This window comes from Gigantopelta aegis, chromosome 4, assembly GCF_016097555.1.
Source record: "Gigantopelta aegis isolate Gae_Host chromosome 4, Gae_host_genome, whole genome shotgun sequence".
In the NCBI taxonomy this organism is placed as follows: domain Eukaryota; kingdom Metazoa; phylum Mollusca; class Gastropoda; order Neomphalida; family Peltospiridae; genus Gigantopelta; species Gigantopelta aegis.
The window spans coordinates 5633440-5705528 of NC_054702.1; the positions used below are offsets into that span (position 1 = coordinate 5633440).

Genomic DNA, 72089 nt, shown 5'->3' on the forward strand with positions numbered 1-72089 from the left:
GTAACCTCAGGAATGAGCCTTAGAACTAGAGAAACAATCTACCTGATTTTTGCGGGATGATAAATAGTCATACATTGCAGTGTCCTGTAATAATACACATCCCAGTAAGCCAGCAGTAAGTATATCCAACACTATATATATATTATTTTTCAATACAAAATAAAATACCATTGTCAAAGTGACTACACAACAAGTCGAAATAATTAACAATGTTTTGTCCATGCATTAACCTACGTACTGAAACGATACACGGAGTGTTTTCTTAGTTAATTGGTCTATGCTGTTAGTTGCTTCTACCTGTGATTCTTCATTGGCAGGTGTGTATTTGATTGGTAACCAGACGAGCCAATTAATTGACTATGTCTAGACACAAAAATACATACCGGTATTGTGGAATATTACCTGTCGCCCCTAAAATGGTAATGGACATGGTTTATTACTGTAAATAGTTCTGTAAAACTATTGATTAAGTAGACTTTTCCATCTAAAACCACAGAACTGACCAATTACGTAGTTCCAAAGAAAAGAAAATTATCACTTGGGTATCGTGGGTTGTCGTTTTTGCTCCAATGTAGCATATCAATAGGCCTAATAGTGTACATTTTTCCTTTGGATTGTTAAACAAAGAAAACTACTATAACCCCATTTTGTTCCATTAATGCAACTTGAAATATATTTAGTTTAATAGTTTATTATATTATTACGTCATTTATGCTGTTTTACAAGTCAGGTTGATCAAAGAGAAGCGCCTTGTCGAACATTACTGCTTTTGTTTACACTGTACATACAGGAGGTGGTCAGGAGCTGACGTCACTTCGCCCCAACTATCCCACCGGACGTCACAAAAACGAAACAAAATGGCTGCCCCCAATTAGCAGGAATAATCATGGGTTTTTTATTAACTCTAAAATTACGCGTTTTTCATGTGTTGGTGGTCCGGGTATGCATCTTTCCAACACCCCCTGCGTGTGCTGTAACCTCACCGTGGTGCAGGGGTGTAACATTATCTCTGAGAATGGCCAATACAGCACAAAATTGAAGTTTTGAGTAAAATTCAGTATCCGTAAAATTCTGTGATATTTGTGTTTTTGCACAGTTCTTTACACTGTTCTTTACACTGTTTTTGTTTAAACCTTGAATTGTTATATTGATGTTGATCATCACTTTATTTATTTGCATTACCATAGTTTGACACCCAATAGCCGATTTATTTTTCGTGCTGGGGTGTCGTTAAACATTCTTTCATTCATTCTTTCCAACACATAAGGCTCTTGTTTGAGTTGACCCTACCTTTATCCTAGCTCAGAGACGTAGTTAGCGGGAGGTGGGGTATGGCGGCAGTTTCCCCCGCCCCATTGTTTTTATTTTACTGGTTATTGATATTGGCATGCCCCCGGACCCCTAGTGTCTTGCGCCTTCTATGCTCGTTCGTTCCAATAATTCACCTGCCCCTCCACCCACTAAACATCCTAGCACCGGCCCTGTAGCATTATAATTGTGTATTTCACAAGGGTAAATTAGGACAGTTGGCACAGTCTCTAGTGGGGAGGGTCACACTCTCTAAATGGAGTTGGCACAGTCTATAGTGGGGAGAGAGGGTCACTATCTCTAAATGGAATGGGCACAGTCTCTAGTGTGTGTGTGTGTGGGGGGGGGGGGGGTCACACTCTCGCAATGGAGTTGGCACAGTCTATAGTGGGGAGGGTCACACTCCCTAAATGGAGTTGGCTCAGTCTCTAGTGGGGAGGGTCACAATCTCTAAATGGAATGGTGTACCCATTCCATTTAGAGATTGTGACCCTAGTTGGGAGGGACACACTCTTTTAAATGGAGTGGGCACAGTCTCTAGTTGGAAGGGTGACAATCTCTAAATGGAATAGACACAGTCTCTAGTTGGGAGGGTCACAATCTCTAAATGGAATGGTGTACCCATTCCATTTAGAGATTGTGACCCTAGTTGGGAGGGACACACTCTTTTAAATGGAGTGGGCACAGTCTCTAGTTGGAAGGGTCACAATCTCTAAATGGAATAGACACAGTCTCTAGTTGGGAGGGTCACAATCTCTAAATGGAATGGTGTACCCATTCCATTTAGAGATTGTGTCTCTAGTTGGGAGGGTCACAATCTCTAAATGGAATGGGTACAGTCTCTAATTGGGAGGGTCAAAATCTCAAAATAGAATGGACACAGCCTCTAGTGGGGAAGGTCACAATCTTCTAAATGGAATGGAGTGTGTGTATGTATGACGTGTGTGTATCTGTATAATATGTGTGTATATGTGTGTGTCTGTATGATATGTGTGTATGTTATGTGTGTGTCTGTCTGTGTGTGTGTGAACGCGTATGTGTGTGTGTCTGTGTATGAACGTGTGTGTGTATGTGTGTATGATGTGTATGTGTCTGTGTGTGTATGTGTGTGTGTTTGCGTGTGTGTGTGTTATGTGTGTGTTTTGTGTATTGTGTGTATGTGTGTGCGTGTGTGTATGATGTGTATGTATGTGTGTTTGTGTGTGTTAAGTGCGTTTGCGTGTATGTGTTGTGTGTGTTGTGTATATGCGTATGTTTGTTGTGTTTGTTGTGAGTGTGCGTGCGTGTGCGTGTGTATGTGTTTTGTGTGTTGTGTGCGTGTGTATGTGTGTGCGTGTATGATGTGTATGTGTGTTTGTTTGTGTGTGTACGTGTGTGTGATTTGTGTGTTATGTGCGTTTGCGTGTACGTGTTGTGTGTGTATGTGCGTGTGTGTGTGTGTGTTGTGTTTGCGTGAGTGAGTGTGTGTATGTGTGTGTGTGTTTTGTGTGCATATGGAATTGGTATTAGTTATCAAGGGAGATTAGTTTGCTTCACTACGATATTCGAATGATTGTCTCCCGTTCCAAAAACATAACAAAATGTTGTTAAAGTAAAATTTTGTGAAACTTTCCCTTGGCCTAAGTCATTCTGAGGAATTTGTCAATAAGCTTATGGGGCCGTATTTACACAGCCTGTTTTTCTTGAACGTGGATGTTTAACCATTGTGAAGACCCCTCCCCCACCCAAAAAACAAAAACAAAAGAACAAAAAAACGACACAAAAACAACAAAACAAACTATTCAAATTTTATGTGGAAACAACAAAAAATATGACATTGGTCAGTTCGCGTGTTCTAAATGACCAATCATCCCCACGATATCAACATGAACTTTCAGAACATACAACATCCGAATATTGTCCAAAATCTGGTTCACACACTATGACATTCATTGAACTCATTTATTTTAAATATATTAACACAGGGGAAAAAAACTAATTAAAAAGGTAAAACGGCAAATGTGTCAAGGAAACCAAACATTAGTACATCTATTCATGATTTTAATACATATAATCGTAATTTTAAATTATGATAAAGAGTTATGATCAGATTAAAAAAATTTAACATAATTATTACAATTTTAATCATAATTTTTATAACAATATGTTTTCTAAAATTATAAACATTGTGACTTGTAATTAAGTACAACGTTTCTAGCGGACAATGGTTATTCTAATCTAGTTGGTTGTTGTTTTCTCCTTTGAAACTCTTCATCCATTGAAGAGAATAGCTTGCGATGTACATATACACATGGTCAGTCCTTACGATGCGTCATTTCCGGTGCTGCGTACTGGAAACTGGTTAAAAAGAAAAGCCAATTCTGGGTTGTTATTTATTTTGCTATGCGCTTTTCTCACAGGTCAAAACGTGGACTCCTTATCGATTGTAGTGGCGATTTTGTGAGTTTTCTCCGAGCCACGCCTGACTTTGAGCATGAATATGGTGACGACGTCACCGAACAGCTCGATGAACTCGAACAGCGTGACGACAGAGAGACCGAGGTACAATCCCAGCTGACCGCCGATATCCGCCAGCAGGTTGGACAACTGAAACACACAAAACACATATTAGCAAACTGAGATCAAGGCCAAAGAAAGAAAGAAAGAAAGAAAGAAAAGAGAAGGCAACTGCTCCTATCTTTCAACTTCTTTCACTGTCCACCCCCACATCCCAGTCTTTGTCTTCAACCGCGACAAGTGCTTGTATCTTGTGGCTATTCGTGTCACACACCTGTCATTACCCATCAGCTTTTAGCTGTAGGCGTAGCCTGGCCACTTCGGGGAGTGTTCAGTAGTTACGTCTGGCACAAAACACAACACACTTTAATAAACGCAGATCAAGGCCAATGTAAGAAAGAAAACGAGAAAGAAAGAACGAAAGAAAGAAAGAAAAGGGTGTTTTATTTAACGAAAGTTAAAAGTTAAAGTTTGTTTTTGTTGAACGACATCACTAGAACACATTGATGGTAATTGCGACTGGGGCCATACGATTTCCAAGATCATCGTACGAGCCACATACGATGTGTAAAAATCGTATGGGTATCTCACGGCTCCTGTTCGACTGCCGCGCGGCGTCCGTAGGATTATCCTGCGGTACCCTTGCAGCTTACACACGGGCGCCTCGCGATTGGAGTTGAGAAAACTTCAAAGTGCACCGCACGGGCCCCGCTGAATATGTGACTGCTACACACAGATGCCGCAGACCCCTGCGATACCCCGGATTTCCCAAAATCTTAGAAATCCGCCGTAGGTAGAAAAATTCGTATGGAGCCCGGTGGATATGTGACTGTAGCATAACACAGTGGTACTAGATGAAATAAAATTGCATATATTTTTTGCCCAGATGAAACAATTTTTTTTTACAACCAACACACTCCTATTTATCACCAATCACAGAACTTGTGGTGTTAACTTATCAATTAAAAGTTCGGTGCACCTCGAACTTTGACCCAGCCGGAAGTTATTTGGTTTAGTACGACCTGTAGCACGACTCATGGGTAGAGTGGGCGCCCCATATAAACCTCTGACTGCGCCATTGGTATATGTGGGGTGCGCTTGATTACACGAGACCATATTATAGCTCATTTTAAAAGAAAAATGATATAAAAATAATATACAAATAACTTTATAACAATAAAATACGTGTAGTTAACTTAAAATGAAGAAATTACGCTAATCAGTATCAAAGTACGATTTATGCATATTTCTTCGTGAGCGTTCGGAAAAAAAGGGAAGTGACGTCAGAGCCGCTGTACTCTTCCATTGTTGTTAACTGTTTATATAATTATGGAGTAAGGGGCGTACGATCTTTTCAGTCCAACAGTGCCGTACTGCGCGGCCTTTGGGTGTAAAAATAAACAGTTTAAACGATCGGGATGGTCTTTTTATGGTTTTCCAAAGGATTGTATCCGAAGAAAGACGCGTGTATTTTATCGCAAAAGAAAAGATTGGACACCAACACCGCATAGTACTTTGGTGTCAGCCTATTTACAGCCCGGAGCCCGAACGTTACCCGGAGACAAAAACAGTACTCGGTTGCGAATGCCGAGGTGTACATTGTACATATTTGGCACAAAGATACACCTCAGCATGATGTATTTATATATGTTAAAACAAAAATGTATAATTTTTTATTTATTTATTTTTTTGAAAAAAAAAGGATTTTTCATGTTAGGGCTGTAGGCCTACATAACAAAATCTGTATTCACCGTCCGAAGAAGGAAACGTCAATAAGTAATTAAATATGGCATATACAAACATGGGATTTGGCATGAGGATACATCTCAGTACGATGTATTTAAATATGTTTTTAAAAAACGTGCAGAAAACAATAATAATTTTAAATAATGTTTTTAATCTTCGGGCGGAATACGTCACAAAAACGTTCCTCATCGCCCGAAGCCCCAAGGCAACACGAAGTTCAATACAAAATAAACCACTACTGTCGGTGTCGAAATAACTATTATGTTTCATCCACGGGCTGACTTAAGAATCGGAGTGTTGTTTTAGTTAATTGGTCCTTTCTTTCCGTGGCCTGCACATGTGATTCCTGATTGGCAGGTGAATATTGCAGGGTATCGACCAGGTAAGTGATTACCACGGTCTAGACATACGTACAAAATACGTGCCAGTTTTTTTAAGATCACAGGGTATTGTGGCGTAACCTGTCGCGACTATAGTACAATGTTAATGGACATTATCAGCCGCCCTGCTTCATTACTGTAAATAATGCTGTAAAATCCTTGATTAAGTAGACTTTCCCATCTAAAATTACAAAACTGACCAATTACGTAGTACCAAAGAAAAGAAAATTATCACTTGGGTATCGTGAGTGGTCGTTTTTACTCTAACGCACCCTACCAATAGGCCTAATAATATGCTACTTTTTTTATGAGAGAAAAATACTATAACCCAATTTCGTTCTATTGATGCAAATAGAAATATATTTAGTTTAAAAGTTGATTATACTCTCAAGTCATTTATGTTGTTTTACAAGTCAGGTTAATGAAAGTGAAGCGCCTTGTCGTAAATTAGAGCGTTTGTTTACACTGTGCATACAGATTTCATTATGTACAGCCCGAACATAAAAAATGCGATATTTTCAACAAAAAAAACACCCAAAAAATGTTTGTCCTACATTTATATTTTTTACATATTTAAATACATCATATCGAGGTGTATCTTTATGCTAAATATGAACAGTATACACCTCGGCATTAGCATCCGAGTTTTGGTTTTGTCTCCGGGTTACTTTCGGGCTCCGGGCTGTAAATTGGTCGACCGGTCTGGTCTGGCACCATCAGTTTCTCCACCCTCCGACTCGCTATCCGTTTTTTCTTCAGTATCACTGTTGTAAGTAAATGTGTGTCTTTCTTCATTTACTAACAGCTCATATTGATATGGCAAAACGTTTTGCGAACGAACACTCATTGTTTTGGTAAGCTATGCAAGACTTAGATTCTTTATGAGTGGTACGGACTAATGCTTTTAAGTGTAAGGCTTCTGATCAAGGGACGCGTCTCTGACGTCACGGACCTCGTGATTGCCCTGCTCATTAAAGATCGGCAATTTCCGCTAAGAGCTCGTATGTGGGGTTCTTTTATGGAGATATTTTAAGTAATTAATTTTTTATAATTTTTTTTTTTAGGTGATTCAATTTATAATTAATTGTACATGGTTGGTGCCAAATATGGTTTACGTGACATGTTTCCTTTAAGCAATTGTTGTTTGGTGTTTTCAAAGTTTAGCTTACCACATATGACGGCTGTTGAGCAATGATTTCAAAGATTAGCTTACCACATATGACGGCTGTTGAGCAATGGTTTCAAAGTTTAGTTTTTTGTAGTACACTTCCACTTTCAGGACGTTCTCCCTAAAAGAAAGAAAAACCCCGCATGTATTATAAATAATACAAGAAATTAATTGCTCTAGATTGTAACTATACTGCAAATATCAGACATAATCAGCAATTCAAATATCAAACCCAATTTGCATACAAAAATAAAAAATAACCTACAGTAGTAGTCTCAAAGGCAACCAAAAGCACAATCTACAATACAAATACCAAGCACAATCTACAATACAAATACCAAGCACAATCTACAATACAAATACGAAACACAATCTACAATACAAATATCAAGCACAATCTACAATACAAATACGAAACACAATCTACAATACAAATACGAAACACAATCTACAATACAAATACCAAGCACAATCTACAATACAAATACCAAACACAATCTACAATACAAATACGAAACACAATCTACAATACAAATACCAAGCACAACCTACAATACAAATACGAAACACAACCTACAATACAAATACCAAGTACAATCTACAATACAAATACTAAACACAACCTACAATACAAATACTAAACACACTCTACAATACAAATACGAAACACAACCTACAATACAAATACGAAACACACTCTACAATACAAATACGAAACACACTCTACAATACAAATACCAAGCACAATCTTCAATACAAATACCAAGCACAATCTACAATACAAACACCAAGCACAATCTACAATACAAATACGAAACACAATGTACAATACAAATACCAAGCACAATGTACAATACAAATACCAAACACAACCTAATATAAAAAACAACCTACAATTTTTAAAAAAATCAAACATAACCTACAAAACAAATGTATCAAATATAACCTATAAAACAAATAACAAAGACAACCTACACTTAAAAATATCAAAACAATCTGCAATCCAAATATATCAAACACAGTGTACAAATTCTAAATTTTCAAATTTGGTTGTATTTTCACCATACTTTAAATTTTTATATTCTTGGACATATACACAATTACTTGTGCTCCATTTTTTGTTTGTTAATACTAATAGCCAATATATTTTTGTGCTGGTATGTTGTTAAACATTCATTCATTCATTCATTCATTCATTCATTCATGTCTTCATTCAATATTAATGAATACTTGCCTCACGAATTGTTTTTTCGCTGCATTAGTATATCCTTTAAATGCTTGCCACAAGCCCCAGTCCTTCTTAGATATCTTGTCGTATACAGAGTCCTGGAGTGAACAGAATAAAGATCATCAAATTACGTGGACATATTGTGCAGAATTTACTTCATATAATCGACATCCCTCCAGTTATATATTAATTAGAAATATAGTTTATTTGTCTGTTATGCTTTTGTTAATTACATGCGTTGAGGCCGTAAGCAGGTTTTAATTGGAAAATACGTTGAAATGTTGGGGGGGGGGGGGGGGGGGGAGGAAGGGGGATATGTATGAAACATAATAATACATTCGTTTCCGTTAGATACCATTTATCTTACAACTCGCTCATTAAATACGTTTTCGTTGTAAGATAAATGGTATCTAACGGTTACTCGTGAGGTAGTCTCTATTTCTTAAATATCGCATTGGTCGTTCTAACATTCGCAACATTGGCAAGGCCTGCTTACAGATTTGCGAAGCTATCTTAGCGTTATGATATCGTAAAACTATCACAAGCTATGATGCCACTACAAAGCATGGCATAACCAACGATGGTTTTACGATGTGGTACACCCATACGAGGATGGGGGGGGGGGACCACCCACACTGTCCACTAGTATGAGTCGTGTTATGACGACACAGGCAAATATAAAAGGTGATGGGTACAAAAGAGGTGTGATTGGGGGTTCACGGCCCCCATGACCGCCACCCCACCCAACCCACCCCATCCCCACCCCCACCCCTCTCCCCCAACTACAACAGTGTATAAAGACGATATATTAAGGCAGTAACCAGTGACTTATAAAAGTAACACCATGCATATCTAGCTGGATTTTAGTTTAATTTGTTGTGTTAATATGTATGTTGTTGAACCAATTACAATAATATATTGGATGGAAAATAAGTGTAGTTCCATTAAGCGGTCTATGCCTGGTGGTTAGAAAGCTTGTCTTACCATAAACGGGTTAGAGGGCCACAGAGATGAGGAGATCTCGGCATTGTAGACAACCTCACTGAAAACGAGAAACATTGAAATAGTCATACGTATCGTTACATAGCTGGCGTTACAGACAACCTCACAATAATAGAGAAACATTGAAATAGTTATATGTATTGCCACATATCTGGCATTACAGACAAACTTACTGTATTAGAAAAATATTGAAATAGTTATATGTATTGTTACATATTTGTTATTATATACAACCTCACTGCATTAGAGAAACATTGAAATAGTTGTATGTATTGTTATATATCTGGCATTGTAGACAACCTCACTGGAAAAGAGAAACTCACTGAAAGTAATTCATATTGTTACATGTCTGGACCCCATTTCACGAAACAATCGTTTGTATATATTCGCTGTAAACATTCATTGTAACTCAACAATAGTAAGCAAATCTAGCAGATCTAGAAGTACGCTGTGATCGTTTCGAGAAACGGGGATAGAGCATCCCGACACGATTCAAAATACATGTCCATGTTGAATTGTATCTTGTTATTTATAATATGAACACCTTTCTGTATTACCTAATTAAAAAAAACCCACCTAATTTAACTCCCAAATGTAATTATTTCTAATCTTTTGCATATGATGTTTTTATTATTATTAATTTTACAGATGCTTTGAAAACAAAACATTTAAAAAAAAGAGAATATTTTTATAAATGAAAAAATCCAGAACTCACTCGCAGCTTGTTTTGCAAATTTCTGAACATCCCAGGTCGTTGTTGGTGTAAAGTAGTGTCACACGTTCTATGCACTGGCCTGCAATACATAAACAATACACGTATAACTACCACCAGTTACCCTGTACAGATGGTTGCACTTTAACAACTAAATTCGAAAGATAAACAATATAAAACAATAATAGACAGACTTTTAATAGCCTACGTGTTGGAGACTATTAGGAACATTTAAGTAATATTATGTTTAAAATTATAGATTAAATTAATTAATAATTTAATTTTAAAATTAATTGGATTGGTTAGCTACGACCCACCGGCGAACAGCGCCACTTAGAACTCGCTTTTTTTGCGATAAGCACTCGTCTGGTATGGGCATAACTGATCCCTTTTTTTATTATCATTATTATTTTTTTATTAGTCGTTACGTTGATTATATTAACTAAAATTAATGGGATAATATAATTAAGAATAGGGGGATAAATTAAATTAATTAAGAAATGAAGTTTTAAAGGTGACAGCTGTGTACATACTCGCTACAATTATCGATTGGCCACACGTCTTGTGTTTAAACGATTTTAACTCAATGTTTTTTTATTAATGTATTATTTAACTTATTTATTATTTTTAAATGAAATTATGTCTTTACCAGTTTTACTTTTATGGTGGCTGGATGGGGACATGTCTTTTAGCTGTGTATATATGTTATATGTTTGTTGTATGTAAGTGTGTAAGTGTATTGCTCGGTATTGTGTGTGTGTGTGGGGGGGGGGGGGGGCTTATCTGGCAGTAATCCCCTCCATCTTCCGGAAAATTGCATGTTATAAATATATAAATATATGTGTTTTTTAATTTTGGTTTGGTATTTTATCCATATTTTAATAATTATGTTATATTTTTAATAAAAAACAACAACTAATGTAATTTAACAGGGCAGGTGTTGGGTCTGTGCCTTTAGTAGTGGTTTGGTTAATATTACCTCGTCTACTGCCCTAGGTTTTATAGATTAAAGTGATATTACCTCGTCTACTGCCCTGGGTTTTATAGATTAAAGTGATATTACCTCGTCTACTGCCCTGGGTTTTATAGATTAAAGTGATATTACCTCGTCTACTGCCCTGGGTTTTATAGATTAAAGTGATATTACCTCGTCTACTGCCCTGGGTTTTATAGATTAAAGTGATATTACCTCGTCTACTGCCCTGGGTTTTATAGATTAAAGTGATATTACCTCGTCTACTGCCCTAGGTTTTATAGATTAAAGTGCTGGCAGCGTCTTCTGAATGACTTAAACGTGTTATTTTAGAGGACATCTGAGGAGACGTCTGTTACTTCGTGTATCGGCCGGGTACATCTCTCTTCTTCCGGTGGGCTCGACTGCAAAACTTTCCAACGTCTTTCTCCTTCCCCACTAAATTAACCATCACTGGATCTAACTTCCTAAACAACCACTAGGCTGCCAGGATTGGACTGAACTGCGGTTGGACACGGTGGGGTGTGGGGTGGGGGAGGGGGGTGTGGAGGTTGTGGGATGCCGGGAGTTATGGCACTCTTTGGGGCCATAGGCGTAGGCGGTTTGGCCTTAGGTTTTGTTTAGGGCCGGACTCCCCTCCCTCCCGACCCTCACCTGGTCACACCAAAGTTTAGAATATGACTGGCAGGCCCTTTTCCAAAATTATTATTATTTTTTTAATTATTATTATTATTATTTTATTTTTTTAATACTTTTGCTAACTCTATAGCCTTTCCTCTTAACCTCCCATGGGCTTAATGAATACTGTTTAATAATTATTATTAATTTTAGACCAGCCCATCCAAATTTATTAACCCCAATTTTCCCCTTTTATACTTTCGGTGGTAATATTCAAAATTTCAAAATTGACCATATTTGATAGGTTATCCCTGTCCCTATCGGAGGCCGGACTCGGGATAGGCGTGTTCGAAACCCTAGTGGTATATGGATACGTTAAACTAGTTACTAAGCTAAGCTAAATTCGATACTGGAACACGTTTAACAATGAACACGTGATTGATATCGACTCCTAGATTTGGTAGTATTAGAAACACTTACATCATCATTCATTTGGTTTCCTTCATTATAGTTATATCTGTGCTTATAATCCAACTAAGATTCAAGCACTCTGTCCTGGAAACACTCCACATCAATCTGGACCGTCTGTCCAGGACAGTGAGTTAGTGGTTAGTTGTTAGTGGTTAGTGAAAGGGAAGTCTGTATAGACTATAGTGGCTTTACACTTACCCATTTTGTAGGTGTAAGGGTGGGAGGCGAACCCAGTACCTACCATCCTTAAGTCCGATGGCTTAACACTACACTACCGATGTTGGTACATCATTTTCAACTGAACCTACTTGTGCCCTGCCCAGGACAGCGTGCTTGAACTTTAATGCGAGATAAGCACGAAGATATGTATAACTGAACACGTACTTGTGTTGGTGTTGGACTCGTTGCAGGGCGCCACTACCCCACCAATGCTGTTGATGCTGTCTTTGAGTGAGTCCTGGGCGCTGCACGGGTAGTAGGCGTAACAACAGCCACACCGGCTGATCACGTTGTTCTGAAAGCACGTTTTGAAGCAGGCCTGCAAACAAACAAAACGTTCAAGTTTGTTTTGTTTAACGACACCACTAGAGCTATTGGATGTAAAATATTTGGTAACGTTTTACACAGTCTTAGAGTAAACCCACTACATTTCTCCATGTGCAAAAAGGGATCGATCCTTCGACCTAAGCACCTCGGGAGAACGCTGTACCCACTGAGCTAGGGCCCGCCCCAACCAGAGTTTTTGTTTCTTCATTAATTTATTTCACTTATGGTCCCACTTCGTCTGCGTGAAAAGGGAACCGATGAATTGACATATAACTATACTAAATAAGCCCGTTCAGCTATTTCTCGTTCCAGATCCCGTTTCTCGTTACACAACTGGTGTAACAAAGGTCATTGTATGGGGGTGCTGCAAATAAAAGATTCCTTGCTGCTAATAAAAACAACGTTTCTTAACAAATTACCATCAAATTCTGGACTTCCAAGCTAACTCTCGATGAAGCTGGACGCTGTCGCCTGTGCTCTCGACTGTTCTTTTAAAATGCTACAAATTATATAAATATTCGGCCGAGCAGTCAATTTTTTTTATTTTTGGCTTGTAATTTTTTTTTTTTTTTTTTAAATTATTCTATTAACCTTTTTACTAATTGCTATTTTCAAAATTCTGCCCATTTTCAACACTACCCCCTCACTCCCCCCCCCCCCCCCCCCCCCCCCCCCCCACATCCCGAGTCAGGCCACCGATCTTATCGGACGTCGGACTCGGGATGGCGTGTTCGAAACCCTAGTGGTATATGGGCACGTTAAACTAGTTATCATCATCATCATCATCATCATCATCAACATCATCAAATTCTGTAGATTGCTAATAGATTAAATAAAAAAAATAAAAAGGTTACAAGCCAAAAATAAATAAAAGAATTGACTGCTCGGCCGAATATTTATATAATTTAGAGCATTTTAGAAGGACAGTCCAAAATTAAATAAGAGAAAGAAGAGAGGATCGGACTATTTAATAATATTTTTAAAAAAAGAAGTAATTTCTACATAAAAGTTTGAACGCAGATCTAAAAGTTTAAAGTCCGATCGATATGTCCACGCGAGTGGCCTCGTTAAGGCCGTTTGGGTGCACAGCTTAAAGGGACGAGATGGGTTGCATCCCGTCAAGAAAACCCCTAGATTGACAGTCGATAGACGTTGAAGGTGTAGTGCTGTGCTGAAATACAGATCTTGAGAAGCCGGATCCGTCTGAACGAGAGAGAGTATCAGACTAGGGTATAGTCCAGTCGTCATGGGTTGGTATTGTGGTGCAGACGGGCCCGACTCCGGAGGATACGAGATGGTATCACAATAAAGCAAAGTAAAGTCTAGAAAAAGAGTAGTAGGGGCCGACCCCGCTTCCTATTTCTTCTTAGAGTGGGGCGGTCAATCTTCCAGTGCTGCTAGGACAGGCTCGGACATGTAGAGACTAAACGCGAACAACCGTGGCGTTCTGCAGAATGGCCGTCATACGAGTCACGAAAAAAACAAGTCGACAGTCAGACGGAGAAATGACGTGGAGGCAAGGAATCTCGCTAAAAAAGAATCCAACCTGGTGGTGCAGGCTGTCGAAATGAGAAGCGTTCCAGCGTTCAATCAGTTCCAATGGCCGCATACATCCCAGTAGAAAACTTCATTTCGCTGACAAAAACAACGAAATAAAGGACCCCCAAGTCGAGCACACGAAAGCACGTGCATTGTGCACAGGCGAAACAAACACGTCTTACCGCGTGGAGCTCCAGACTAGGAATCCTGTAGATTGAATTTCACTTTCAATACAGGGGTGAAGACAAAATGCTGGAACAGCCAAGGTAAGCAGAATTGTTACTATTAAAACAAAACTCGATAATGTAGTACAACAGTTACAATTGTGCGTGCTTTTTCATCCCTGAATCAAATTTGTTAAGAAACGTCTTTATTAACAGAGATGTTTTGCACAAAAAACAAAAAAAAATTAAAAAAAAAAAAATGTTATGCGAGTTGGTATGGATTTAAAACTTAATAATATGTTATTGTACAAGTTATAACGTTATTCACTATGGAGTTATATGCCAATTCATCGGTTCCCTGTTGACGCACGGTGGTTGCTATTTCCAACCTATGTGTTATGCTTAGTGACACTTACAGGAATTGTAGTTAACTTCTTTTTTTTATATGTCGAAGCGTGCGCTACTAAAAGCTAACATCCCTCTCTATTTCCCGTGTTCCTCACCTCACCCAACTCCACCCTTGTTCAATCGCCGCTCTGTGTCTGGTATTATTAATATTCAACGCTATATTCCACATCTCACATATGTCTAAGCGTGCCAAAAACAGCTAAGTTTATTTCTCGCCAAATTATTGAATATTCTATAACTTTCATATCAAATAAACATACAAATTTTATATAATTATTCTTACCCTGTAAATACCACTTAACTATAAAATGCATTTTTATATACAACTTGTATACAACACGGCATAAATAGATGATGTAAACCACATTTCCGGTCTCTAAAACTATACGGGGGCGGGAAGTAGCCCAGTGGCACAGCACTCGCCTGATGCGCGATAGACCCGTCGGTGGGCCCATTGGGCTATTTCTCGTTCCAACCAGTGCTCCACAATTGGTGTAACAAAGACCGTGGTGTGTACTATCCTGTCTGTGGGATGGTGCATATTATAGATTCCTTGCTGCTAATCGAAAAGAGTAGCCCATGAAGTGGCGACAGCGGGGTTTCTCTCTCAATATTTGGGTGGTTGTTAACCATATGTCCGATGCCATATAACCGTAATTAGAATGTGTTGAGTGCGTTGTTAAATAAAACATTTCATTCCTAAAACTACATGTTCCTGTACACGCAGACAATGGCAGCTTCTGTAATGTTCAATCACACCATAATTCAGCCACCAGGGTTAGTTTTCCTTTAGAGGGGTCAGATGCAGGTCTCGTAACCTGCCTTCACGTTAGTAGGAATAAAACAGGTCTTCTTTCACTGAACAAATGAACAGCTTTAACTAAAGAGACCCCGTGAGTCTGTTACTTACCTTGTCGAATTATCGAATTATTCTGTGAGTTTTCACTTATCTTCTATCTACTTTCTCTGGGAGTTTTGATTTACGCAATACGTTTTACCTGTTAACCTGTAAGCTTTTTATTTATTCCCCGAGTCTTGAGTAACAATGTGAGTGTTGCTACTTATCCCCGAAATGTTTCGACTGGCGCTGTGGGTTTTGAGTTTTGCTACTTATCCCCGAAATGTTTCGACTGGCGCTGTGGGTTTTGAGTTTTGCTACTTATCCCCGAAATGTTTCGACTGGCGCTGTGGGTTTTGAGTTTTGTTACTTACCTTGTATGTTTTCTCTTTATCCTGTGGGGTTTTAGTTAACAATGAGAGTTTTGCTACTTACCCCGTTAGTTGTGACCTACCTCGTGGGTTTTGTATTATCATTTTAATTAAAGTTTGTTTTGTTTAACAACACCACTAGAGCACATTGATTAATTACTCATCGGTTATTGGATGTTAAACCTTTGGTCATTTTAACTCGTATTCTTCAAAGGAAATCTGCTACATTTTTCCATTAGCAGCTAGGGATACTTTATATGTACCATCCCACACTAGTCAGCATATACCACGGCCTTTGATATGCCAGTCGTTGGGTACTGGTGGGAACGGGAAACCAGTTAGAGATCGAGTCCACCGAGCAGGTTCGATCCTGCGACCACACCACCTCAGGCAAGCGCCCTACATATTTAGCTGGATCCTTCCATTATCCTTTCAGAGTTGTAACGTACCCTGTGAGTTTTGAATTATCTTTTTAGAGTTGTGACTTATCCTATGAGTTTTTAATTATGCCCTTAGAGTTGTGACACTACCCTGTGAGTTTTATGCTTTTAGAGTTGTGACTTACCCTGTGAGTTTTATGCTTTTAAGTTGTGACTTACCCTGTGAGTTTTATGCTTTTAGAGTTGTGACTTACCCTGTGGGTTTTATGCTTTTAGAGTTGTGACTTACCCTGTGGGTTTTATGTTTTTAGAGTTGTGACTTACCCTGTGAGTTTTATGCTTTTAAGTTACGACTTACCCTGTGAGTTTTATGCTTTTAGAGTTGTGACTTACCCTGTGGGTTTTATGCTTTTAGAGTTGTGACTTACCTTGTGAGTTTTATGTTTTTAGAGTTGTGACTTATCCTGTGAGTTTTATGCTTTTAGAGTTGTGACTTACCCTGTGAGTTTTATGTTTTCAGAGTTTTGACTTACCCTGTGAGTTTTATGTTTTTAGAGTTTTGACTTACCCTGTGAGTTTTATGCTTTTAGAGTTTTGACTTACCCTGTCAGAGTATCCAATATCTAGGCCTGGTTCGTCTGCCCACATGTTGACGAGGTGGTTAGTCGCGGATGTGTACACCTGGCAGTTCCCGTATGGCGGCTGCGCTCGTTTCAAGTCCACCTGTAAGACAATCGCAGGTAAATCTCATTCATTAAAAAACGCTCTATCAAAGTTGTGCAACAGCGACTTTCTGCCAAAGATTATTTTATTAACAATATGCCTACAAAAACTTACAACCAAATAAAACGTTTTTTATTATTTATAGAGGGTGGCCGATACTTTAAGTTCGTTACGTCACAATTTTGCGTACATGTGTCAGACCAGAAAAGTTGTAAATGCGAACTTTTGGTCCGAACCAAATTTGGCCCGGACTAAAATTGTTTGCCAATAATCTACCCATAACTATTTGATGTTGAGGAACTCTGGGGTAAGTCCAGGCTGTCATTTCTCGGTAACGCTTGCCCAGACTGTTTGGTTCGCTACAGATTAAAGCGAATGACCACTTTAAGAATCAGTCAAAATAGTTTGCAAACGTTTAACGCAAGTCAGCTGACAGAACATAAGCCTGGTAACAGGGTTTAGTTTTAAATGTACAAAACACCAAATAAATATTATTCATCAGATTCACAAAGCTCGATTTTCCTAAAGCCTGGACTCAGTTGTTCAAAGCATGGTTAATTTAAACTTAGGTTAGTCTAGTATTTACCGGCCTCGGTGGCGTCGTGGCAGGCCATCGGTCTACAGGCTGGTAGGTAATGGGTTCGGATCCCAGTCGAGGCATGGGATTTTTAATCCAGATACCGACTCCAAACCCTGAGTGAGTGCTCCGCAAGGCTCAATGGGTAGGTGTAAACCACTTGCACCGACCAGTGATCCATAACTGGTTCAACAAAGGCCATGGTTTGTGCTATCCTGCCTGTGGGAAGCGCAAATAAAAGATCCCTTGCTGCCAATCGGAAGAGTAGCCCATGTAGTGGCGACAGCGGGTTTCCTCTCAAAATCTGTGTGGTCCTTAACCATATGTCTGACGCCATATAACCGTAAAATAAAAATGTGTTGAGTGCGTCATTAAATAAAAAAAAAAAAAAAAAAAAAAAAAGTCTAGTATTTTCCCTTTAATTATTTTTGCAAAAATACAAAATAAATGTTAAACTTGATAGCGTATGGATACCTTTGGTTGTTCTAGATCAAGTTTTAACATATGTTTTCAATTATTATTTGTACTGAATCAGTCCATGGTTTTGAACATTTCTGTTAACCTCTGGTTGTTCTAGATCAAGTTTTAACATATGTTTTCAAATATTATTTGTACTGAATCAGTCCATGGTTTTGAACATTTCTGTTAACCTCTGGTTGTTCTAGATCAAGTTTTAACATATGTTTTCAAGTATTATTTGTACTGAATCAGTCCATGGTTTTGAACATTTCTGTTAACCTCTGGTTAAGTTGACCAACGTTTGAACAACTGGCTCCTGATGTTTAAGCATTGTAAAGGTATGTAGTTACACATTTTCTGTTAACCTCTGGTTAAGTTGACCAACGTTTGAACAACTGGCTCCTGGTGTATAAGCATTGTAAAGGTATGTAGTTAAACATTTCTGTTAACCTCTGGTTAAGTTGACCAACGTTTGAACAACTGGCTCCTGGTGTTTAAGCATTGTAAAGGTATGCAGTTAAACATTTGTGTTAACCTCTGGTTAAGTTGACCAACGTTTGAACAACTGGATCCTGGTGTTTAAGCATTGTAAAGGTATGTAGTTAAACATTTCAGTTCAACTTATTTTCGTGCTTATATACAATTAAGGTTCAAGCACGCTGTCCTAGGCACACACCTCAGCTATCAGGGCTGTCTGTCCAGGACAGTGAAACAGAAGAGGGTGTAGTGGTCTTGCACTTAGCCATTGAGTCGTTAAAACTCGCTCTGGATTTCAGCCGGTACCGGGCTACGAACCCTGTACCTACCAGCCTTATATCCGATGGCTTAACCACGACACCACCTAGGCCGGTTTTAAATAAAAACAGTTTTTGTAAATTCGGTTCAATAGCAGTTTCATATAACATGCGATTTCTTTTGCAAGATAGAATCTGTTTTCAATTCTCGCAGTATCCAAGTGACTCACCAAAGTTAACCCTATCGCTGTCTTCGTGCCTGGAGCCACCACAAAACCGTCATCTTCCGGGAAGGGCATGTAACTCTGGTTGTGAATGACCAGTTTGATACCAGCATCAGGCGATAGGTCGGCTATATATTCACCGTGTTCAATGTACAGCTCCAGGGTTAGACCTGCAAACAGTGGCTTATTTTTATTGCAGGCAAGGAGGAATAAAACATATTATTCGTAGCAAATCTTAAGACAGAGATCAATTTTACTTGTACAATACAGGAAATTGCAAACGTTTACGGAGTAGCATACCCCCCGAATCCCCCTATAAACTTTGCTTTGCGCCCTCAATCTCAGTCAGCCCCCCCCCCCCCCAATGTCTACTTGCTTCCGCCATGCCTGTACTGTAGTATTTGCCATTAACGTTTGTTTATAATGGAAATGTTCTGTAGACTGTTACATACATCCTGTTCTGTTGACTTAATTTGATGTAACATGGAGGACAACTCGTCAGTTAAGTTAGTCGAAGTTCAGATTGAAATGTAACGCTCTAGTGGGAACATGTTGTTGTGAATCAGACATACAAAACTGACCTGCTACAGCTTAATGCTCAAATTAACGTATAAATAGGCTTCAAATTGTGTTTACGTATATTCGTGTATGTTTACGAGTATGCGAGTTTTCCTGTATATACATGTATATTTGTAAGTGTGTACGTATGTGTCTAACTATATAAGTGTGTGCGTATACATGTGGGACATTTCACAGTTGTATGTGCATCAGTCTGTAATGTTTGTATGTGTATGTATGTGTAATGTGTAATGTGTTGGTTGTTGATGTTGTTGTTTTTTGTAGTTTTTTCTACTGTATTTTATTTTATTGTTATTATTATTATTTTTTTTTTTTTTTTTGGGCGGGGGGTGGCGCGTGGGATATACTATTGTTTCCTATTTATTAGATATTGTTAGCAGATATTTAGGTTGTATTATTAGATGTGTTTTGTTACAGTTGTGGCTGGCATAGTACTCAGTATGGAGCGGGACGTAACCCAGTGGTAAAGTGCACGCCTGATGCGCGTCGGTCTAGGATGCATCCACGTCAGCGGGCTCATCGGGCTATTTCTCATTACAGCCAGTGCACCACGACTGGTACATCAAAGTCCATGGTATGTGCTATCCTGTCTATGAGATTTAAAATATCCCTTGCTACTAATGAAAAAATGTACCTGGTTCCCTCTGTCAATGTCAAAATGACTAAATGTTTGACATCTAATAGCCGATGATTAAAAATGTAGCGGGTTTCCTCTGACAATGTCAAAATTACCAAATATTTTACATCCAATAGCCGACGATTAATAAATCATTGGGCACTAGTGGTGTCGTTAAACAAATCAAACTTTAGTACAGAATGTTGTGGATGAGATGGTGAATGTCGTTGTAGGGGAAGATGCTGGGAGTAGTGGTTGTAGTTGTCATAGTACTGAATGTTGTGTATGAGATAGTGCATGTCGTTGTAGTGGTAGATAACTGTTACCATATGTTGGTCCGGTTTTCTTCGTCGTTCTTATTTCAGTCTGCTTGCCGGCATTAAATGTGTAGCAGTTTCCGTGTTTGGCGTTAGAAAAATAAGTGAAGTTTCTGCAAACAAAATAAACATGGAAGAAACCAGACTAATACATTGTATAAAAAAGTGCAATCCATATGCAGCCATTAAATATGATGGGCTAGATGTAGCTTAGTGGTAGAGCGCTCGACTGAGGTGCGGTGGGTTCCAGGGTCGATCGCCCTCAACAGACTCAGGTTATTCCACATTCCATACAGTATCTCTCGACTGGTGTATCAAATTCCGTGGTATTTTTTTGTTACAAAATATGTTTTTCTGTTTCTTGGAAGAATCCGCTATCCCTACCATAGCTGAATTTTGGTAAGTATCGAATTATTTTATTCTTACCCAGGAGAACAACGGAAACCTCTGAATTACGTTATTCTTACATCGGAGAACAATAGAAACCTCCGAATTACTTTATTATTACCTCGGAGAACAGCGGAACCATTCGAATGACATTATTCTTACCCCGGAGAACAACAGAAACCTCCGAATTGCGTTATTCTTACCCCGGAGAACAACGAAAATCTCCGAATGTACAGTCAAGAAGCATCCACGTTATGTTATGGCCCATGCGTTCTCTGACAGAGGCATCTGCCGCGGCGAAGTACGACAGAAAGTTCTGTTCGGTGGACACCATCTCGTTCTTCTCCATGTAGTAACCTGCGCCGATCTTGTCATCCCACGTGGTCACGTTCGCTGGCTGTGACGAAGAGGGAGGGCTGGTGTCCTGGATACAGAGAAAACACGTGATGAACAATAAATACAACTTAATCACAGAGCTGCGTTTCACGAAGCGATTTTAGCGCTAAAATCAACTATGTTCTACTATCGAAATCAGTGACTTTAGGTGTAGGTGGTTTTAGTATATTAAAATATTGTAGCAACTGCTAAACGTCTGTGGCGTGGCTGTCGCTACTGATATCAGTTGCTCAAGCTGAGTACAATATCAGCTGTTCCAATCTTCAAGAAATAATGGTAACCAGCAAGACTTTCAAAACTTTGGTTTCTTTCTCTACGTCAATCAGATCTGATCATGCAACGTCGGCTGATTTTAGCATGGCAATCCGTGTTTCTCCTCTGTTATACACATACTCAAATTGTTTTGAGTTTATGCTATTTCATACTGTGACTATTTCTTGCGAAATGTATATATTCTGTTTCAGCGAAAGGTTGATTACAGCTGTGGTAAATAAATTGATTGATTGTTGACCATAGCGCTAAAATCGCTAAATGTAAAACTGGAACCTGGGAATGCAAAACGACATGCAATGACGATGTCGTGTTGTTTAGGGTGTATACCACCAAATAAAATCCCATAGACGACAATAATAACCTATAAGGCTAAAACTCCTACCTAAAGCATATCAATCGACATAAACACCACAGATATAAATACTACCACCCCTCACCCTTAAAGTGAATCAGACAAAATTGTGGGTGAAGCTGCTCATTTCAGAGATAACGGGTAGCGTCTATAACTACCCTAGTTCCGCAAAAACAAATTGTACTTTTTTTTTTACAGGTACGCAATACATGTTTCAAGCACAAGGCTAATTGACGCAATGGTACGAGATGAAAAAAATTGCATACATTTTTTGTCCAGATAAAACTATTTTTTTAAACACCCAACACACTAACATTTATGACTAACCACAGGACTTGTGGTGTTAATTTCTCTATCAATAGTTGGGTGCACCTCGAACTTTGACCCAGCCGGAAGTTATTTGGTTTAGTAATACCTATAAGGGAGATTAAGAGAGCTTTGCAAATAAGTCTCCGTCCCACAACACGAACACAAAGCGGGATGAAGTGATGGGAAAACAAAGCAAAAACGTCATCAGACATACAAATCAACGCACGGACTTGGAGTGGTTGAAAGAGTGTGGGATAGACGTACGGACACACATAAAGAAGCAGAGAGAGAGAGAGAGAGAGAGAGAGAGAGAGAGAGAGAGAGAGAGAGAGAGAGAGAGAGAGAGAGAGAGAGAGAGAGAGACAGAGACAGAGACAGAGAGTCAGAGACAGAGACAGACACAAAGACAGACAAGCAGGTACACATAGGAGAGTGGTTAAATTTGTATGTATGTTTATTACAACATTCAAAGGACAGTTCACTAAAGCCGTAAAACTATTTATCGTTTATTTTTCAAAGTTAAACCGCATCCCGTCTGTGGCCAGGGATATTTTACAAATTACCACACTGAGGTGGGAAAAGACATCGAGATTATTGTTTGTACATGTTGGACCTGTTGTGATTGCTTCTAATGCACAAAGCATGATATTGTTAAACAGGGCTGGGCCTAGCAGACTGCCAGTGTGACACTACACGGCATGAAGCATTATTTAACGACGCACAATACCTTTTAATTGAGGTCATATGGCACGGGACCATACAGATAATGAAAGAAAACCGGATATTGTCACGCAATGGGATACTCTTTCCGATTTCATACTAAAGTCTTTTCTTTTTTACGTGAAGTTTATACAATCGCCAATTTCAAATAAATTCACTGATTTGAAACACATCATAAAGAAAACAACGGTAATTTGAACACATACAGTAAATTGCGACATCAATTGTTACAGTCAACTTACCGCTGTCGTGAATCCAACCTGTTAGTGACCAGGAAAAGACAAACTTAAAGGCTCAGTACATTTAATAAAAGCATAGGTAAAACAACAACAATTATGTAATTTAAATATAGTACATGTATAGTCAATATTTCACAGAACTGCGATCTGAAACTTAATATAGAATACATTTTCTTGTTTAGAATATCAGTGTCTGTATAATCAATGTGTTTCTGGTCGTCTTAATATTTGTAAGAAGGCCAAACTGGATTTTGTCTTCAAATAATTTCGTACGTATGAAAAATGTTTTTTAGGAAAGAAATGAAATTTAACCTAGTACAAATATTAGAATGATCAGAAACACGTTTAATATACAGCCACTAATATTTTTATGTAATTACAATCGTTAAAAAGTCTTTGTTGGTCAATAACATCTAAAAATTGCAGCAAACTCAGGAATGTCCCCCCTGCGCGTGCTATAACCTCACCGTGGTGCGGGGGTGTAACATTCTCTTGGAAACCCCTGCGCGTGTATAACTTCACCGTGGTGCAGGGGTGTAACATTCTCTTTGAGAATGGCCAATACAACACAAATTGAAATTTTGAGTAAAAGTCAGTATCTATCTGTGATATTTGTATTTTTGCACAGTTCTTTACACTGTTTTTATTTAAATCTTGAATTTTTATATTGATGTTGATCATCACCCTATTTGTTTGCATTACCATAGTTTGACACCCAATGGCCGATGTATTTTTCGTGCTGGGATGTCGTTAAACATTCATTCATTCATTCATTCAGGAATGTCCCTTTAAGGCTTGTAGATTATCCAGACGTAGTGTCTATTTTCACGGGATGAAACTAGCGTCTTCCATTTTAAGATATCACTTTAATTTTCTTTCAAATTATTTTAGTTCTAACCGACCTCTGTTATGCAGACATACGTCTCAAGAGGATGCCGTGCTGTTTTCTCTAATAATCAAATAGCTGTACCAACAGAGCAGCATTAATCGTTCGACACGTATTTAAAACAAAACAAAACATTTAGTCTTGGCTGTTGGATGCGTAACACAGATGTTGTACAACACTCCCGTGGCTGGTCTTTTTTCTTTATCTGTGGCACTAGTCTGCGCCGTCCCTGATATCTTACAGTATAATGTGTGTATATCTTAGTTTTATTTATTTTTTTGGTCATATTCAAGGAATATTGCTTAGCTTAAATTACGACATGGACTTTAGTAAATCACGAGTTTGACTATATTACGTTAATAAGTTACGACATGGACTGTACTAAATCACGAGTTTGACTATATTACTTTAATACATTATGATATGGACTATAGAAAGTCATGAGTTTGACTATATTGCGTTAATAAATTACGACAATAATTATAGTAAATCATGAGTGGGACTATATTAAGTTAATAAATTACAACATGGACTATAGCAAGTAACGAGTTGGACTGCAGTGTATCGTGAACTGGACTATTATAAATTACGAACTGCACTACAGTGTGCCATGAGCTGGCGTATTTTAATTTACGAGTTGGAATCCAATATTTTACGAGTTACAATATTATACCTTACGAACTGGATTACAGTATAAACTGGAATATGATACACCACGAATTGGACTATAATATTTTACGAATTAAACTATAATACCTCATGAACTGGACTACATTACAAATTGGATTATGATACACTACGTATTGGACTGCAGTATTTCACGAATTGAAATGTTACAAATTACGAATTAGACTACAGTACAAATATAACTACGGTACATCACGAACTGGGCTATAACTATATCACGAATTGAAATATTACAAATTACGAATTAGACTACAGTACAAATATGACTACGGTACATCACGAACTGGGCTATAACTATATCACGATTGAAATATTATAAATTACGTATTAGACTACAGTACAAATATAACTACGGTACATCACGAACTGGGCTATAGCTATGTCACGCATTAAAATATTATAAATTACGAACTGGACTACAGTACAATTTGGACTACAGAATATCACGAACTGGACTATGGTATGGTAACTGGACTTACCTTCAGCAAGGAACTGATATTTTGGTCGAGGTACACCGAGGATAGCCTGATGGGGTTGATGTTGCAGAAACTGACGGCGGGGAACTGCATGCTGTAGTTGTAGATGAGGGTGAGGTCGGTGTTGACGGGGTAGCTGTAGTACTTGGTAACCAGCTCCGACACCTGCCACACCGTCATTCCTGGGAAACAAGTAATATGACGCTTAAATGTCGCCAGTAAATGAAACAACTACCTGATGGAAGCGCTTACGAGCTACACACCATCAAGTCTACAGTCGGCAAGATGGGGTTGGTACTAACTCAGCGCCGAGAAGGAGTCTACTGACAAGCGGTCCTAGTTAGAGAGATGGATAGCCACACCATCCACCGGATTGTCAATGCCCTTTTCGGCAACGACTACCCGGAGTGCCATAACCATCCTCGCCGTCCAGAGATGGAAGCACTTCATCCCCGCCTTTGCCGGTTCTCCGCTCATCAGTTCGCCGTAGCACACCCTAACGGCCGTAACGAGGCCACCCACGTGGACATATAGATCGGACTTTAAACATTTAGACCATCCTTCAAACTTTTATGTCGAAATTACTTCTTTTTAAAAATATTATTAAATAGTCCGATCCTCTCTTCTTTCTCTTATTTATTTTTGGTCTGTCCTTCAAAATGCTCCAAATTATATAAATATTCGGTCGAGCAGTCATTTTTTGTTTTTTTTTGTCTTCTAATTTATTTTATTTTATTCTATTAACTTTTTACTAATTGCTATTTTCAAAATTTTGCCCATTTTCAACACTACCCCCCCCCCCCTTCAACAAACACACACGCACACACACACACACACACACACACACACACACACACATCCCGAGTCAGGCCACCGATCTTATCAAAGGTCGGACTCGGAATGGGCGTGTTCGAAACCCTAGTGGTATATGGGCACGTTAAACTAGTTATCAGCATCATCATCGTGCTAAACAAAAGCTAGATACCATGAGTATTATTAATCACGAATCAATGGATGTCACACTGATATGAAATACGTCCAGTCAATGTAAGTAGTAATTAATTATAGTGACTGCTTGACAACTACATCTGGTTTTGTCCACTCTTCGCAAAAACGTGAGTGGTCCTCGATTTCGTATTTCGACTTTATTTTAATATAGATGTGTGTTTGTTGGTGGTTGTTTGCTGTGCTTGCTGTGTATTGTTGTTGTGTGTATGTTTCTGTTGTTGTTTCGTTAATATTTTTTGTTTTGTTTTGTTTTGTTTAGTTTTGTTTTGTTTGTTTTGGGGTTGGGTTGTTGTTGTTTTTTGTTGTTGGTGGGGGTTTTTTTTGGGGGGTGAGGAGAGGGGGGGCTGGTTTGGGTGGGTTTTTTTTTGGGGGGGGTGTTTGTTTTTCGTTTTGTTTTGTTTTGTTTTATTTTGTTTTTGTTTGTTTGTTTGTTTCTTGTTTCGTTTATTTTTGTTTATTTATTTTGTTTATTTTGTTAGTTTTTTGGGGGGAGAGGGGGTGTTGTTTTGTTTAGTTGTTATTGGGGGTTTTGAGGGGACACAAATATCGTCCGTTGCCCTGTTTTGGTAAGCACACGTTTCGCTGGTTGCGTCGATTGCTAGAATTCTATATATAATTCAAAATAGTTTATATATTAACGTTTGTTAAGTTTTTGTTTCACGATCTTAATAAAGTGTTTGTTTTCTATCATGTTTATAAAATGGCAATATAGCAAACTTAACCTTCCCATATGTTTCAATGTGTTGACTTACCCATAAGCTTCTAGTAGAAGGGTCACTAATATGTTGTGTGAGGAATTCTACCCTGCATCTAAGATCTATACTAACATAATTTGGTGTCTTACAATCCATATTTGTATGTAAAAGGCATGATTTGCCATTTGCAAAATGGAATTTAGATCTTTCCACTAAAATATCACAAGAGCTGCATTTGACTTGAAGGAGACAGAATTGAACATAGTGGGATATAATAATTGTTTGAGGTTCTTGGTCTGTCTAGTACAATTTACAACACCATTGTTTGGACGGACAGTATTTTAATTTCGGACTTTGCAGTATTGGCATGTGATTCTGACAATGGGCCTTATTTGTGTATAGTTTAGATTGTATGTGGTTGAAATGGTAAATTCGCATGTACATTATTATTATTATTATTATTATTATTATTATCTTCAAATGATCACCGTACGTTCCTCCTACATTGTTAGCTTTATTACTTTTACTTTTTAATTCCTCTGTAGAAAGTTGTTTGGCTGTTTCAGTATAATGGGAAATGAGACCCTTGGGACAGCCCCCTGTATAAATTCGCGTTTCTCTATTCATACATGAATGACTGCAAGCTTGCGTGATATATTGCATCCGATGAGTTAATGTTTCAGTTCAACTCTCTCTCGTTTCCAAGCAAATTTAGAAACAAACCTATTAGTTGCAACTTCAATATACTAAGGAGTCCATGACAATACTGCAGCAGAAAATATTTAAAATACAACTTGAATACACTAAGGAGTGCATGACAGTATTGTAGCTGAAAATATTTACGATTAATTTACTGTCCCTTCCTCTTTGTGTTATTTTGTTTGTTTTTCGTCAAACGAGTTATTGCGTAAATGTTTATTTTTTTCTCTTCAACATAACACATCAAGCGAAATCAATCATTGATGTGGTTAATCCATTAACAATTCATTAGAAAATCATTATATGCTCGTGAATTACTCGTGAGTTACTAGTATTGGACAATTTACATGATCGAATACACGTTTACACCAATCAATCACTGCCGATATACATCTAACTGTGAGACAAACCATGGGAGGACGCGGTAAACAACTAACATATTGTTGCAGTTTTCATTACGGGCAATATCGTTAATTACTAAGTGTCGTCTGCAGATTACAAACCTATAGTTAATGCACTTGCTGACATTACCCATGGCAAACATACCGTTTTAAAAGGATTTCTGGAGTCAAGTATGATTTGTTGGTATTAAATGTGTATTTGTTTATCGGAGTCTGTAGTTTGTATTTGTAGTTTTTTGTGAACACGGATAAGCTGTAAAGCTCAGTGTGAATAATGGACTGATTATCGGTGAATCAATCAACCATTTGACGCATGTGTGCACACACCAAACGTTGGAGTCTGGCTGTCTGTCCATCAGAACAACTCCCTGATTGTAATTTTCAGTCCCAGTTTATCTTGAAAAAACCCGTTGTGTTGGGGTTTTTTTGCTCTGTTTACCGAATTAACTGTATCAAGCAAAAAATATATATCATAAAATATTCCCGTCCCGTGCGTTGTTCAATATATAAAGATATTATACGTCTTCAAAATATCTTTATTCAACTAGCTACATGCGATAGCTGTCATATTTCAGTATTTAATTGACGATGTGTTGTCAAATTGGGCCCAGTTTACTTAAGCAGAATGTTTGAACCAATCACACACTTTAATTGCTAAACTCTAGTATTAATTTTAGGTACTATAACAATGGGGTTTTTATTTATTGTAACAACTAACACATAACTGTACATAATTTAATATTTATGTATTTCATATTGCTCTATTTTATTTTGTTTAAGGGTTGTAGACATTTTATTGTATCAAACAGAGAGATCCGAAATGTTTAGAATTTGATCTGGCAACATGCTATGCAGGTTACATTAGGATCAGGCTCTGTTTTTAGATACGGCTATATTAATATTTTCAAAAAAACATCACATATTAAAAAATGGGGAGAAAACCACAAAGCAAACAGCAACGGTGACAGTTTTGACGGCATCATTGGACATGTAACATACGTGATATGAGAATCACAGTCTAAAACATCACAGTCTAACACATCACTAACACCTGTCACAGACATTAACGGATCCGGGGGGGGGGGGGTTGGGGGGTTACAGGGTTCCCGTGACCCTCTCCCTCTAGTGTGAACCTCTCCCTCCAGCTTGAAATGCCCTTTTAATGACTTTTCCAAAAATTCATCGTCCACAACACACAAAACTAAACTGCCCCGAAAACGCACCTAAGCATCTTTATTTCACAGGGCAGGACGTAGCCAGTTGGTAAAGCGCTTGCTTGATGCGCGATTGGTTTGGGATCGATCTCCGTCGGTGGGCCTATTGGGCTAGTTCTCGTTCAAGCCAGTGCACCACGATTGGTATATCAAAGGCCGTGGTATATGCTATCCTGTCTTGTGCATGGTACATATAAAAGATCCCTTGCTGCATTATTAGAAACATTTTAGCGGGTTTCCTCTGATGACTACGAGCCAGAATTACCAAATGTTTGACATCCAATAGCCGATGATTAATATATCAATGTGTTCCAACTTAAACGAAGCAAACTTTATTTCAAAGGACACCAGGAAGCATACCCTCGAACCCCCATACAGATCTCGCTCTCTTTCGGGACTCGGTTCATTTGTGTTCGGCAGACTCAGTTTTGACGTTTTAGAATTTACAAAATGCTGGATCTCTGATTGATAATACAAACCAGGTGGGCACTTATCAAAGCTGATCAAATAATTATAAGAAGCACTTGAATAAAGGTTTTAAAATTAATGATATAAGAGGACAATAAATTAGTATACAAATGGTTCGGTAAGACTCACCCCATCCCGCGATGACGATGGCGATCCAGAACGATCGCCTGAAGATGTTTCTGGCACGAACAGCGTTCGGCAGCCCGTTCATGCCGGTGTTCTCGGCGAACTCCATGCCCCGGTCCCTGAACGAGTCCGACTTGGACAGGTCACACGCGAAACAACTCTTCGTCAACTTCATGTCGTCTGCTTTCATACACACGTTAATTCAGAAATAAATATTCAAAAGTCTTCAAACAACAACAGTTTATTTCACAATATGTCTTTTTTGGGGTGTTTTTACATGATGGTTGAGGAATATTTCATCAGTTTGACCAAGACTATTTCACTTTCTCCAGGAATATTTCTTCAACTGTTGCATCAAGTAGTCCAAGAATATGTTTTACCAAATGTCCAAGAATATTAAGTTTTACCAAATTGTCCAAACGTATATAATTTCATCAAGTTGTCCAAGAATATCGTATCACGTTGTCCAAGAATATCGTATCAAGATGAATTATATGTACTATTTTATATATTCAGTTAACATAGCGAGGTTACATAATTACATTGCGCGTCTACCAATGATGGGACACTGCATGTGGACAACTGCCAAGCTCTGGCTGTAGAAGGGATGTTGGTAATGTGCTAATGGAATGGAACCGGTGGGATCCGACTCCTACACAAGCAGCTACTGAAAGAGTGCTTGAAATAGACCCAGTGTCCGGTAACATATTGCAGCATGACGACCAATCACCAGGCCGTGTTGTTCCCATCACGTGACAATGACATAGATAGTTTATCGCTGTATGGAGCGATCGAATGGAATAAGAAACGCTATTGTGGCTTTTCAAAGCACGCCTGTGGAATTATAATAATATATGAAAGGACGGAACTATACTGAAGCTGTGTATAAAGAGTGTGTTATTCACTGAAAACCAATAAACCAGATCAAGCAAAACATCACCTGATAAAGTTGAACTTGGACACCGCCATGACAAAACATAATCTTTTATATTGCCAGACTAATTGTAGCTTCTTTAACATACGCTGTCGTGTTTACCTATATTCACATGGACGAGTTTTTCATTGTGATAATTACAATAAGAAAAACTATTAATAAAGAAATAAGCAAAACACCCACAAATATATATGATAAAATAATTTAAATTAAATTAAACTGATTTAATTTAAAGTAAATATATATTTTAATTCAATTGAATTAAGGAAGAAAGAAAGAAGAAAAAAAGAAAATAGTGAGTACTATACACATAAAATAACAATCTGTTTTACAGAGTACAATCAAAAAATAGTTTGACATAATGATCAAACTGAAATATAATGAACCTCACGCAAATAGCTGTTCAGTGCCACACCAGACATAGACACTATTAACCACCTTGTTGTGTATTTCATTAGGGTTGTATTCAAATGTACCGAATAAAATTATAAAAGAAGTATTATGTCAAGTGAAACGGAAGACAGAGTATATACATGCGTCTCATAAAATCTATTTACAACCATATACATGTACTAGTGGTGTCAAATTAATGTTATTGGAAAATCTATAGACGGTAGCCAGCACGTGGAGCGCCTGATATACATGTACTAGTGGTGTGAAATTAATGTTATTGGAAAATCTATAGACGGTAGTCAACACGTGAAGCGCCTGATATACAAGTACTAGTGGTGTCAAATTAATGTTATTGGAAAATCTATAGACGGTAGTCAACACGTGGAGCGCCTGATATACATGTACTAGTGGTGTCAAATTAATGTTACTGGAAAATATACAGACGGTAGTCAACACGTGGAGCGGCTTATATACATGTACTAATGGTGTCAAATTAATGTTACTGGAAAATCTATAGACGGTAGCCAACACGTGGAGCGCCTGATATGTTAGTACTTTACTTTTACTTTTACATTTATTTTGATAAACAAATTCAAATTAAGGGACCTTACATATTATATTTACACCATTAACATGAATGAAGTATAATTCTACTCACGGTTTCTCGCAAGAATGCTTGCTAAAATAGAAAGTACAGAAAAAACATATCTTCACTTTTAACAAACCAGCATTCTGAGAGTACTGCTTAAAGTAATACATGTCGCATGCAAGGCACAACAAATTTTCGTATCTCCTATGTTCAAATATTGGGTACATCGCCAAGAATATCAAACTTAATCTGTAACAGTAAAGCTATACACATAACGTCAGCTCACTATCTTCAGGAAATTGCCAAAAAAAAAAAACGTCCCGTAGGCGACGAATAAATTGATTTTTAATATAAAACACAAAATATAGCACTTACATCTATAACTTGGGTATTTAACAAAGTGAAAGATTCTGAAGAATTATGGATTTAAAATGGATTTGAAATATTTTTGATCATTAAAACACTCTAATGATACTGGATTTGAAGTCAAAAGATAATTGTCTGTATAAACCACAATATGTCATGTCATATTCAAACACAATCAAGCACTTTTGAGAAAGAATAATTATATGTGGTCCATTCCGAAGGGAAAAAGTAGATTACATGGACGATATATATATCTCTATGTTGTTTTCATGACTGGTGACCTGTTGAAATTTGGTTAATGTAAAGTAAGATATGACAAATTATGCCAAGAACAACTTTGATGATAAATTTCTCTTTGGGTGTTTTCTGAAATCAGAATAGCATGCTATGAATATTAGAAACATTAACACTGTTTTATTTCAAAGACAGATTGTCGAGCAAAGGAACGATGATTTTAATAAACTAATTCTTGTTATTGTTTTAGAACTATATTCTTAGTTCTTTCCGGTCTCCCGGGAGAAAACCCACAGAAAATGTGGTGTTCATATATTTGTATTCATCATACGTAATTTTTAAGCGGCCGTAATGAATAAATCAATGTATAACGACACCCCACCACGTGTACTTAATGCATCTCCTGATAAATCGTATAGAAATAAAGAAAGAAATGTTTTATTTAACGATGCTGTCACGGGGATCCTATAATACCCGTAACTGAATGAAACACGATTATCCAAATATCTCTCATAACTGTATACTTATTAGATCTCTCTGTAACGGGTAGTATACCCGCGTGGCTCGTCTAGGTATGATCAGAGATACGATCTTATATAAAGTATATATTATTATAGCACGCTTAGTTCACTAGAAAACACAACAAAAACACAATACACTTTGGAATCTGTATTAACCTACGCTGACAAATGTACTGCCGCAGTAGTTAATTAACAACAACAAATAATAACAACCCAGAACTGATCACTTAATTAGTTAATCTCTAGGTGTCTAGTTTACACAATATGCTAATCACTTCACCGTGACACAACACCCACACGTGTGATAATTGAGAAACGCTTCCAGGGGAACTTAATTAATAAAGGAATTACAACTCTATTCCTAACTGGTTAATATTTAATTAACCCTTAACTACTCATTCAGTAACCTTGTAACACAGAATTAATACTGGTACGTATCACAATAAAGACACTAACCTACAGTTTACCTAGGTCCTCTAGGATGACTGGTTAAGCTTTATATATATAGAACAGTGAGCCTACAGTTTACTGCGTCAGATGACCGGCAGCACAATCTAAATAATATTGGTATAATACAGTATTAAAATATTTAAAGTCACATCAATCACATCAAGGTTATACAACAGAGCAGAAAATATATAATTACCAAGTCCAAACGGACGCGCTCCCTGGAAGCCTTCCAATATGTTTCTCCCCGAAATCTCTAAAACCCTAGCTATTTATTATAAAATCCCAGACTGGTCCGGAGACAGCACGCGGAACCGAATCTTATGATGTGTATATTTCCACAGTAACCAAGCGGTATTTTTTTCTTACAAGCCTAGACTTACTGTCGCCTAGTTCGCCAAATATACCCCGATCGTACTGAACTAGCGGAGGTATTACGTAACTACTGGCCACATGGCCTGCGCACCTGGTCTGGGTGTGTATTGGAAAGTGCAGCTCGACGACCGTCGCGCAGAGGTATTACGTAACAAGGCGCCCACCTGGGCTTAAGTGTATATTGGAACTGCACACGGCCCTCTAAAACAATTAATATCGCCACAGGCGAAAAGAAATTAAGAGCATGTTCCGTCACAGATGCACTCAACACATTTTATTTACGGTTATATGGCGTCAGAGATATGGTTACGGACCACAGAGATATTGAGAAAGGAAACTCGTTGTCGCCATTTCATGGGCTACTCTTTTTCGATTAGCAGCAAGGGATCTTTTATATGTACCATCCCACAGACAGGTAGTACATAACACGGCCTTTGATACACCAGTCGTGGTCCACTGACTGGAACGACGGTGGTCGATCCCTGACCGACCGCGCATCCAGTGAGCGCTTTACCACTGGGCTAATTCACGCCCCAAATCGTATAGAATTCAGGACCTCCGTGTCGGCGTTCCAACCAGTTACGTTACTGGTCAAAGGCCGTGGTGTGTGCTTTCCGGCCTGTGGGAAACTGCACATAAAAGATTCCTTACTGCATTTGGAAAAATGTAGCGAGTTTCCTCTCATGACTAAGTGTCAGAATTACCAAATGTTTGACACCCAATAGCCGGTTATTAATTAATATATGTGCTCTAGTGATGTCGTTAAACAAAACAAAATACTACACCCTCTTCTCTCTCACTAACCACTAACCATTAACAACTAACCCACTATCCTGGACAGACAGCCCAGATAGCTGAGGTGTGTGCCGAGGACAGCGTGCTTGAACCTTATTGGAAATAAGCACAAAATAAGTTGAAATGAAATGAAATAGTGCAGTGCACGGAGACAGGTAGAACTGCATGTGCAAAAGCGTTACATTACTGGCATTTATCCCTTTATTTAAAAAAGCGTTACATTACTGGCATTTATCCCTGTATTTAAAAAAGCGTTACATTACTGGCATTTATCCCTTTATTTAAAAAAGCGTTACATTACTGGCATTTATCCCTTTATTTAAAAAAGCGTTACATTACTGGCAGTTATCCCTTTATTTAAAAAAGCGTTACATTACTGGCATTTATCCCTGTATTTAAAAAAGAATGTTTCATTTATACTTATAATGTTTTGCCAAAAAAATCTATGTCAAATGGTATGAAGTTAAAACTTAATACCATGTTTCTTACAAGCGTTAACTTTATCCATTGAAGACTTGCCAATTCATCGATTCCCTTTTGTGGCAAATGGACTAATACGTCACATCGTATCTGTTTGACTTGAGCAGACATCACAACCTAAATGTTTTGTCTCTTATATTCTAAACCTTCCTAGAATTAGTGGTGTAAAAATACATCGAACTATCGCTATATTACGATAGTCAGTGCCTCGATAGCAATGCATCGATAGTTAATTCAACTATCGATAACTATCGCAATTGTTTGTTTAACTATCGATAGCTTCGATAGTATGCATAGTCAAATATGATCTACGACCAACGCCTGATTTCACTACCTAGTGACATTATTACAAATAACTAAGTACAGACACAAACATACATACATACGCACGCACACAAACGCACACACATACATACATGCATACAATATATAGATATCAATACATCAACACATACACACACACACACACACATACATACACGCATACACGCATACATACGTATAGGAAGACTGAGGTAAATAGTTTTGCGAAATACTATTCATATTATTGTTATCAAGCGAGTTAAGAATTCACAGTACTATTGCAATAGTAAAACAGCAATAGTCACCCCTACCTATAATATATTAGTATAGTAGTGATTTAGTATATGGGCACAATTAATCTCGGCTAACGCGTCACAGTCGAACACGTCTGAATGAAAGAACAGCACGTATTTATAGATATGTGACTAGCATAACATGACGTCTATTAGACCTCAGACGTTATAGTTCGTCAACCTAATCAAACTGTACCTAATGGACGTATTGGAAGGTAGGCTGGTAATGTAAATACTGATGAATAAAATATTAATAACAATAACTGTAACACGGTATACACGTGCTCCCATGGAATTTTGTTGTTGTTGTTTGTTTTTTGTTTTTTTGTTGTTTGTTTGTTTGTTTGTTTGTTCTTTTTTCTTTCTTTCTTTTTCTTTTTATTTTGTGCGGGGTTTTTTTGTTGTGTGTTGGGGGGGGGGGGGGGAGGTGTTGATCTTTTTTGCTTGTCTGTTAGTTTATTTTATGTTTTTGTGGTGTTCTTGTTTTTGAAACAGCAATGCGTGTTATACATTTTACCAGCTACCGTCGACTTAAAGGATTCTTGGTCTATTCAACCTGAAACATTGGTTGTTCCACATAACAACTTTGTTAAAAATTTGTCAATTTGAATTTATTGTCAAAGATCAAATTATGATGTATTTTCAGTTGCTGTTTCTTTTCTATGTGAATGAGGTTTACTTTTCATGCGTTGTAGTTTTCTATTGAAACATGTACTCTGACTAGCAGTACATCAAAAGCAGTGATATGAATTGTCAATAAAATTATCTTTGCTGCTAGTCCGAAAGAGTAGCCTAGTTGTCGTATCGAATCTTTTCGTTCATATAGTGGATGGCATTGGGTATTTTCCCTTGTTAAAACACATCGCAGTTCTGGTCTGTAAATCGGTGGAGCGTAATCTATAATTTTAATACAGTTACAACAAAACGTGATTTAAGCCTTGTTGGAAAAACAGACAGTAAAACACCAGTAATGGAGTAGAGTTATTGCCCTTGAGGATACTAGATTACTAATCAATGAATGCAGTGATGTCCAGCAGATATGGACTCTAATCAAGTGCTGAGGTCTGTGAACATTAAAACTGCAATAAAACGGGAACAGGGTTTATACGTTAACAGCTCCTACGGTACTCGACGATTCCAGGCTCGTTTGAGAGGCGGGTTGTTAAACACACGAGTCACCTGATCGGGTTTACTCACCGTCCAGACCCCGATCTCTCACCGCTAATCTCACTCTCCAGAGTTAATCGATCAAGTTAATCTGTGACAAATCGCTTTTTTACTGTCAAATGGTCACTTATTACAGCGTAAGTTTGAAATTGTATTGCCAGATTGTCAGATTAAAACTGCGAGATGGAAAAAGAAAACAAACATAATATATTGAAAGACGAAAGCGGGTATGTTTTCTCACCAACTAATGACTCATTTAAAGTTAAAAATTCTTTTTGTGTAACGACACCACTAGAGCACATTGATTTATTAATCATCGGCTATTGGATGTCAAACATTCAATAATAAACCCGCTACATGTTTCCATTAGTAGAAAGATCTTTCTTTTATATGCACCATCCCAAAGACAGAATAGCACATACCACGACCTTTGCCATACCTGTCATGGTACACTGACTCGAAAGAGAAATAGCCCAATGGTTCCACCTACAGTGATCGATCCCAGACCGACCGCACATCAGGCGAGCGCTTTACCACTGGGCTACGTCCCGTCCGTAATGATTCAGTGTACTATTAAAGAATCATAAAAGGGAGACTGGCCCTTTCCGACTATAGTAGGTTTTCACATACTAAACTGACACCACCTTCACCGAAACAGCTAGTTGTCATGGCGACGTTGTCGTTGTAATAAATCTATAGCAACTTATCGCACGGAATCGGTCTTGTCTTGTCCAATACTCTTACTGTTTTTAACTGGCTATTGGGTAGGGGTTTTTTTTGCTTGGTTAGGGTTTTTGTTGGTTGCCCTGATCCCTCTCCTTCTTTCTCTTAGCTCTGGTAGGACTCAAATAACTGGCTATTTGTGTGTGTGTGTGTGTGTGTGTGTGTGTGTGTGTGTGTGTGTGTGTGTGTGTGTGTGTGTGTGTATAGATATATAGATATATAGATATACATATGCATATAAACATATATATATATATGTTATGATATATATAAATCAGGGTTGAAAATTAGCAGTCGCCCGGTCAACCGTGACGACCTTTATTGGCTAAGGGCGACTAAGAATTGACGAAGGTATTCCGTTGGGCGACCATCGATTTTAGGGTCTGGCGAGTATGGTACCTTTTGAAAAAGGAAGACACTGAAAGTGAATCGAATGTGACAAAACACACCGCAAACTACAGATCTGGCAGCAGAAGACAGAACATGCTCTCTATTTTGACAACGCCAGGCTCAGCTTCTGTGGCTTTGGGTCGGGTTAATCTAAAAATAGAGCTCAAAACGTATTGAAGACGATGCATATATTTTTAAAATCTGGAATTCGTAGGCTTATTGGAATGGACTGGATACGTCATAATTATCTAGTAGAGCTATTATTTGACAATTTTTATTCAATGTTATGGTAGAAGGGAATCATATTTAATTAGCTTACATTATTCTGTGACAAAATCAGAATCTATATTATTGTTTTAACTCACACTAACGTGAGCGCATGCGCGCATATAAAGATAATAATGCGATGGTCCGTTACTACAAGGCTCATTCCAAAGCTCAGTTAATCGATTGTCGTTGCGATTTTTGTTTACGTTTAAGCAATTTCCGTGAAATAAGAATAGATCATCTAAAGTGACCAAGACTTATATGACATAACCGTCCAAATATTACTGTAATAAGCAATAAGTACGTTTTTTATTCTTTGCAATATAATAACTAAGTACATCATATATTATTTTGGGGCAATAAAAAATAAAAATAAAAAAGGACATCATATATTTTGGTAAAATGTTGGTTTTTTCACAGATTTATTTTTCTTTCGATATTTATTTTAATAGTAGCCTACTACTATAGCATTTACAATATCCAAATTAAATGCACGCGTGTGCGTGCTTCGTCTATATATTGGAGGATAGCCACTCCCGGGGAAATCCTTTATTGGAGATTTTACCATCTCTTGCATCGCCACAAAGTTTATTTCATCCCTCTTGCATCGCCACATAGAGGACTGCCACCCAGACAAGTTTATATATTATAGCACGCGCAGTTCTACGTTTAAGTCAAGCTGCTTACCTAGGCTATTCTAGCATTTAGTCTTCACCCCTGTATTAAAAATGAGATTTAATCTGTATAATTTAATGGTAATTTGTAAAGAAACTCTTTTATTTATACTGGATTTCTTTTTTCAATTTTGTTTTATTTGAGTTGGTATGGGTTTGAAACTTAAGAACATGTTTATATATGAATTTTAACTATTCATTATGAAGTTGCATGCCAATTTATCGGTTTCCTTTTCAAGCAAACATACTATATACGGTGAGCACAGGGTTGAAAATTAACATGAAAATCCTGGTCGCCAGCAGGGCCAGTTGAAGAAATATCTTACTGGCCCTTCTCAAAGTCAACTAGCCCTCCAATTATCACATTGGAATTTAAAGGCATACTGTCACGGATTTATGGACCTTATTTCTTTAAAAATGGATAATAAATAAAAATTACATTAATTGTTGGAAACCAAATCTAGCCATCGCATCACCTTAACTGAGCCATGATGGAGTGAAATCCATGTCAACCCTATCGGCAATTTTAGTTTTTTTGAATTATGGATCATTGCCATAATTCAATTATTTTTACAAAATATCATTAATAAATGGAGTATGGTGGTTATGACGATGGCTGAATAAAGTACATTTAGGGACAGATCAAATTATTTTTGTCCAGGTAATACTTTGTTAGACCATTAAATAGGTCAGTAGTCTGTGACAATATGCCTTTAACTACACAGCTAAAATTAAAACTAGAGTGGGTTTTTTTGTTGAAACTTCATATAAAAACATGTCATTAAGTTTTAAATCCATACCAACTCAAATAAAAATAAAAATTAAAAAGAAATCCAGTATAAAAAAACCTGTTTCTTTACAAAGTATCATTAAATTAAACATCCATTTCACCCATACTTATTCTTATTTCTTATTCAAAAAGGTAGAAACATGCCAATTATTGGCACAACCTCATATATATACTATATCCTTTAAAAATCATTCTTGAAAGATTTACCTTGAAAGATTTGAAAGATATGATGTGCAACCATACTAACAAACCATGGCAAATATAGCACATATAGCATTTCGGACTGTCAGTTTTTAAAGAAGTATGATGTGTGATTGGCAGAGCTGACTCTATGCTGTTAAGACATGTTAGCACTCATTTTTAATACAGGGTAAAAGATAATGCAGTACAAACAGACAAAAGGTAGAACTGCGCGTGCTTTAGTAAACTAGTCTGGGAGTGGCAGTCGTCTTGGCTATGCAAGAGGGATGGAATAAAGTTTGTGGTGATGCAAGAGGGGTGAACCTCCCAGCAAATGATTTCCGCGGGGGTGGCTGTTCTCTTAGATAGAGATCAATGGAATCATCCACTATTTTGTCAAATACCCATTGGACTATGCTTTGTGCAGAGATACGCCCCTGATTATGTATTATGGTTGTGTCATTCAGATTACCTTGGATGTTCCATCAATTGCCTTGAAACTTGTATCACACAAAAAAAGTTAACTTATGCAGTTTGATTGTAATTTGTGAAGAATTTTTGTTTTAATTTACACTGCACTTTTTGAGACGGTATGGGTTTAAAACTTAATAAATTAATATGTTTTTATATGAATGTTATCTTTATTTATTATGTTGACGCTTTTAAAATATAGAACATGTTCCATGTCTTATTCTGCCAGATCTGTAGTTCGCGGTATGTTTTGTCACATTCGATTTACTATCAGTGTGTTTCTTTTTCAACTAGTACCATATTCGCCAAACACTAAAATCGATGGTCGCCCAACGGACTACCTTTCTAAAATTCTTTGTCGCCCTTAGCCAATAAAGGTCGCCACGGACGACCGGGCGACTGCTAATTTTCAACCCTGTTATATTATATTATATTATATTATATTATATTATACTATATTATATTTATTATATCATATATCATATCATATCATATATATCATATATTATATATCAAATCATATCATATCATATCATATCATATCATTTTAAATATGAATATGTGCGATATCGAGCAGAAAAATGCTTGTTAATCTGGTCTATGCGCTTCATATTAAAACAAATGTCCATATCGGTGACTCGTCAAAACGATTGCGAACGTTAGCGTCGCTTTCTATCGCTGAACACGGAGCAGGTAAGCATCTAAAAATAGAACAGAATATCCCACGAGCAGGAATCTATGCAGTGTGTGCCAGACTGTGTCAATCGATGTTTTTTATTGTAGGGTTTGTAACATGACTCCCCAGAATACATTTTATAAAAATGAAATTTAGATCGATCAGGTTCGTTGGTTCGACGACACCCCCCCCCCCCCCCCCCCCCATGCAAACACGCCTGAAAATACATGTAGCTCGCCCTTCCCTGTTCGTCAATCCTGTTTCTATAATTAATGTAAAGGGAAAATGTTGTTTATCGGCATTATATTCAATACCGAATCATTGTATCATGCTTGTATGAAAATACTAATTTTAAATATTTATAACGTAGTTCTATGTTATTAATACAACACTGCGTAAAACAGCATTCAACGAATGCTTTGCGTACAAAGTTACGCAATCGATATTTTTAGAATGCATTGTCATGCGAAAATATAACAACAGGAAAATCACGTAGCGGTGATGGTCGGTTAAATTTACTGGGTTACCGGACAACTTAATGTAATTCCTTTCACAAAAAACAACAACATTTAATTGTGTAAACAATCAAGCATTGTTGACAGGAGAGATAACGCTTCCATTTTTTGACAGCTTCCATTGTACAATTTCCGACAGATTATTCAGCATCGACTCTCTAAACCAAGCAGAGACTGAGATTAAACCAACACAGCACTAAACTGGTGACAGGACAACCGTGATAGTATGGAACATCACGGTACGATCACTACAACCACCTAATACTAGCTACGATAAGAACAAACTAAGGTAACAAAATGGCAGAAGGACATTATGACTAATTTCCGGCAGCATGTGAAGCTTTCACCTTGGTTAAGTATTATATTGACACTCCAGCTAGTTTTCCAGAACCACACCAGTCTATTTCCCTAGGTTCAAGGATTCTGGCAAGCTGTGACAAGGTAAGATAAACATATTTTATAAAGGAGAATGTCGTAAATCACTGTCAGCATCCATTTGATCTCGAGGCCCCAGTTAATTAGACATGTATCATGCAGAACTGAGGCAGTTTCGGTCGAAACGGATTACACAATGTACGATACAGTTTTCAAAGAATGAAATTCTAAAGGTGGGCTCTGGCCTCGTTCGTTGTTGAATACTTGTAATACAAGTAACTTAAGTTGTTCAGTATACATCCTGTTGGTATAAGTAAATATAGACGTGAGTAGATACGTATGTATATAATATGATGTGGGTGCATGTTTGTGTGCTGTGTGTGTGTGTGTGTGTGTGTGTGTGTGTGTGTGTGTGTGTGTATATATATATATATATATATATATATATATATATATATATATATATATATATATATATATATCAGGGTTGAAAATTAGAAGTCGCCCGGTCGCCTTTATTGGCTAAGGGCGACAAAGAATTTTACAAAGGTAGTCCGTTGGGCGACCATCTATTTTAGGGTCTGGCGAGTATGGTACCAGTTGAAAAAAGAAAGACACTAAAACTGAATTGAATGTGACAAACCACACCGCGTCTGTGTTGGGGCGAACTACAGATCTGGTGGCAGAATACATAGCACATGCTCTATATTTTGGTAGCGTCAGACTCGGCTTCTGTGGCTTTGGGCCGGGTCTTCAGGGCCGTACCGTGATCAAAATCCTAGGAGGGTGGGCACTACCTTTTATAAACAAATGAAACACTATACAAATTAAACCCTCAGATGTGAGATTCTCGGGGGGGGGGGGGGGGCAACTGCCCCCGTCCCCCAGAGGGTACGGCCCTGGTCTTTCTAAAACTAGAGTTCAAAACGTATTGAAGACACTGAATGTAGTTCTAAAATCTGGGAGTTGTCGGTTTATTGGAATGGACTGGATACACCATAATTATCTAATAGAGCTACTATACTCTTCAAAAAAAGAAACGCATAGAGCATATTTTTCATAACATTAATTTTGAAATAACACAATAGTGAATGTTTTAGTATTATCTTATTCTATAGCTGGTGGATATGATATCATGCAATTCTGAAGCTGACAAAACGCATGATTTGACGTCAGCACGTGCAAATGTGTGTTTCACAATATCCATAATAATGGTTGCTGAGCTCACATTTATCACGTACAAATCATGCACGTACAGCACGTGCACTACCCCTTGACAGAAAATTGAGTTATATTCACACACGCATTATCGATAGTGTCGCTACGTAACGTTGAAATTATGCCCAGGCTGACAGAACCACAACGTAACAACGCAATTGGCCGGATGGAAGCCGGGGAATCGCAATCAACAGTTGCACGTCTTTTCAACACATCTCAGAGTACAATATCTAGGCTTTGGCACCGTTATCAGCAAACTGGAGTGTCACGTGACCGCCCCAGATCCGGTCGTCCCAGACTTACCACACCGGCGCAAGACAGATACATACGTCTACGACATTTACGTGACAGATTCCTAACTGCTTCATCATCAACTTCTGCCATACCTGGGATGCGAAGAATTTCGGACCAGACCGTAAGAAACCGTTTACGTGAAGCCAATATCCGAGCTAGAAGACCAGCTAGACGGATAATTTTAACCGCGCAACATAGGCGTCTACGGCTTACATGGTGCAGACGTTGTCTGATATGACGTCGGCAGCAGTGGCGAAGAGTGACTTTCTGCGACGAGTCGCGTTTTTTGCTTCAACGCGCCGAGGGCAGAGCTAGAGTTTACCGACGACGTAACGAGCGTTATGCCAATAATTGTGTGCGGCGGGTGGACAGATATGGAGGGGGGAGTGTTATGGTATGGGCGGCCATCACTTACACTGGCAGAACAGACCTTGTACATGTCCCAGGTCATCTAACAGCCCAACGTTACTGCAACGAAATTCTCCAGCGTCACGCCATACCTTTCATCAACGCAGAAAATGTCATCTTCCAGCACGACAGTGCACGACCACATAGCGCACGTATAACAACAGACTTTCTGAATCAACACAATGTCGGAGTGATGCCATGGCCTTCAAGATCACCTGATCTTAACCCAATCGAGCACCTGTGGGATGAACTAGATCGACGTTTACGGCAACGTAACCCTGCGCCACAAACGCTACCCCAGCTGCTCCAGGCTTTGCAACAAACATGGGCTACAATTCCCCAGCCTGTGATTCAAGCATTATTTGATTCCATGCGTAGGAGGTGCCAAGCCGTCATTGCTGCTCATGGGGCTCATACTCGATATTAGTGTCCATGACCGTGTCCTTGATACGGTGGCCTAATCCTGTTGATTTGATAGACGATTTCATTCCAAGTGATGATCTGATCATGTTTAACAAGTTTCAATTTTACTGCTCTGGTATTGAGCAAAGATAGGATGCTATAAATTTGCAATCCAATCCTAACATATACCAGTTATGTGTTTCTTTTTTTGAAGAGTATTATTTGTCAATTGTCATTCAGTGTTATGGTAAGAAGGAATCAAATTTAATTAGCTTACATTATTCTGGTACAAAATCAAAATCTTGTAGTTTTAACACACTAACGTGAGCGCATGCACGCATATACAAATAACAATGAATTTGTTTTTCATTTCTACAGGGCTTATGCCATAGGTCAGTTAACTGATTTCGTTGTCGGTATTGTTTTAAGTTTAAGCGATTTGCATGGAATAAGAACTGATTTAAAGTGACACTAAGACTTACATGATGACATAACCGTCCAAATATTACTGTAATAAACAATAAGTACATTTGTTATGCTTTGTAATATGATAACGAATGAATGAATGAATGAATGAATGTTTAACGACACCCCAGCACGAAAAATACATCGGCTATTGGGTGTCAAACTATGGTAATGGAAACAAATAAGGTGATGATCAACATCAACAGAAAAATTCAAGATATAAATAAAAACAGTGTAAAGAACTGTGCAAAATACAAATATCACAGAGAGATACTGACTTTTACTCTAAACTTCAATGTGTGCTGTATTGGCCATTCTCAAAGAGAATGTTACACCGCTGCACCACGGTGAGGTTACAGCACGCGCAGGGGTATGATAACGAAGTACATCGTATATTTTGGTACAAATGTTTGTTTGTGGGGGTTTTTTCACAGATTTATTTTTCTTTCGATATTTATTTTATTAGTAACCTTCTACTGTAGCATTTACAATATTAATATTAAACGTACACGTGTGGATGTTTCGTCAATAGGAGGAAAGGAAAGAAAAGTTTTATTTAACGACGCACTCAACACATTTTATTTACGGTTATATGGCGTCAGACATATGGTTAAGGACCACACAGATTTTGAGAGGAAACCCGCTGTCGCCACTACATGGGCTACTCTTCCGATTAGCAGCAAGGGATCTTTTATTTGCGCTTCCCAAAGGCAGGATAGCACAAACCATGGCCTTTGTTGAACCAGTTATGGATCACTGGTCGGTGCAAGTGGTTTACACCTACCCATTGAGCCTTGCGGAACACTCACTCAGGGTTTGGAGTCGGTATCTGGATTAATAGGAGGAGATCCTTCACTGGACATTTTACCCTCTTGCATCGCCACAAAGTTTATTTCATCCCTCTTGCATCGCCATAAAGAGGACTGCCATCCCAACTAGTTTTATATACTACAGCACGCGCAGTTCTACCTTTTATTTTAGCTGTGCAGTTAAAGGGGCATTCCTGAGTTTGCTGCACTCTTTAACATGTTATCGACTAACAGACTTTTTGACGACTGTAATTACATATCAAATATATGTTTCTGCATACAATATTAGTGGCTGTCTATTAAACGTGTTTCTGATCGTTCCAATATTTGTACTAAGTTAAATTTCATTTTATTTCCTAACAAAGATTTTTTCGTACGTACGAAATTATTTCCAGTTTGGGCTTCTTACAAATATTAAGACGACCAGAAACACTGAATATACAGACACTGATATTCTAAACAAGAAAATATATTTCATATGTAAGTTTAATCGTAGAAAAACTTCATTAGTAGGAAACATCTTACAATGCAGCAAACTCGGGAATGTCCCTTTAATGTAATAATTAGAGGGCTAGTTGAATTTGAGAAGGGCCAGTAGGATATTTCTTCAACTAGCCCAGCTGGCGACCATGGTTTTCATGTTAATTTTCAACCCTGATATATATATATATATATATCTATATCAGACCTTGTTTTTTGACAGGCGCGAGCGCTATCACGCCCGTGAACCCCCGTCAATTCAGTCTGACGTGTGTGTAATAACGCGCCCCTAAATCACGCTTGTATTTTTTTTAACACTGCCATTTTAATTGTTTATTGAATCCAATCCACAACGCCACAAATCTTTCCATTCTGTTCACAATGAACTCCCTAGAACACCTTTTTATAAATTGAAACACGATTGGTTGGTTATCTGTTCACTGAGCCAATCAGCTAGGAGTTCACTTATTATTAAGATCTCGTCAGTTTTGTTTTGTTTAATTTCATACAATGCAGGTAATTATCGCCGTCGTCGTTTTGTTCACGTACAGCAAAAGAAATAAAATAATAGGTGCGTTTTCCAATAATTCTATGGTGTGTATAATGTTTATACACGTTGATATCACAGTAAACGCGTACACCAACAACAAACCTAATTTAGTAAAGCAGGTTTTGTTTTCGTTAATAGCATAGCGACGTACTTGCAGACATTTCTACTTTCTGTTTCACTATACTGCCACGTGATTTAAAGCCAAGGACATTGACCTTGGTAGAGTCCGATTTCTAGTACATGTGATCGGTTGACGGGCACCTGAAACGAGCACCTGAAACAAACATACACCGATTTAATTTCAACTCAGTAAATTCGAATTTACCGAGTGTAAAGCATGTATGTTTTAAAATTAAATTTACATTTGGGTGTTTTTGTTGGTGTATTTGGTTGTTTTTTTATGAGTTGCTATTATTCGAGTTAGTAGTATAATAAATGACGTGTTAACTACAGTACACCGATAATGAAAGTTAATCCTGTTTGTAAAAATATATATTTATAAAAATTGTAGTAAGGTATATTTGGGTAGAAAACAATATACGTTGACATTTTCTCTGTTATGACATTATTTGTTTTTAATTAGAGAATTTGCAGGTATATGACATGTATATTATGATATGATAAATGTGATAACCCTGTGTCATGTGATTGTTACACTTTTAATTTCTTTTTAATTTAAATGATTTACAAATAGGCCTACTGACATTATTTTGTGTGAGTTTTATTAGACATTTTACAGTTAGAATTCTTAATAACAATACCATAGTTGTTACAATGCCAATTCACATTCAGTCCACATGTTTGTGTCCATGGAGAAATCATATTCTGCGATGACGACAAAAATTATTGAACTTGTTTTAAATAAAACAGAATAAGCACAAACAAATCAGTTTCAATTCTTTATTCATAAATAGTCAACAGATTATCATGATTCATAATTTTAATGCAACATGACATGTATATAATACATAAGAAATCGATAAATGTTGTGTTCATGGTGTTTCTTTTTCTTGTGTAAGACTGTAATGGCCCATATCTTCATCTTTGAGAACAGCCATCATATTAGTTAAATTAGGATATTTATTTTGAAAACACAAAACATTAACTCTTAAGATATTTAATTTAGAAACTATTACTCCTCAAACTTAATCATGTTCATGGGTGCAATTCCTCTCGGTCTCTTACCTCTAATTCTGATTATTTTGAGGGGTGCAATTTTCCCCTCTGCATTTTGAGGAGTATGATTTCCACCCTCCTCGTAAGGATTTTGAGGAGTGCGAATTTTAGCACTCCTGGGTTTATATATATATATAAATATATATATATGTTTGTATAATGCTATATGAGGCCGTTTTTAAAGTTTCACCCATCCCTAAAACGTCTTATATTTTCTTTTTCGTTTCGTTTTGGCCCCAGATAGCAAATTCAAAACAAAACAAATCAACAACAGCAAAAAAAGAGAAAAATAATAAAAACGTTAAAAAAAGGAGACAATTTTTTTTTTTTTTTTTTTTGAATATATGTTTATACATGTATGTCCATATGTATAATATTATAGATAAAATGTGTTGATTATGTCAATTCGTGTGTATATATTTTGCCATTTATATGTATGTATATAAACATATGTATACTATATGTCATAACAAAAATATTGTGAGACAGTGAGCACAGGGCACCCCAACCCTGACACTGCTATTGTACGTTCTGGGGACAGTTAAACAATAATAATAATAATAAAACAAAGTCCTACATCCGCTCCTCAAATGACTAACACTGGTAACGTCGTTTATTACACCGCGGTGGAAGAGATACCAATATGTTATTTATCGTCGTTTCATATTGTGGAATATGCTTTTTGAGAGGTCATGACCTCTGATCAGACGATCTGTGTCACACTACAACTCCACATAGATATCCATGCACAAAGTGTACGCATGGTTCTTTCGATTCATAATTTTAAATCGGAACAATACTTGCGGTCATTTCTTATAATTAATGTTAGCAGCATACTGGAACAGAATATGTGTTTTAATCATTTCGTTTTACCTTGATGAAAGATGTGTGGCGTAGGAATGCAACTTTTCATTGATAAATAAATGAAGTCATTCTGTGCGATTTTTGTTCATTGATTCATGTGCGGTGTAATAAATAAACTACTATACTGGTTCCCGTGTGAGACAGTTTATATTACAACTCGTGTGCTTTCGCTTATGATGCACGATTCAAACCACACTCGTAATATAAACGGTCTCACACGGGAATTCATTTAGTATGTTTGTTACGCAGTAGATGTTTTTAGGTGCATTTAATTTCATAAATTGATAAATAAATACTAGTAAAAAAATATCTGAACAGTAAATAAAATAAAAAACCCAACAATAGATATTCAACGTTTTATTGAACAAAAACACATATATTATTATCCATATAGCGTTATGGATAAGATTTAAACATCGTACCAAGACAGCTATCGCAGTACACAACGATATAATGAGTAATGATTCAGCGTGTTTGTTTTAGCATAACACTATTTTCTATTACAAATATACTTATTCTTCAGCTGGTATCTGACAAGTGAACCGGCCTCGGTGGCGTCGTGGCAGGCCATCGGTCTACAGGCTGGTAGGTACTGGGTTCGGATCCCAGTCGAGGCATGGGATTTTTAATCGAGATACCGACTCCAAACCCTGAGTGAGTGCTCCGCAAGGCTCAATGGGTAGGTGTAAACCACTTGCACCGACCAGTGATCCATAGCTGGTTCAACAAAGGCCATGGTTTGTGCTATCCTGCCTGTGGGAAGCGCAAATAAAAGATCCCTTGCTGCCTGTCGTAAAAAGAGTAGCCTATGTGGCGACAGCGGGTTTCCTCTAAAAACAGTGTCAGAATGACCATATGTTTGACGTCCAATAGCCGATGATAAGATAAAAAATCAATGTGCTCTAGCGGCATCGTTAAATAAAACAAACTTTACTGACAAGTGATGATTATCTAATATAATTTCATAAATGTCTAATTGTCTGGATCTGTTATAGACGTCCATTTATTTCAAGTTAAAACAAGATATAATATTTCAATTATATTCTTTGTTCAAACTGACTGTTTGTATTTCCTTAAAGTATATATAGTAGTTTACATTGTCATCGTTTACACTTTAAAAACACATTCGATTTTGGTGATAATTCCCAAATTTACCATATGTTTATTAAATATTATATATTCACTTTTTAGTGCCTATGTTCTACTACATTCCATAAAGCAGCAACTTTAAAACATTTATAAAACAAATGTCCCAATATTTTTCACTGAACTTTGCTAAAGTTATAAATATATGCAGGCATGTCGCGTGGGTGGGGCTGTATGCCATCTTTGTTTTCTTTTTTCGCAGTTCTTTTATTTTTAAAAAATTTACTCTGAAATATAGAGGTTCGTTACAAAAAACGAACCCTTTTTTGGCGGTTGTTTTCCTTTTCTAAAATTCTTTCCTCTAAAACATTGACCATAAAATATACAAGTTCATTGTAAGACATGAACCTCTTTCATAAACGTCTAGTGACGCCAATGACTTGATTCGACATAGTTTATTATAAGTAAAATGTCGTTGCCGCTATTATATTATATGGATGTGTGTGACAAATCTATACTGATGCTATTTAAAAGCTAGGTTTTAGTGTGGACTTAATAATTCTCCAGGTAGTCCAAATCTTCTGTCTTTTCGTCGACTGTCCAGTGAAAATCGACTCCAGTCAGTGGCGATCTCGCTACTCTGTCAAAGAAAAATAAAACAATTCATGTTAGAAAAACATAGTTCAACATTTTCATGATTTCACAATTCAACTGTCATTTTCATGATTTAATCAATTAATTAAGTCTCTACCGGGCATACTCTCTGGTTTCTCCCGGGACATGGTCCGGGACAGAAGGGGGAGAATATGAGTTCGTAGTGGGCAGAACTTGGAATAGCAATTACGAAAAACGTTAATTGAATTTAAATAAAAATGTTAACAAGACAATAAAAAGGACGATTGATCGGTGGAATATTTATATAATTTTGAGCATTATAGAAGGAAAATTCAAACATAAACGATAGAAAGAAGAGAGAATCAGCCTCTTTAAAGGGACATTTCCGAGGTTACTGCATTGTAAGATGTTTCCGACTAATACAATATTTCTACGATTAAACTTACATATTAAAGCCGCACGCCCTAGTTCCATCCAGAGAAAATAAATTATAATTTGGTTAATCTACAAACCTGTAACACACTTAGATCACGTTTTTATCAAATGGAGTGAAAAAGCAGGTTTTATATCGATAAATACCATGGGAATCCCCATGTCCCAATTGCTTGAAATAATTTTGAAAGTTAGTATTCTGATGTCACCGGTAGATGTCGCTCGAAGCACAACAATGCCTACGTCACGACAAATTTCACAGAGTGAGTACAGACATGGGGTGCGTTCCTTTCACCTCTCCTGGACATGTTCCAACTGTTCTGTTCTGGTTGTATCCCCTCTCCAGATATCGTAAGACTTAGCAAAATTATTGGTTTTAAGGGTTTGTAACGTTTTGTATTGAGATACTTCTCTGAACTTTATTGTTACTGAAAATGTTCACGAACTGTGAAGAAAAATCTCACAAATGAACAACAAGCAAACGACAACAAATCGGATGTTGATTGCGTGAACCGTGCACGAGAAAACAAACCGAACCAAAATGATAACGGTCACGTGGTATACCAACGTCTGCGACATTCAAATGGGAATATCCCCTCTAAAAATAGAGTAGACGATTATGGCTGATGCTATTCTACATTTTAAACTTGTGCATACGTTTTCACATTTTTTGCACATTTATTATTTTAGATGAAGTGATAAACTGCAGTTAACGGTATACGTTCGTAATGATTACTGCGAAAATATCCGAATATATTAAAACAACAGTTGTGTTTGTATCTTGCTTTAGGAAACGATAGTATAAGATAATGAAGCTAGATTGCAGCTTTATACATGGTATACAGGACTCACACTGGAACAAATATTGAAAGAAATAAACAGGCGTTTAAACATTGTAAATGTATGTAGTTACACACGTGTAAGAAATAAACAGGCGTTTAAACATTGTAAATGTATGTAGTCACACACGTGTAAGAAATAGACAGGCGTTTAAACATTGTAAATGTATGTAGTCACACACGTTTAAGGAATAAACAGGCGTTTAAACATTGTAAATGTATGTAGTCACACACGTGTAAGGAATAAACAGGCGTTTAAACATTGTAAATGTATGTAGTCACACACGTGTAAGGAATAAACAGGCGTTACAAATTCGGCCCTAAATTAGCAATTTGGTTAATTTGGTAATGGACAGGGTGGGCCCTGGGTATGATGTAATGTTATGTCTAGTGTGGTCATGGACAGGGTGGGCCCTGGGTATGATGTAATGTTATGTCTACTGTGGTAATGGACAGGGTGGGCCCTGGGTATGATGTAATGTTATGTCTAGTGTGGTAATGGACAGGGTGGGCCCTGGGTATGATGTAATGTTATGTCTAGTGTGGTAATGGACAGGGTGGGCCCTGGGTATGATGTAATGTTATGTCTAGTGTGGTGATAGACAGGGTGGGCCCTGGGTATGATATAATGTTATGTCTAATGTGGTGATAGACAGGGTGGGCCCTGGGTATAATATAATATTATGTCTAGTTTGGTGATAGACAGGGTGGGCCCTGGGTATAATATAATATTATGTCTAGTGTGGTGATAGAAAGTGTGGTAATGGACAGGGTGGGCCCTGGGTATGATGTAATGTTATGTCTAGTGTGGTCATGGACAGGGTGGGCCCTGGGTATGATGTAATGTTATGTCTAGTGTGGTGATGGACAGGGTGGGCCCTGGGTATGATGTAATGTTATGTCTAGTGTGGTGATGGACAGGGTGGGCCCTGGGTATGATGTAATGTTATGTCTAGTGTGGTGATGGACAGGGTGGGCCCTGGGTATGATGTAATGTTATGTCTAGTGTGGTGATGGACAGGGTGGGCCCTGGGTATGATGTAATGTTATGTCTAGTGTGGTGATGGACAGGGTGGCCCCTGGGTATGATGTAATGTTATGTCTAGTGTGGTGATGGACAGGGTGGGCCCTGGGTATGATGTAATGTTATGTCTAGTGTGGTGATGGACAGGGTGGGCCCTGGGTATGATATAATGTTATGTCTAGTGTGGTGATGGACAGGGTGGGCCCTGGGTATGATATAATGTTATGTCTTACTCTGGTAAACGTGCGCGTCTCCCATCGGAACGACGGTACGTGTCGCCGCGCCAGCGTCACGTTGCCCTTCTGTTGGTCCTCGACGAACTCAATGATTGTCAGCATTGTAGCAATCTCCTCCTTCTTGTGGCGCACCGCTTTCTTCTGTGCATGCTTGCAGGTCATGATGTGCGCTTTCATCCCACTGACGTACAGATATGTCTTCTTGCAGTTTGGGTGACCTGGACATTTCCACATGATTGGCATCGTTATACCGCCGTGGTCCACCTGCCTGTCTTTAACTGGTCTCACAACAGTTTTCAGTTCATCGACTACAACATAATAACACAAATTGTATTTTAAAAATATAATACGAGGTGCCTGTAAGTAATTGACACACACTTCAATATAATAATAATAATAATAATAATAATAATAATGGTATTTTGTAAATATAATACGAGATGCCTGTTTAAGTATTTGACACACACACACACACACACACACACACACACACACACACACACACACACTTCATTGTTTTATGTCATACGAACACACACGCATACACACAAACACGTGCAAATACATAGGGTTCTTCTACGAAACAGGGCTATACGTACCAGTCTTTTGTCTTTTGCTAGTATTGAAGTAGTAGATGAAAAGGGTGAAACACACAAACGTTTATAACTGAAGATCGACCCCACGCAACATGACGGATTTAGTTAACTCCATAATCTATAATCGTAATCTGGATTATCGCAATCTAGACAGGTCAACCATGTTTTTGAAGTCATTTCGGTAAACAGAACATTTCGTAACGTGTATATTGGTGATGATATTTATCTTTGTGCTTACGTCTAATTAAGATTCAAACACATTGTCATGTTAAAGGTAATTCTGGCATGTAAGTTACAATTACTGCATAAACATATATAAGAATGATATGCATAGTTGTTCGCACATTTTCGATGTTTTTATTGACAGCCGATTGTCCTGAGTGCGAGCCGTCTGCTGTCAACAAAACATCAAAAGTATGCAAATAACCATGCATACCACTCGTACGTTTATGCGGTAAGTGATTTGTACCATGCCCCTAAGTGATGTTGCATGACGCAATACGGATGGTGACAGCTGGGGTTTTAAAGTGTACTGTTATACTGATTAACCGAATACTTTTCTTAATGTTAAATATCCTGTGTTTAATATTATGTATAATAACTTAGGAAGTACAGCAACACCCGAGAAGAAGCTGTACGATACCAATAGTGATCTACAGAGGACAGTACCATTCATAGTCACAGCTGGCCTCAACGTTTAGTCGTCAAGCGAATGAAAAGAAGACATGATGTATTGTTTTGTTTCTAATATGTCAACTTACGACACGTTGACTTTTATTCCAAAGTTTAATATAGTTTTCTGTAATATTCAAATACTCATTACAGTTTCTGTTTTGTATAAAATTAATTTTGAATCATTACAAACTTGTTACGTGAACACAACCAGATATATAGATTTTCTAAAATTGTTCACATAAGCTGGATGTTGTATAAGTGATATGTAATTTTTATGTGATATTGTTAAAAAAAAGAGCCAAAAATATTTTACACATCCTAATAACTAGGGTCTTTTTCATTAATTGTCGCGATATGTATCGTATCGCGACTCGCGTATCGGAATACGTTACGTATCGTGACCTACTATGGTTACAGTTGTAATTTACACACTGCAATGACTCAGGCTTTATAGTATATTGGCACGTTGCACTTATTTAGTCTTTTAAGGGAGGGGGGTGTTTTTTTTGTTTTTTTTTCTTCTTTTGTTTTCTTGAGTGCGAGTGTTAAGTCTAGACTTATGACAGAAATTAATATTTGCATTATGAATTCCTAGTCAGGAAGTAATAGGTATTTAGTAGTAGCAGCAGCAGCAGTAGTAGTAGTAGTAGTAGTAGTAGTAGCAGTAGTAGTAGTAGTTGTAGTAGTAGTCGCAGTAGTAGTGGTGATGGTGGTGGTATGGTGGTGGTAATGATAGTGGTTGTCAGTGTCTCTGCGTTTCTTTTGTTGCCCACTATCTGTGAACAACTGCAGCACACTGGTGACGTCACCTAGTGCAATACGAGTCCAGTAGTCGGTCATCATTGGGCTTTGTAGTGCGTTGTGCAACAGGGTCGGAAAATAAGAGTTGCGATATCTGATTTAGAGAATTGAATAAAAATAATAATAATAATAATAACGGTCGCCACAGTGCAACTTATACACTAGATTTAAATGTTCTACTGAAGTTTGAGAGTTGCCATTGCACATTGGTTAATTTAACAAGTTGTTGAATTCTACAGAAGGTACTGGAAGTTATAAGACATTTTTGTGTAACGACACCATAAACTAGCACATGTATTTAACTACCGGTATTATGTGTTTAGGAAATGGTAAATGCGTCACTTGATCTGCGGTAAGACTACGTACCCACTGCCGCCACATAAGCTACTCTTATTGACCCCAGGAGCGGGACGTAGCCCAGTAGTAAAGCGCTCGCTTGAAGGGCAGTCGGTCTGGGATCGATCCCCGTCGGTAGACCTATTGGACTATCTATCATTCCAGCCAGTGAACCACGACTGGTATATCAAAGGTCGTGGTATGTGCTATCCTGTCTGTGTATGGTGCATATAAAAAATCCCTTGCTACTAATGAAAAATGTAGCGGGTTTCCTTTCTAAGAAAGAAAGAAAGAAAGAAATGTTTTATTTAACGACGCTCTCAACACATTTTATTTACGGTTATATGGCGTCAGACATATGGTTAAGGACCACACTGATTTTTGAGAGGAAACCTGCTGTCGCCACTACATGGGCTACTCTTTCCGATTAGCAGCAAGGGATCTTTTATTTGCGCTTTCCACAGGCAGGATAGCACAAACCATGGCCTTTGTTGAACCAGTTATGGATCACTGGTCGGTGCAAGTGGTTTACACCTACCCACTGAGCCTTGCGGAGCACTCACTCAGGGTTTGGAGTCGGTATCTGGATTAAAAACCACATGCCTCGACTGGGATCCGAACCCAGTACCTACCAGCCTGATAGATGGCCTAACCACTACGCCACCAAGGCCGGTCCCTTTCTAAGACTACAGGTCAAAATTACCAAATAGCCGATGAATAATAAATCAATGTGCTCTAGTGATGTCGTTAAATAAACTTATTGATCAGCAGCAAGGAATATGCAGTTTTATTACTCATATGGTTAAAAACATCTTGGTACATATCAAAGTGATACGTCCCACTAGAACGCCAAGTGCTACCGTATAGGAACGTCAACCAAACGAGTTGCATTTAAGTGATATAAATTAAAATCGATTATGGATAATAAATAGGAGATTAAACTCGCTACCATTTTGTATCATGGTTATGTCCCTCGCGACACTTGAGACTTATTTCACTCGTGACATAAACATGATACGAAATAGCAGCTCGTTTACTAGCCAGACCCAGGACATATTGTAAGGAGGGGACAAACAGGAAAAAAAGCAATACGTACCAAATCCGAAAAATGAATGAATGGATGTTTAACGACACTCCAGCACAAACATAGAGATCGGCTATTAAATCCTGAAAAAGGGCCCTACAATAAAAGTTTGCATATGTGCAATAGTAAATAATCTCTTGGATACGACCTTGCTTTTCAGACACAATTACAACCCGCCGCACATAATGCATGCAAAAGGCAATTACGAATTCGGTGTGAAAAAGCATGAACATATTTTACGAACTTTCTTTTAACCCACGTCCCTGCTAAATTACCAGTAACCAATTTCTATCCATAACAGAATAAATGATATTTGTAGTTTTAATTGTTCTTACCTCTTCTGAAATTAATATTGAAGCTGTCGAGCAACTCGGTTTTTGTTGAAAAATCGCACAGAAATATCCACCAGAGCTGTGGCAAGCAGACCTCTTGATTTCTTCAGCTGTAGCAGAAACTGGTGTCATGCACTGGCATGCTCACCTGAGATTAGTGCCAGCAGGTATAACAGATTGGGTGACCGGTCGCATTGTTCGCTTTTCTTGCGCAAACAATCACCTAATGTTAGTGGCAGTTCCGCGCAGTCGGGTACAAGTGTCGGAGTATGGCGGCTTAAACCCAAGATTAACGGAATAGCTACAGAAACGTGGGGTGTTCTTAGCTTCTTAGCTTTAATGTTTTCGTTCTTTATTTCTTTTCTCTTTCTGTTTTTTAAAACTGTTTTCTATTGCCAATTTATCAGTCTATCCAACGTCACGTCTGTTTGTCCTAGTTGTTATTAGATTGGTTATTTGTGATTTGGCTGTTCTGTATTGATTGGTTGGCGTGGATTGTCTGATTTTACTTTCATTCAGTTTCAATTTAGTTGGGGTTTATTTCTGTAATTGGGCATGTTTATACCTATCTCTCTGTATGTCTCTGTTTGTCTGTCGGTCTGTCTGTCTGTTACTCTCTCTCTCTCTCTCTCTCTCTCTCTCTCTCTCTCTCTCTCTCTCTCTCTCTCTCTCTCTCTCTCTCTCTCTCTCTATGTTTTCTCCCCCCCTCTCTCTCTCTGTCTCTCTCTCTCTCTCTCTCTCTCTCTGTCTGTCTGTCCTCCCCTCTCTCTGTCTCTTTCTTTCTCTCTCTCTGTCTCTCCTATATCTGTCTCTTTCTCTTACTCTGTCTCTCCCTGTCTCTCTCTCTCTCTCTCTCTCTCTCTGTCTCTCTGTCTCTCTCTCTCTCTCTCTCTCTCTCTCTCTCTCTCTCTCTCTCTCTCTCTCTCTCTCTCTCTCTCTCTCTCTCTCTCTCTCTCTCTGTGTGTGTGTGTGTCTTTGTCTCTCTTTGACACCTGATCACACAGACCCGATGCCATCACACAGGCTACGCCTACCAATCAGCAAGTTGTCTTTTATAAGCCATTTTCCAAGTACAGGATCGATCCTGTGACTGGCCACACCTCATGCGACCCCTTTGCGACTGGTAGATCTCCCAAATAACAGCAGTGTCAACCAGTGTCCAAATGAACTATCGTTCATAAACGTGAAAACAGCTTAACCTAAGGCATTCAGATTTGCTTTTTATGACGGAAGTCACCTAAAAACGAAATACCTTTGGATCGTTTCCGATCAACGAACCCAGCTGATATGAAGTGGTGCTGAAGATCGATGTTATATAAGTTATATAAAGGGGCATAACTTTGAAATACATACAAACATGATATATTATCCGAGTTACTTCCCTCGATAATATACTCACAAATAATATAATCATCACCGGTCTCGGTGGTGTCATGGTTAAGCCATTGGACATAATATTGGTAGGTACAGGGTTCGCAGCCCGGTACCGACTCCCACCCAGAGCGAGTTTTAACGACTCAGTGGGTAGGTGTAAGACCACTACACCCTCTTCTCTCTCATTAACCACTAACAACTAACCCACTGTCATGGACAGACAGCTCAGATAGTTGAGGTGTATACCCAGGACAGCGTGCTTGTACATTAATTGGATATAAGCAGGAAAACAACTTGAAAGGAAATGAAAATATAATTATGTGGTATTCGTCCAATCAACCTTTCCACGATATTGTTCGTACCATTTTGTCCTATCACTGTATAACGTTTTGGAACTAGCATAACACAAAACTGTTAGGTTAGTAAGACATTGTTATCAAGGGAAAGGGTAAACTGACAACAATTCAACTAGTGTTAATATAAAGCCGGTAAGCTGACTGGGTAGGACATATGCAAAAACATACATTTGTTCTCCTATTTAGCATCCAAATGTGAGGACATGTCCACTATCTTTCTTTACTGGATTTTTAAACTTTATAACAATACACAAAGAAAGAATCATTACATTGTAGAGTTGACCAAATGCACTACTAATTCCTTGCTTCAGAAATGACATTTATTATGACAATAAATATATTTATGAAAGTCAGCCTAATAAGTTTATGTTAAATTTAATAATGCTTTCTCTTGCTTCTCCGCTGCCATGCGCAAGTCTAGACGGTTGTGTGGAGTTTAGAGTCTTGGCAATTTGATTGGACAGATGCGTAGTCCCTGGATATTAAAGGGGCATTCATGAGTTTGCTGCATTGTAAAATGTTTCCGACTAATAAACTATTTCTACGATTAAATTTACATATTAAATATATTTTCTTGTTTAGGATATCAGTGTCTGTATATTCAATGTGTTTCTGGTCGTCTTAATATTTGTAAGAAGCCCAAATTGGATTTTGTCTTTAAATAATTTCGTACGTACGAAAAGACCAAACTGGATTTTGTCTTCAAATAATTTCGTAGTGTACGAAAAAACCCATTTTGGGAAATAAAATGAAATTTACGCTGGTACAAATATTAGAACGATCAGAAACACGTTTAATATACAGCCACTAATATGTTATGCAGGAAAATGTATTGATATGTAATTACAATCGTCATAAAGTCAATGTTAGTCGATAACATCTTAAAAATTGCAGCAAACTCAGGAATGTCCCTTTAACGTCACGCGAGCAATGCATGCATTGAGTCGCCTATTCCGTTCTTTTCAGACGACGCAGCGCACGGCAGTCGCCGTGAATAATCAATTTTAGACGGAAACCATTTCGTAAGACCATTGAACATTGGCTTAGAGATATAACTAACAAAAGCATTTTGATACAATGGTTGTGTTAGCGCTAACATTTGGTCATTCTTACATTCGCGGTCTCGGCGATTTCATAAATGACATTGATAATACATGTTTTAATCTGGGTTTCGACGGTACGTCAGTGTAGGTTAGTTGTATGGGGGTGGGAGGCGGTACGGTCTATCCGGGCCCCACATGCCTACAATAATACAATTACATTCGAGAGTACTATCATCATACCAGCCCTCCCGGGCCCCCATAAATATTTGCGACTTATAATTTGAATCCAAAGAATAACTAATAAAAAGGTCGTGCCAAAAATGTCCAGTGATGGTGAAATCAGAACAATGTATTACATCAGGTGTTTACATATATTTTTGTGACATTATTTTTTGTAATTTGTCATTGCCCCCCCCCCCCCCCCCCCCCTTTAACAATGTTAGTTAGCCTGTGGAGGGGTTTCATATCCAGTATGGTTAGCAAGCGGCTTCATATTACATCCAGTACGACTAGCTCATGGATCATGTTATGTTCATGTTGATCCAGTATGGTTAGCAAGCGGCTTCATATTACATCCAGTACGGCTAGCTCATGGATCATGTTATGTTCATGTTGATCTAGTATGGTTAGCAAGCGGCTTCATATTACATCCAGTACGGCTAGCTCATGGATCATGTTATGTTCATGTTGATCTAGTATGGTTAGCAAGCGGCTTCATATTACATCCAGTACGGCTAGCTCATGGATCATGTTATGTTCATGTTGATCCAGTATGGTTAGCAAGCGGCTTCATATTACATCCAGTACGGCTAGCTCATGGATCATGTTATGTTCATGTTGATCCAGTATGGTTAGCAAGCGGCTTCATATTACATCCAGTACGGCTAGCTCATGGATCATGTTATGTTCATGTTGATCTAGTATGGTTAGCAAGCGGCTTCATATTACATCCAGTACGGCTAGCTCATGGATCATGTTATGTTCATGTTGATCCAGTATGGTTAGCAAGCGGCTTCATATTACATCCAGTTCAAAATTCAAAATGGCCGACTTTCGGAATAAAAATTACCAACTTCTGCAAATGTGTACAACGAACTACTGTTATAACGAACCAATGAAGCTGGTCCCTTGCAGTTCGTTATAAGCGTACTTTACTGTATATATATATATATATATATATATATATATATATATATATATATATATTGCATACATATTCAATCTTACTTTTGAAACCGTGTAATAAATTTATTCTGTATCGCACATGTGTGCAATCAGGACCGGAACTTGTAAATGGGGAATCCCCTTTTTCTTTTTACTGCAGTTTTACTGCAGTTAGTGCCTTTTATTTACTTACGTCATATATGATTTACAAATGACGTCATATCGTATTTGAAACATTACACAAGGCTGCCGCAGAGTATGATTCCTAATGTTAAATGAATCCATGAAAAGATTTTTGATCATAGATTTAACAAAGTGTTGTTATGACGTTAAATTAAAAACCGTTTTTGTAAAAGATAAAAGAAGGTATGTAATAAATACAGAACTTCACATACGTTGTCTCGTGGTATATATTCTTGCGCAAAATAAACTCGTGCAATAAATAGGAAGCGAAAACAACGTATATTAAGTTCTGTATATATATATATATATATTAAATTGCATTGTTAATTCTATAACCTACACGGTTAGTACATGAATACTGGGGCGGATCTAGAGGGGAGGGGGGGGGGGGTCCAAGGTGTACGGACCCCCCCCCCCTCAAATTTGAGAAGTGCCCCTTTTATTTAGGATTTTTTGTTTTTTTACAAATTTATTTAGTTTTTTTAAATTATTATTATTTTTTGAAAATCTAATTATACCAAAGAAAATCCTAAATATAATAAGCTTTTCCCTGTTCTTATTGTGTAATTTTTCAATAGTGCCTTTTCATAATGTTATGGTACTTTTTGTCTTGGACCCCCCCCCCCCCCCCCCCCCCCCCCCCCAGAAAAGCTGGATCCGCCCCAGGAATAACCGATTGTACTAGATAGTATAGCTTGTGATTTATGTATTCTTATATATCACTAATACGGTTTCTATATTATTACTACTATTATACTATTATTCTGACAGGTATCAAAGATAGCTTTTCAGTATGTCCACTAATAAGAAAACAAACTACAGAATTATCTAGCCTTAATCGAGACCAAAGTTCACCGATATTCAAACGTTTGATTTTTCAATATCCTATACATCTTTCCTACCCCCAACCCCCGACAAACTATTTATATTATACCTCGATCTGTGCAAAGTGTTTCAAATCGACACTGGACCTCGATCTAAGCTATAGGCCTACTATGTAGAGAAATAACCCTTCTGCTTTAATGATTTGTGTCTAAATATCGTAAAATTGTTTTTTTTTAAATATATATTAGGCTTTCATGAGGCTTTATGGTAGGCATTTAGCAGCTATTTCCTGATATCATACGTAATTGACGGAAAAGATGTCTGATTGTTATGTCCTGTTGTTATCGTGTACATTGTTTTTATTCTATTTTGGTGACGATTTCTACATAAGTTTCATCGCTTGGTTGAAAATATCGAACTTGGTAACTGGCGTTGTGCTCGTGACAGTTGTCACAGACGGGATGCAATACGTTTACCCTGATATCATCACCGCTTTGACTGTGATTCATGAGCGCATGCTATCACAACTATCTAAATGTCAATGATCTCTATCTTGTTAGCTGTAGGTAGTACTAAACCAAATAACTTCCGGCTGGGTCAAAGTTCGAGGTGCACCCAACGTTTTTGATAGAGAAGTGAACACCACAAGTCCTGTGATTGGTGATAAATGTGAGTGTGTTGTAAAAAAATGTATGCAATTGTATTTCATCTAGTACCACTGTGTCAAGTAGCCTTGTGCTTGAAACATGTATGGGGTACCTGTAAAAAACGTACTCGAATTTTGTGCGGAACTAGGGTAGTCATAGACGCTACTCGTTATCTCAGAAATGAGCAGCGTGACCCAGTTTTTTTTTCGGATTCACTTTAAGGGTGAGGCGTGGTAGTATTTATATCCGTGGCGTTTATGTCGATTGATACGCTGTATGTAGGAGTTTTAGCCACATGTGCTACTATTGTCGTCAATGGGATTTGATTTGGTAGCATACACCCTGTAGGCTGTTTTTATGACAATGTAACCTGTGGGGCAGGGTATCCTCATCTTTCGCGAACACCCAAACCCATCACTGGGTGGGTGGACGAGTGGATCGCATGTGTTGGCATGTGCAAAGAAATAGAATAGAATAGATGTTTAACGACATCCCAGCACGAAAAATACATCGGCTATTGGGTGTCAAACTATGTAAATTCAAAACATTAAATGATGAACCGCATAAAGATAAAAATTCCACAGTTAAATAGAAACACAGTGTAAAGAACTGTGCACAAAATACAAATATCACATACAGATACAATTAATATTTAGAATAAAAGTCAGTATCACGTAAAAATTGCAATAAAAGTTCTGGATGGAATCGAAATGATTCCATCACATTTCGTTGGCATGTGCAAAGGAGCACAAGCAGCTCGAGGGAATCGGGTGGTTTTGGTGCTACTCAATTTGTAAATGTCCCGTGGGATTATAGTGAAATAGAAACTGTTGCGTAATTTTGCGAAGGTAATTTGGACGCATAAATTAATATAGAACGGGCCACCAAAATTGAAATGGAGCTAGTTTGTTCGTTGCTAGCTCGTTGCTGGTACCTTGCCTTCATGAAGGCTGTGGTGGTTTTATTCCCATAGATACCTTCTTTTAGTGTTTAGAAATTAGTCTTACGTTAATTGCGTGACTTATAAGTTATTTAACGACATCTCAACACATTTGATAAACGACTACTATTTGATGTTTAAAATTGTTATTTCGACACTTCGTGGCGCGAGATGGAGAGGGAGGGAGAGCGAGGGGGCCGCTGCTGCCACACATGCTACTCATTTAAAAGTAAGTACGCGATTGTTATAGATAGGACAGTATATACCACAATCTTTGAAATATCATTCGTGGGGCATTAATTAGGAAAGTACACCGAGGGCGATTGATTCTGCGTCGACCCATCGCTCCTCAAGCGAGCACTCGACCACTGAACTACATCCACACGTTTGTTTGTCAGTACGTGTTACAAACATTGTCTATAGATCTCATTGGTGGGAACAAGGGAATCTTCTTATCTTAAGTGTATATGTCTTTCGAGTTGCAGTCGTCATCCTGCAGCTTTACCTATACTTTACGCCAAAGCTACGTAAGTTTCGGGTTATGCTACTAAACAAGCCCCTAGCTAGGCTTTTTTGAAGCAATCATAACGCTACGACATCGCAAAACCATCGTAGTATATGACGTTATTACAACACATGCCGTAATGACGCCATAGGCTAAGATGGTTTTACGATTTCGTAGCGCTAAGATAGCTTCAAAAATAAGGGCCCAGATCACGTGTTACGGTTTTATCGTTCCTATGCTGTAAGAGTCGTCCTGATGAATGGCAGCCCTCCCATAGGCGAATAACCTCACAGTGATCTAGTGCATCTGGTAATCAAAGTACGAATGGATGTTTGGTTATCGGACAAACCTGTATGCATTAATAAAGGTTCGGCAATGTATAACGCAGATAGTTGTAAATAAAATAATATTTTTAATTACACTGTACATTTAAAACATACTTTAAAGGGACATTCCTGAGTTTGCTGCATTGTAAGATGTTTCCGACTAATAAAATATTTCTACGATTAAACTTACCTATTAAACATATTTTCTTGTTTAGATTATCATAGAATGTATGTCTGTATATTTAATGTGTTTCTGGTCGTCTTAATATTTGTAAGAAGCCCAAACTGGATTTTTAGGAAATAAAATGAAAATGAACCTACTACAAATATTATAATGTCCCTTTAAAACTGTACAATAGATGGATGAACGTTTATGACACAGATCGACCTGTAAAACCTATGGTAAACATCAACAATAAATAATTTGACTTTTGATAAAAACAACAACAATATTTTCAAGCCTTAGAAACAGTGTTCGGTCCATAGCATATAACCATAATTAAACAATATCAAAAGCAAATATGCGAGTAAATATTATGACGGACGAGGTGAAAAAATGCAACTATCAGTCCGACTGGCGGTCTATCTTTTTCTGACTGACTTAATTTATTTTATGTATTTATTTATATATTTTTTTAAAAAAACATTGAATCCGCGACTCCGCATCAGCCATGCCAAAATTCTAAACCATTCAAACAAACTGTTCAGAATGATGATGAAATAGTTCAAATACACAATTCATGTACCGCATTGACGAATTCGGAGTTCCGAACTGGCCTGTGCTACGGTGGTGACTGTTCATGTACATTTTGAGTCCTGTAATTGGCATAGTTACCTCACAATTAGGTATCAAAGTGTGTCACCCTGTGTCAAACATGCTACTATAACAGGCGTCAGACCACAATTAATTTCACTATGTTTTCTCATGTAGTCCCAGTGGCTGTAGCACGTTTATTAATTTCACCAGACTATTAGCATTTCACAGGAAACATTACCTGCCTGGGCCCAATGAACACTCAAAAGGACGACCCCTCTTGTCCAGCTCTTTTTCACGTTATATCAATGTAAATAAACACACGTGGGCTAAGGGACCGAATCACACCCATTTCTGTGCATTTTACACAAATTTTGCATGACTTCAAGGTGCTCTGGGGGACAGTATGCAGTATCCAGTGTAAACCAAGTGCACATATTCACTAACTCTTACCTGTCAAACCCAGTGTAATAATCCAGTATACAAAGCAGCTCCCCAGCCATTAATCACATAATAAGAGAACAATATTTTCTCGCATTAGTTTCCGTATGATGCCAACTGCACAAGCGTAACATTCCGAAAACGGGTTATAGCGAAAACGCAACCGTACCAAAACGGCCTCAAACGAAAACCAAATTGGACAAAACTGAACAAATACTATGGCTATATGACTTAAACGGAACCAGAAATTTTAAAATGTCTGGCTACAACGGCATTACAAGTTGCGAACGATGATATCTTCAATGAAACAACAGCTGTATTAATCATTTATTACTTTGTAACACCGTTTTTCCTAATACATTGAAATGCAGTTATATCTATACCAGTCCATCCCATCCTCCTACACAGAAGTTTTTTGTAAATAATTTCAGTTTGGTTTGACGTAAGAAGGAAACTAAAAGTGTTTTGGTAATAGCAAATATATACTATACATATAAATAATTGGTCAGACTATAAATATATATGTTAAATAATATATTGTTCTATAGGCTGGCGACTAGTAGAAATTCTGACGGGCTAATAAAGTTTAGTTGGTTCTGGTCCGGCGAGCTAGTGAATTATTTTCCATTTCTGTACCACTGAATACAATATCACAGATTATACATTTTAAAATGTATTTATAGATATATAACAGAAAAATGTATTCTCCCCAAACACAATACTGCTAAATTCACCATTCAATAATAATGAATTCATCATTCGCCATTGACTGAATTGACCATGCAGCAGTGGCAACCTTATCGAAACTTCTGTTTGGTTCTGTCCTGTTATCTACGATTTTGAATATGAAAACAGTGTGGTTGGTGAGATAAAAAAAGTTAGTTTTTTTGTTTAACGACATCACAAGAGCACAACCTTGTTTCCTTTTTAAAAATAGTTTTTTGAATTTTATGTGCAAAATGTCATAGCCTGCTTGTAAATATAATTGTAGATGGTTGTTTTGGGTGGGGGTTTTTTCTTCTGTGAGCCCAACCTCAATCCACCATATTTTATTCATATCTGCTTGTTTTTGTCAAATACTTTGTAAAGTTCTTATGTTAGACACCCAACTTTGTAGTTCATAATTCACTGGGGTGTCTGAAACAAAGCTTTTATTCCTTTCCTTTCTTATGTTGTCCGCTTCTCTTTGACCTATTTGAAATATTTATGGGTAGGACTGCACAGATAATAAAATATATTATTTCAATCTCAAATGCGACAACCATATATATATATATATATATATATATATATATATATATATATATATATATATATATATATATATATATAAATATGTACATATATATACACTGGGTTATCATCTAGCCATAATAGCCAGTAAAGTCTTACTAGAGAGGTTTTTCAAGCGTATAGTTAGGTTACGGATAGTGACACGTCACCACTTTGAGTGTAGTTGATGACGTTTAGCTATATAGTAAGACGTTTACAGGTGTAATAGCCATATCAAAATGTGTGTAGTAGCTATTAGTTCAGGGGAGCAAGTGTTCAGAGCGAATGGATTTGACTGAATGAATGATTCATCACTTGCTGTTTGCATTTACCAAAGTTTGACGCACACTAATCGAGGTATTTTTCGAACTGGGGTGTAATTGAACATCTATTCTATTCTGAATTAAATGAATTAATTGAATGAATGAATGAATGAATAAATCAATGAATCAGTGTTGAACGACACCCCAGGACAAAAACACATCGGATATTGGGTTTGACGATAAAACGACCTGCCTAAATGTGCCATCTTTAGGTCATTAACTATACCGATCTGCCAAACTAGCAAAAACCGGTTAATACTAACTGTTACCCTAACATTAGCTATCAGTACCCGTGACATTAACCGTACGGTCGCAAAACCTCTCTGCTAGCTACTTGGCCTTAAGGCTGATGTAACCAGTACGTCCCTGGAGTTAGCATCTCTGTAAGTGTTACTGGATCCTTTTAATACTTATTTTAGAGCACCAGGGCATCACGTCCCTCTAGCACCAGGGTTTCACCGTCCAGTCTCCACTGACAATCTAGAATGTACCTGTACACGTCGAGCGATGTCACTGACGGGTTCGGCAACAGCTGGTCTGTGGGTAACAACTCCTAAACAATCCTGCGTTGGTCGTAAAACGCGTGGCTGTTATAGATTCGACCGTTTATTAGTCTGGCTGACGGTCCTTCGTCGCTCTGCACTTGGACTGGGAATCCGCCTCGCAGGCCGTGAGTATTGCCATCAGTCTGGACTTCGACAGAGGGCACATTACTTTGGGCTGGCGTATTTCCACGTCGCGCAAAACGTTCCCCGGAGAAATACGAAGGATAAATCCCACTTCGTACATGCTCGTCAATAGCCGATTCTACTGGGCGAATGCCCAGTCGGTCAAATTCACGACATATGTGTCTAGATCTCAAAGACTCTTGGTTGCTGTGTGGTGGAACGTTACGTGCGATACGACACCAATGGAGGTGAACGTCTCTGATGCTGGCTTCACCACGACAAGGGAGAGCAACCTCGCGACGGCAGACATGACAACGGACTTTGTTCAACCGTTTGTCGTAGTGCCATCCGTATCTAGCCAGCTCGCGTGCGTTTCGTCGGTCTACATGTGGACAGTCTAAGAATGACCCCAGTCGTAACATTTCACTATCCATTTGTGAAGCATTCCCTGACATTGTGGCTAACTCAGTTGTTTGCAGCTATAGGTTTGTTAAACCAGTGTCGGGGTCGGAAGGGTGTATTGTTCTGAAGAGTGGCAACCAACTACAGACAAAATCGTCGACAGCGATCCGTGGGAGTCAGTCACAACTTTGTCGTAAGATCATAGAAGATATATGCATCCAACAGAAGTGGGGTGAGAACTGACAAAGGACGATGCTTTCCATTGACACGAACCGAAACTTTGGGCTGGAATAGTTCAGTTCCATTCCTTTAGCTCTGAAAACAAATATAAACATACTGTTACATCCAGTGTACTAAAGGAAATTTCATATTACAGCCGCGTGTGTAAGGGGTTCGAGGGCCGAGCCCCACTCACTCCTTCTCAAGCACTTTTTTTAAGAATTCAATATCTTTTCTGGGGCAGCATGACTCACCACCCCCCCCCCCCCCCCCTCCCCTTCCTTATAAACTTCGTTCGTCACAGTTTAGACTCCCCTCCCTACTAAAATGCATGCACACGCGCCTGCAAAATATGCTTTGTATAACAATAGGCAAACTTCATATACATGTAAAACATAGTTTACAACTCTGTACGGTTAACAGAGAAGCTGAAAATAATAGCAATAAAGAGAAGGAAGGAAAAAAAGAAAGAATGAAGTAATTTAAACAATAAATTTTAAAATAGAAAATAGTAAATTTATTATTATCATTATTATCACCACTACCATCATTACTATTACTACTACATGCATTATTAGTATTTCACGCGTACAGGAATAGATAGAGTGCTTGTAAAAGTAAGAATCATGTTGTGTATTGAAGAAGGTGAAACATTAAGATAAGGGAATGTTGTGTAAGACAATTGAGAAGGTTTGCTTTGGACAACATCCACTTCCAGACAAGATAAATTTCATATCTTATTTCAGTTTTCTTCTTGGTAAAGACAGTGGTATTGTTATGTTTCATTCAAAATAAAAAGGTCAAGCCAAGGGGTCCATTTTGTATGGATTTTTCATAGTACGATTTTTTCAAGGAACATATTTTTCGATATCAAATTTTGTTTTTAACATATTTTGACACACAGACTCTGTCTCTCTCTCTCTCTCTCTCTCTCTCTCTCTCTCTCTCTCTCTCTCTCTCTCTCTCTCTCTCTCTCTCTCTCTCTATCTATCTATCTATATATATATATATATATATATATCTTTTCCTGTATTTTCACATTATATATAATACTTGATAGTTATAGTTAACCAATTTATGAAGCTACTGTGTTTGTTATTATCTTTGCTAAAACTGATTTTGTTTCCTGTTTTACATATTATCCATGAGTTTACTTCTTTCCATAAATTATGAACTTTGTCACCCTTAACAAATAAATGTCTTAGTGTTTCTGAATAAGTACTGCAAAAGCTATAGGCATTAGAATCAGTCTAAAGATGTCTTTTTCACTCCTGTATATATAAAAATCCCTCATTTGCATATTTTATTTCTGCTTTTGCATTTGAGTATTTATTATATCGTACATATATTTTCAGCTAATTTTGTGTTTCAATGGAAAAATGCGATTTTTTTTTAATGACGTAAAAATGTCATCCGTTATTAATGAAGCATGTTGCAAAACGTTCGTAGTTATGTGATATTTTGCTATGAACTTTTCGAATTGTAGGAAGTGTTCTTCTTCATTCAATAGATCACCTACACAACTATATGCGTTTTAAGATATTTTTTTATATAAAAATGTTTTTTTTTTTCATGTACACATATTTCGCAGGTGTTATTTTTGTTGTATTTGTAGCCAGCTGTATATTGTATCTCTCTAACATTTATTTAGTCCCCTACCAGTCCAACCATAGGGGACTATAGGTTTCATATCCGTCCTGTCTCTCCGTCCATCCGTCCGCCTTGAGATATTGAGCTGCAATTTTGTATATTGTTTTTTCATGTACTGTTACAGATCAAGTTTGACTGTCATGGCAATTTACACATTTTGGACATTTTTGCAATGCCTGATGATATCGAGATAAACTGTATATCGCTTTATCAAGTACTGTTACTCATCACGTTTAACTTTCATCAATACCTATGTTGAATCTTTTGAAATTTTGGTTTTTGATAATTTTGATAGAAGATCTTCAGTGTTTTTCACAAAACTTTCATGTCTATTTGCAATTGGATTTAAGTGAAAGTCTATATATTCTGAAATATTGTACTATTCTGATCCACACTCTGAAATGAATATGTATATATCTATATAATGTATGTATGTCGAGGTTGACTATTGCATACATAGATATTAACGCACTGGCGCAGGGAATAATTAAATCCTTTCTGGCCTCACAAATTGTCCCATGCCGTTGCTGGGACTCAAACTTGTGGCACCGAATCGCCCGCAACTTGCAGACTTGCTACGATATGCTCTGAGCTGTGGGGATACATACGAAGGATGCACTTTTAACTCAACCATATGCATGGGGCCTATACGCTACGCGATCGATCCCGCTTACGTGCATGAAATAGTTGGCAAACCTGGCACTGGCTAGTATGTATTGATGTATGAATATCTATATATTGTATGTATGTCGAGGTTGACTATTACATACATAGTATGTATGTATGTATGTAGGTATGCATGTACATTTAGTGCTTAGATCATAATATAGGCCTAGAGAAGTAGGGTAGATCATAGCTCGAGTCACCTCCAGCCCTCGCCTTATTGATATTGTTATTGATCAATATCAATAGCCTAAGGAGAGGGCTGGATCTGACTTTAGCTAGGTATATGTAGATCAGCCAATCATTTGTCTCCGCCCACAATTGTGTACTAGTAACTAGTGGAAACATACAAACAGTGTCACATATCGTAGAAACGTCTATTTCCATTCTGATCTAATAGTAAGATTAAACAGTTTATGCTTGAAGATATCTGTTGTGGCCGCTTTTATTGTAAAACGCAGTGCTCTGCTTACCTAACAACGGACAGTGACTAACAATGACGATATCTGGGTCGCCACAGTTTATGCGATTCACAGTAAACCAAACGGTCGCGTCGGGAACCAATCAAATAGTATGCTATCGTAAGCGAAACGTTTGCTGGCTGAACTTGGGACTTATCTATTTCAGTGCTGTGATCGACTTTGTGTACTTCGTTGTTACTGGTGACCACAGAGAACATTGGCGGCAAACTTGATTTTGTTTTCTTCTTCAGTAATGTTAAGGGAGGCATCGTCAGCAATTTTATATTAATTAATTTATTTATATTTATTTATTTATTTATTTATCTATCTATTTATTCATTTATTCATTCATTCATTCATTCATTCATTTATCTATTTATCTATCAAGTGGTATTTACTTTTGATGCTGTTCTAAATTATAAATGTGACTACTTGGGAAGAAATCAACATAATTTATTGTAATATTGTACCTTAAAATATGCCATGGATATTAGTGCCCACTGCCAGGATAACAGAGAAGTTTCTATACACGGATGTACGTTGTATGACCGGCGACTGGAGATCGCGCCAGGTATAGTAATGATTACTGATTACTGATCAATATACTTTAAAGTGATTACAGGTGTCAAATGTGTTCTTGTTAATTGCCTTCGTGGTGTCGTGGTTAAGCCATCGGACATAAGGCTGGTAGATACAGGGTTCGCAGCCCGGTACCGGCTCCCATCCAGAGCGAGTTTTAACAACTCAATGGATAGGTGTAAGACCACTGCATCCTCTTTTCTCTCATTAACAACTAACAACTAACCAACTGTCCTCGACAGACAGCCCAGATAGCTGATGTGTGTGTCCAGGACAGCGTGCTTGAACATAATTGGATATAAGCACGAAAATAAGTTGAAATGAAACAGAAATGTTAGTCGCAGGAAAGGGGTGTCACTTGGAGATTGTCATAAAAAAAATCCCTCTTAGTGGAGACTTCGATTTTCCCAATTAGCACTCCACGACTGGTATATCAACAGTCGTTGTATACGTTTGTCTATACCGGCATCGGTGGTGTAGTTTAGCAATCGGAATTAAGGCTGATAGATACTGGGATCGCGCCCCGAAACCGGCTCCCGCCCAGAACGAATTTTAACGAATCATTGTGGAGGTGTAAGACCACTACACAGACGTGTCTCTCACAAACCACTACTGACAAATCACTAACACTCGGTCCAGTTAGCTGTGGTGTTCCCAGGACAACGTGCTTCAATATTAACTGGTTATAAATTCGAAAATAA

At 37.8% G+C, this 72089-nt stretch overlaps 2 protein-coding genes across 3 annotated transcripts; both read right to left on the reverse strand.

The window, feature by feature from the left end:
- Nucleotides 1-3099: 3099 nt before the first annotated feature.
- Nucleotides 3100-30557, reverse strand: LOC121372146 (amiloride-sensitive sodium channel subunit gamma-like). 2 transcript variants are annotated; one of them, XM_041498415.1, is made up of 13 exons: nucleotides 29917-30557; nucleotides 25306-25484; nucleotides 23257-23274; nucleotides 21168-21388; nucleotides 20587-20690; nucleotides 19072-19235; nucleotides 16952-17071; nucleotides 12487-12640; nucleotides 10044-10122; nucleotides 9311-9368; nucleotides 8333-8424; nucleotides 7144-7219; nucleotides 3100-3894 (listed from the first exon to the last, which is right to left on the reverse strand). In XM_041498415.1, the coding sequence occupies exons 1-13, from the start codon at nucleotides 30101-30103 to the stop codon at nucleotides 3709-3711; spliced, it is 1638 nt and encodes a 545-aa protein (XP_041354349.1). In that variant the 5' UTR covers nucleotides 30104-30557; the 3' UTR covers nucleotides 3100-3708. The 2 variants fall into 2 exon arrangements, with proteins under 2 accessions (XP_041354349.1, XP_041354351.1); XM_041498417.1 differs by lacking the exon at nucleotides 23257-23274.
- Nucleotides 30558-49356: 18799 nt separating this feature from the next.
- On the reverse strand, nucleotides 49357-56694 carry LOC121372340. Its single transcript, XM_041498642.1, has 3 exons — nucleotides 56597-56694; nucleotides 52767-53077; nucleotides 49357-50263 (listed from the first exon to the last, which is right to left on the reverse strand). Exons 2-3 carry the CDS (start codon nucleotides 53010-53012, stop codon nucleotides 50165-50167), a joined length of 345 nt encoding a protein of 114 aa, XP_041354576.1. The 5' UTR covers nucleotides 53013-53077; nucleotides 56597-56694; the 3' UTR covers nucleotides 49357-50164.
- Nucleotides 56695-72089: the final 15395 nt, after the last annotated feature.

Bases quoted from the DNA above. Each gene is read 5' to 3' on its own strand.
- LOC121372146 (XM_041498415.1), bottom strand. From the start codon at position 30,103: ATGAAAGCAGACGACATGAAGTTGACGAAGAGTTGTTTCGCGTGTGAC. The intron at 19,236-20,586 runs GTAACAGTTATC...CACTGTTTGCAG, and splicing joins GAAAACCGGACCAACATATG to GTCTAACCCTGGAGCTGTAC. The intron at 9,369-10,043 runs GTGAGTTCTGGA...TCTCGTTTTCAG, and splicing joins ATTTGCAAAACAAGCTGCGA to TGAGGTTGTCTACAATGCCG.
- LOC121372340 (XM_041498642.1), bottom strand. From the start codon at position 53,012: ATGCCAATCATGTGGAAATGTCCAGGTCACCCAAACTGCAAGAAGACA. The intron at 50,264-52,766 runs GTAAGACATAAC...TTTCTTTGACAG, and splicing joins AGACGCGCACGTTTACCAGA to AGTAGCGAGATCGCCACTGA.